This window comes from Anastrepha obliqua, chromosome 6, assembly GCF_027943255.1.
Source record: "Anastrepha obliqua isolate idAnaObli1 chromosome 6, idAnaObli1_1.0, whole genome shotgun sequence".
NCBI classification, from domain to species: domain Eukaryota; kingdom Metazoa; phylum Arthropoda; class Insecta; order Diptera; family Tephritidae; genus Anastrepha; species Anastrepha obliqua.
The window spans coordinates 16,726,683-16,798,049 of record NC_072897.1 but is presented as its reverse complement, the minus strand read 5'-3'; the positions used below and the strand labels follow the sequence as shown (position 1 = coordinate 16,798,049).

At 42.0% G+C, this 71,367-nt stretch overlaps 8 protein-coding genes across 8 annotated transcripts in view; all 8 read left to right on the top strand.

Annotated features, from left to right (window-relative positions):
• LOC129250184 (uncharacterized) overlaps positions 1 to 575 on the top strand; it is a 1,859-nt gene extending 1,284 nt beyond the window's left edge. The window contains exons 2-3 of the mRNA XM_054889819.1: positions 1 to 405; positions 489 to 575. The exon at positions 1 to 405 is cut by the window's left edge and continues 5 nt beyond it. Coding sequence (XP_054745794.1) covers positions 1 to 405; positions 489 to 505 — 422 coding nt within the window. The 3' untranslated portion in view covers positions 506 to 575. The remainder of the gene's footprint in view (positions 406 to 488) is intronic.
• Positions 576 to 9,399: 8,824 nt separating this feature from the next.
• On the top strand, positions 9,400 to 20,645 carry LOC129250183 (uncharacterized). Its single transcript, XM_054889818.1, has 3 exons — positions 9,400 to 9,524; positions 19,820 to 20,331; positions 20,415 to 20,645. Exons 1-3 carry the CDS (start codon positions 9,400 to 9,402, stop codon positions 20,429 to 20,431), a joined length of 654 nt encoding a protein of 217 aa, XP_054745793.1. The 3' UTR covers positions 20,432 to 20,645.
• Positions 20,646 to 25,764: 5,119 nt separating this feature from the next.
• LOC129250182 (uncharacterized) lies at positions 25,765 to 27,765 on the top strand. Its single transcript, XM_054889817.1, has 3 exons — positions 25,765 to 25,769; positions 26,940 to 27,451; positions 27,535 to 27,765. Exons 1-3 carry the CDS (start codon positions 25,765 to 25,767, stop codon positions 27,549 to 27,551), a joined length of 534 nt encoding a protein of 177 aa, XP_054745792.1. The 3' UTR covers positions 27,552 to 27,765.
• A 4,466-nt stretch (positions 27,766 to 32,231) lies between these two features.
• LOC129250181 (uncharacterized) lies at positions 32,232 to 34,122 on the top strand. The gene is made up of 3 exons (XM_054889816.1): positions 32,232 to 32,236; positions 33,509 to 33,918; positions 34,002 to 34,122. The coding sequence occupies exons 1-3, from the start codon at positions 32,232 to 32,234 to the stop codon at positions 34,016 to 34,018; spliced, it is 432 nt and encodes a 143-aa protein (XP_054745791.1). The 3' UTR covers positions 34,019 to 34,122.
• Positions 34,123 to 40,145: 6,023 nt separating this feature from the next.
• LOC129250180 (uncharacterized) lies at positions 40,146 to 41,367 on the top strand. Its single transcript, XM_054889815.1, has 3 exons — positions 40,146 to 40,175; positions 40,789 to 41,053; positions 41,137 to 41,367. The coding sequence occupies exons 1-3, from the start codon at positions 40,146 to 40,148 to the stop codon at positions 41,151 to 41,153; spliced, it is 312 nt and encodes a 103-aa protein (XP_054745790.1). The 3' UTR covers positions 41,154 to 41,367.
• Positions 41,368 to 46,500: 5,133 nt separating this feature from the next.
• LOC129250179 (uncharacterized) lies at positions 46,501 to 48,352 on the top strand. The gene is made up of 3 exons (XM_054889814.1): positions 46,501 to 46,505; positions 47,778 to 48,187; positions 48,271 to 48,352. Exons 1-3 carry the CDS (start codon positions 46,501 to 46,503, stop codon positions 48,285 to 48,287), a joined length of 432 nt encoding a protein of 143 aa, XP_054745789.1. The 3' UTR covers positions 48,288 to 48,352.
• Positions 48,353 to 60,739: 12,387 nt separating this feature from the next.
• Positions 60,740 to 62,591, top strand: LOC129250178 (uncharacterized). The gene is made up of 3 exons (XM_054889812.1): positions 60,740 to 60,744; positions 62,017 to 62,426; positions 62,510 to 62,591. Exons 1-3 carry the CDS (start codon positions 60,740 to 60,742, stop codon positions 62,524 to 62,526), a joined length of 432 nt encoding a protein of 143 aa, XP_054745787.1. The 3' UTR covers positions 62,527 to 62,591.
• Positions 62,592 to 67,869: 5,278 nt separating this feature from the next.
• On the top strand, positions 67,870 to 69,870 carry LOC129250177 (uncharacterized). Its single transcript, XM_054889811.1, has 3 exons — positions 67,870 to 67,874; positions 69,147 to 69,556; positions 69,640 to 69,870. Exons 1-3 carry the CDS (start codon positions 67,870 to 67,872, stop codon positions 69,654 to 69,656), a joined length of 432 nt encoding a protein of 143 aa, XP_054745786.1. The 3' UTR covers positions 69,657 to 69,870.
• Positions 69,871 to 71,367: the final 1,497 nt, after the last annotated feature.

Here is a 71,367-nt window from a genome sequence, read left to right as displayed (position 1 = left end):
ATCCGACTTTCATAGTTACATCGACCGGCTTCTGGAACCACCAGCAGTGCTTCAGCAACGGCACCCTTAAGCGACTTACTCCTCAAGAATTAAAAGTATTACGAAAATCGACTATCGGGCTTAATGGCTACGTCAGTAAGCGAAATTGCCGCATTTGGGCTGGGGAGCAACCCAAAGCCATTCAAGAACAACCATTACAGCCATTACATCCATTGAGAACAACCTTCTTCAGAGATGAGTCTGGCGCTAATGTAACAGTGAATGGCGAACGCTATCGCGCAATGATAAACGACTTTTTGATGCCGGAAAGTGAAGCCCGTGATCTCCACAATATTTGGTTCCAACAAGGCGGCGTTACTTGCCACGCAGCCCGTGAAACAATGAATTTATTGCGAGGTTGTTTCGGTGAGCAATTTACCTCTCGTCTCGGACCAGTAGATTGGCCACCTAGATCATGTGATATCACAACTTTGGACTTTTATTTGTAGGGGTATGCAAAGTCTAAATGCGTTGTAGATAAACCAGCTTTGATCGAGGCATTGGAAACCAACATTACTTCTTCTTCTTCACGATATACCGGCCGAAGTCCTCCAGCGAGTTATTCAAAATTGGTGTTTACGGATAGCCGAATTACGGTGCAATTGCGGCCAATATATGAAAGGAATTATCTATAAAAAGTAAATGTTATGAATGGCTCTACACAAAAATATTAAATATTGCCGAATGAATTTGAACTTTCGTTGTTTTATTTGAATTGAAAATCCTATACCTCTAAAGTGATCACCCTTTACAAGCTCGAGTCATTTCATCAATATTAGATGTTTGGCACTGCGAATATGGCCATAGCGAAGGATGCAACTCATTTTTTGACCGTTTGAAGGCTATAATCAAGGCAAAAAGTGGTCATATCGAACTGAAGTGAATATATCTTCTACTCAAATATGAACGAGACGGTATCAATAAAACGGTCCGCGGATGACATATGGCAAAAATAAATTTTTCGTTTTTTGGTAGGACTGTTATAAGCTTACATGGCAAATTTCGGCGTGATATGTCACATAGTTTGTTTTCTGTTCTACTGTAAACAAGTCAAGCTCGAGTGTGTTCTTCGAATTCTGTTTTATGACTTCAATTGTCTCAAAATGTTTTCCACGGAGCGGCAACTTGAGCTTGGGAAACAGGAAAAAGTCACATGGAGCCATATCAAGCGAATACGGTGCTTGCGGAACGACATTAACATTATTTTTGTTCAAATAATCGCGAACAAGACGTGATGTGTGAGCTGGTGCATTATCGTGATGCAAGAGCCATGACTTGTTGTCCCACAATTCCTTCCTTTTAAGACGAATGTTCTCGCGCAAACGCTTTAAAACGTCTAAATAATATTCAGCGTTAACCGATTTTGCGATTTGTGCGATTTTCAAGCACAATTTCCTTTACTTTTCCGATGTTTTCGTCGTTTACTGATGTTGCTGGACGACGTTCATGAGGCAAGTTTTCTACCAATGTACGGCGCTCTTTGAACGATTTGTACCACTGGAAAACACGTGCACGCTATAGAGCAAAATCTCCATAGGTCGTCTGCAACATTTTTAAGGCGTCTGAAGCCGAAATTTTGTTGGAATAACAAAATTTCAAACAAATTCTTTGTTCAACTTGAATTTCCATCGTTAAATTCGAAGAACACACTCGAGCTTGACTTGTTTACAGTAGCACAGAAAACAAACTATGTGACATATCACGCTGAAATTTGCCATGTAAGCTTATAACAGTCCTACCAAACAACAAAAAATTTATTTTTGCCATATGTCATCCGCGGACCGTTTTATTGATACCGTCTCGTTCATATTTGAGTAGAAGGTATGTTAAAATTGTAATAATTTTTGAACAATTTTGTCTTTGAAATCAATAAAAACTAATTTCACACAAAAAAATTTTGGTATTTTGAATAGGTAACACTTCATATCGTTCACCCTGTATAATCTATACTATAAAGGTGAATGTCTGTACGTTGTCCGCGCATCACTACGAAACGACAAACCAAATGACGTAACAAGTTTTATACATTCATATTTTCACCCAATGAAGGTTATAGGCATGTTTTATGCCACAGCCCCCAGGCCGCACCACCACTCTCATTCGTCACTAATAATCGAATATTCGCTTAAATTTAATTTAAAAAATCTTAGTTTTTCCTATTTCCCACTATTTACAGCACACTCTAGAGTTCATAATCCGCATAAGCTGTTCAACTATGACCCAAATGTAAAGTTCAAAAACGGTTTGAGGTAGAAAATTAATTAAAATAATTTTGCTTGATATTTTTCTGATTGGTTGTTTTGATTTTATTCAACGACGCATAGCAACGGATGCCGGGTATTATAATATTATGGTTATAAAAAAAAAATATTTTCTATGAAATTATTGTTTGTAATTCTTTTATATACATATCCTAAATCCTTCAAAACTACTCCTGCGCGAGCGGGGCCGCGGATTAAAGCTAGTATGTCATATAACAGATTCTCATAAATTTAATGCTGTTTGCATTTCAACGATATTCAGCCTTATAATTAAACTTTTTTTGCAAAATTAAACCACTTATTAACACCACGCTCTCTGTATATTCCAGGTGATACGATCGTTGTCGATGAATCTCCAATCAATCTTCAAGGATGTTCCCTTCTAAATTTAACAAAAATAGGATCAAAATATATAAAATATGTTCCGTAAATAGTTACACTTAGTCTTACAGTATATATGCTGAAACAACTTCCGCCCTTGACAAGCCAGGCTTAACTGTTGTATAATTATACCTACCGTGGCCCACGATAAGCGTAATGTGTTTACGATTTCTACCTTTCACGAGAGCGGAATGGTATCTGAATTTAACTGACATAAAGATTAACCTTAAAGCCTGGAGAAGATTAATGGGATTTAGGTTGGAGCACTGTCCCAGGCTGTGGAAGAAAGGAGCACTCAGTGCTCAACAGGCTCCTTCTCTGAAAGATACCTACAGCTTTTGCAATGGGGATTAAATGGTAACCCTAGCTCTTCCGCGTGTGTGCCGATCATCCAGTAACCGGTAAATAATAACAGCTATGAGTTTGGAAATTGAATGGCAAGGAGTCCAAAGAACTTTCTGAGTTCTTCGTACATTGTACTGAAACCAAAGGGTTTTCGAAATAGTACATGAAAAAATGGAGCTCCATCTTTTCTGCGCTTTCCTGAGAAATAATTTGTGCTGTTCCCCTTTAACAACTGTCAGGGGGATGCCGATGACGGGGTAGGAGGTTTCTGAGGCCAATTCAGTCCCCTTCCTGGCAAGCTCCTCAGCAATTTTATTTCCCTCTGCGTTCCTATGTCGTGGAACCCAGATCAGAGAAATGTAACCTGCACACCCACGAGATTTGATCTCCTCCTTACAGGAGTTTACTAATTTCGTTCTGCACCATAGCGTCGTCAGAGCCTTGATCGCTGCTTAAGTATCGGAGAAAATGTTAATATCTCCCTCGTTCCCTAAGCATTTTGCATGTCTGCAGGATCGCAAAGACTTCTGGTTGAAAAACACTGGCATTTCGGCAGTTTAAAGGAGATAGATAAATTGGCTGATTTAGAAAAAACCCCTGCTTCGACTCCCGATTCCATCTTGGAACCGTCAGTGTAGATTTTCTCCTCGATCCAATCCTGCTTATTTGGAAAGATTGCCCTAGCACGACCCTCAAACTCTGGTTTGCGGATAGAGAGATCTGTTCGAAGTTCGGAGAAATATGGTGCTAACTGCGCGAATATGCTAACATGTCTCTTGAGAGATTGTCTCCAGAGGCCAACCTTCTTTAACCTGATTGCACTTTGAGCTGCGTTGGAAATAACGTAAAAGTCGATAGGAAGGAAGTAAATAAGGACATTCAGGGAAGCACTGGGGCAAGTTTTACATGCTCTGGTGATGCCAATGCATGCAGTCTTTTGCACCCTTCCCAGTTTAGTGATATATAGCCCTTCCGAAGAGCCTCCCACCAAACCAGGCACGTTAAAATTGGCAAAAGCACTGCGTTGTACATCCACAACATGACCTGTGGCTTGAGTCCCCATTTTTCACCGAACATAGATTTGCAGGAGTATAAGGCTATACTGGCTTTCTTTACCCATTTGGGAGCAGATCCAAAAGGTTATTTATGGCTAAGGCTCAGGATTTTTCCAAAAGCTGTTTTATTGACGATGCTGTTTTTGTTACCCTTTTTTGTACTGAGTTGAGGAGGGCCTCGCAGGTGAGCTTTCTTATCCAGCATAATTCCTAGATATTTAACTTCTCTTTTTAGAGTTACCTCCGTTCCATTTATTTCCAGAGTGGGTATATTTACAACCCTTTTCCTGGTAAAGGGGACAATAGTGGTGTTGGAAGGGTTTATTGATCGTCCCTCTTTCTTACACCATTCCCATGTGGTATTTAAGGCGTCTTGCAGCCAGTCCTTTGCGGTCCTTCCGTGGTTGCCTTTAATTATTGCAGAAATGTCATCTGCATATCCAATTGTTTTGTCCTCTTTATTATTAAGGGTTTGTACTAGGTTTTCAGCCAGGAGAGACCAAAGCAGTGGGGATAATACCATCGTTTAGTCCCTTATAGAACTTTTGCCATAAGTTCGTTTTTGACTTCCTCAGTTCCTTGTTATATAGTGTAAGGGCTTTCCTATTATTACCCCAACTGTGATATTTCTTTCCGCTTCGACTAGTACTGTTGCCGTGACGCCATCAAGAAATTCTGTAAAGGCAAAATATTTAATATTGGTGTCTATAATAAGCTCAGCCCTTGGGTTGACTGCGTCCACGTCATAAATTACCTTTGTGCTTGAACTGTGAGGCCATTAATGTGGTCTCTGTTTAACAAGGGCTCCTGAATAAGCTCTATGTTGATGTTTCAACTGACAAGCCTCGTACTAAGTTCGGCCGATGCGGTCTTAGCGTGATGAAGATAGGTTAGGTTAGGTTAGTATGGTTGCCTAGGGAGTGGGCACACTTGGACGAAGAGAAATTCGTCCTTTGTGATACCATTGTCAAGGAAGAGAGGAGAGGGGAAGGACCGATGAGGTGTAGGGAGAGGGCGGGGAGAGGTGGTGATGGGAAGGTTAGGAGCGTGCGGATTATGAACGATGACTATGTTTGCGTCAACCGCTTAATGCTGCTGATGAAACTCATCAGATTTTTAATGTCAGCGCCAGCTATCTCAGCAGGCGTGGCAAAGAAGTAAGACCCAAGATGCCTGAATCTTAGCCCCGCCAGGGCAGGGCAGCTAAGGAGAAGGTGCTGAGATGATTCCACCTCATCCTCCATACATCCAGCACAGAAAGGACTCGAGATGATTCCAAGTCTGATATTTGTCAGCCTCAGAAGCTCACCCGAGCGCCTTCGGTCCACACGTGGCCAGAAGGATTTCGCAACTTTGCACGTTTGTGCATTTTCCCAGCGCTCGCTGAGTTTGCCCGATGCCCATCTTTCCAGGAGCAGACCGCAGGTAGTCAGGGGGATTCCAATTTTCTCCCTCCGCGGGGAAATCACCTCACATGTCCCTTGTCTAGCCAGCTCATCCGCCACACAGTTTCCCGCAATGTCGCTGTGACCGGGAACCCAGTTGAGGCTGATGTCAAAGAATTCGGACGCAGTCGTAAGGGAGGTCAAGCATTCCTTGACCAATTCCGAATGCACCGTCATAGACCCGAGGGCCCTTATTGCCGCTTGGCTATCGGAGTAAATATTTACCTTCTTGACTGTTAGTACACATTTGAGCAGCCAATCAGCTGCCTCCTTGATTGCGGCTACCTCTGCCTGGAACACACTGCAGTGGTCCGGTAGCCTGAATTTAAGTCTGATGGGGAGCCCTTCGCAAAAGACTCCTCCGCCAACCTTTCCTTCCAACTTCGATCCATCCGTGAACAAGTTCACCAGGCCCTGACCCCAAGTTTGGCCCCCCGTCCACTCTTCCCTTGACGGGATGTGAGTGGTGAATGTTCCGGTTGGACTAAATGAGGGTATACACTGGTCTGTTGACAGAGGGATGAACTCAAAGTTTCTGAGGATGCTTGAGTGCCCATAAGGGAGATTGAGCTTATAGCTCCAGCCCCTCAGTCTGATTGCGGTACGTGTTGCGGCAGTTCTGCCTGCGATATCTACGGGTACCACATTTAACATTGCGTTGAGCGCCAGAGTAGGAGTCGTTCGAAGCGCCCCACTGATTCCAATGAGTGCCGACCTCTGGACTCTCTCCAGCTTCTTCACCAATGTCGTCTTCTCTAGTGAGTTCCACCAGACTATGACTCCATATAACAAGATAGGCTTCACAATAGTATTGTATAGCCAGAAAACAACTCTAGGCGAGAGGCCCCATCTTTTACCAATAGCGCCCTTGCATCCATACAAGGCGATTATTGCTTTCCTCACCCTTTCCTCAATATTGGGCTTCCATGTGAGCTTGCTGTCAAGGATAATACCTAGGTACTTAACCTTGTCAGAAAGCATCAGCGGAGCGCCCCCTAGTGAGGGAAGTTGAGCTCTAGGTATTTTATGTTTTCTCGTAAATAGGACGAGCTCCGTCTTAAGAGGATTCACCGACAGGCCACAATCCGTTGCCCATCTAACAACTGCATTCAGATATCCCTGCATCAAGTTGTACAGAGTATCCAAAAATTTTCCTCTAACAATTAGTGCCACGTCATCCGCGTAGGCAATTACCCTGCAGCCTCCCTTCACCAGCTCCTCCAACAGATCATTTAGAACAACCACCCAGAGGAATGGTGAGAGAACCCCACCTTGCGGAGTGCCTCTACTCACCTGCCGGTGGATGGAGATACCGCCCCACTCTGCCGTGACAGTTCTGTCGCTAAGCATTTTGTGGATAAGTCTTATAAGGTCGGTTTCGACCCCTAGTTTACCTAGAGACCTGGTAATTGCCTCCGGAAGGACGTTGTTAAAAGCCCCCTCGATGTCGAGGAAGGCGCCTACCGCAAACTCCTTCTGAAGAAGAGACTTCAATCTCTTCCACGATTGTATGTAGGGCAGATTCCACCGATCTACCCTTGCAATAAGCATGTTGAGTATGCGACAGTCGGCCCCGAGGAATTTCGCTTCTTATGTGCAGATCAATCAGTCTCTCAAGGGTTTTCAGTAAGAAAGATGAGAGACTAATTGGTCTGAAGTCCTTAGGGGAGACGTGCGAGCTCTTTCCTGCCTTGGGTATAAAGACAACCCTCACGGCCCTCCATGATCTTGGTATGTAGCCCCTGGCTACGCAGCTCGCATAGATGGGGCTCAACCAACGGCATGATACCTCCACAGATTTCTGTAGTTGGGCAGGAATGATGCCGTCAGGACCAGGAGACTTGAAGGGCTTAAAGGAGTCAATGGCCCAAGACAGGCGACGCTTATCCAGCAACCAGCCCCGGTCCGGAATGCAAGTTGAAGTGCTATCCAGGCCGGTGCTGCTAGGTGCTGGGCTCGTCGGAAAATGGGCGTCGAAAAGTAACTTCAGTGACTCCTTGCCGCTCATCGCCCAACGCCCCGATTCGTCTCTTAGGTACCCCTAGGGAGCGGAACTCTTCGTGAGTACTCTACGCTTTCGCAGAAGCTTCTCCAGGAGTCCTTCTTAGCCTTCCTAATTTCGGACTTGTATATTCCTAGCCCTGCTTTATACAGCTCCCATCCCGAGGGAGACCTAATTCTTTTAGCCCTGTTAAAAAGGCGTCTGCATGAGGCCCTAAGCTCAGATAGCTCCGTTGTCCACCAGGGCGGTTTTTCCTTCCTGGGAAAAACTGTTATTGGACAAGAAGTTTCCAGGGCCGTGTTGCAAGCTGAGGTGAAAGTTTCCACCAGTTCGTCGAGTTCCTCCCGGTGCCTTGGGGAGTAAGCTCAGCAAATTTCTATAATATGCATCCCAGTCCGTCCTCCTCAGGTTCCTGTAGGGGGATCTTATTGGACGAGTTTGAGTGAGAGAGAACTGAATGTACCTATGGTCCGAGAAGGAATGAGTGTTTAGCACCCTCCAATCAGAGATTTGGTTTATCAGTGAGGAAGAAGCCAGAGTAAGGTCAAGCACCTCTTCTCTGGCTGCGGTAATAAAGGTGGGGTCCTTACCCCTGTTACATATAAACAAGTCCTCGTTTAAAATATAATCAAAAAGTGACTCACCTCGTGCATTGATGTTAGAACTTCCCCAGCAGGTGTGATGGGAGTTCGCGTCAGTTCCTATAATAACGCCGATTTTCCTGCGTTTTGCTTCAGCCAGGGTTTCCCTTAGCAGCGCCGGAAGTGGTTCCACCTCGTCATCGTGTGCCATATATACGGACATCAGCCATAGCTTTCCAGCCGGGCCCTCCAGACTCACCGTCACAATGTCTTCATTGCTGAAATTAGGCAAAATAAATGCGTTAAGTTCCCTCCTGATGAGTATACAGGATCTTGGTTTACCTGTCCTGCTATACGCCACCAGTTTGTAGCTTTTCGTCCTGAGCCCAGAAATGCCGTTGCTGCTCAGCCACGGCTCCTGAATCAGGACTATATCAGCTCCACCTTGCTCAAGGTGGATAAGTAGGTTGGCGGACGCCGCCTTAGAGTGCTGAAGATTTATCTGAAGAATATTCATCCTACAGGATCCTCTCCATCACCTCCAGGACGGCGTCCTCGCTCTCCGAGGCCAGAAGCCTCTCCTCCTCCGCCCTGTCGAAGAACGACCCGATGCTTATGACGGACCCCGGTAAAGAGCGGACGTCATAAGCATTGTCACCCTCCGACGTGACGGAATCTACCTCCATGTCCACAGGAGCTTTCTCTACTGTGGGCCTTGCTTCTCCCAGCACTTCCGGATGTGCGGGGGCATCTCCTCTGGCATCGGTATGGTAGACCTTAAGGACTACCTTCTCGAAGCCATAGTTGATGATCCCCTTTGCTTCAGCAAGAGGACTGAGAGACTCTGCATTCAGCAGAATCAGCGTTTGCCGATAGGATCCCTCAGTCTTCTCCACCTTAACCACCCTCCAGTTGTGCGTGGGAAGTTTGGGGTTACAGTAGCGGAGGATTTCCTCCATCTCCTTCGAAGCAGAGGGTTCGGAGGGGAGCCAGACACGTGCTCGCGGACGCACAGGTAGATCCCTTCTGTCCACTACCTTCAGCTTGGCTCCCTCCCATACCTCTCCCACCAAGGCTACTGCCGCCCTATACATCAAAGCTGACCGTTCGTCAGCGCAGACGATTCTCTTGTAGGAACCGTAGTGCCATCCGGCACTTTCACAGCTTGGAGGTGGTCCAGGGTTTTCCCTCACCACCTTCATGAATACGGCAGAGATGGCGGACGCTACCCTCTTCCACTCCTCCCTAGAGATAGCGCCGTCTTCCCTACCGCTGTCCATCACCCCGAGAATGATGGAGCCCGCCTGCTTAGCGACTTCGCTAAACGATTTTGGTGGGCCACCACCAATCTTGGGTCTCTTCTCTTTGGAGACGTCCTCCTCCTGGGAGCGTTGCCTTTTTACTCCCGAGCCCGGGTGTGGAGCGCTCGCTTCCACTCCCTTTCCGCTGCCCTCCTCTGCTCCTCTGACCACCTTCCTGGCCCACTCGAGCGTCTGAGAATGCCTCTCAGATAACTGAGGGTCATTCTGGCCATCGTAGCGCTCCAGGATCCTGGTAGCCATACGAAGGTCAGAGAAGGACCGCTTACTCTGGCCAGGCTGCCGTTTAGGCTTAACGGGGGGGTCCTCGAAGAGATACCCCCGAAGTCCCCGGAAAGCTAGGTGAAAGCCCTTTGCTGGTGCTGGCTACCCCATCCAGCGCCACTGCTCCAGGAGTCGCAGACGGTTCCGTCTGTGATCCGCTACCTATTAAAGGTGGGTTCCCACCTTTAACCCCCGAATTTGTGGAGAAAGTCGGTTCCGACTTTCCCCCGGTGTCCCCCTTGGTCACTGCCCTACTCGTCGGTTCCGACACTTACCCCCACTAGAGACTACCCCCCGGGGCGCAGGTTTTTTGGGAGGTGATTTCCCTCCTCCAGTCCTGAGAGAGGTGGTTTTGGGGTTCGGTTCCGAACTCCCGCTACCCCCTGAAGTTTTCTGCAGGGTTATTGTGTTGTTGTTGTTTGTTGTTGTTGTGTTTCTGTTTTTGTTATTGTTATTGTTCATTGTTGTTGTTGTTGGGTCCCCACTCGAAGCCGCTATCCAAACCCGTAGTGTGTAGTCGTCCTTAAATGGTCCCATGGTTGTCTGTGCCATAGCAGGGAGGCCATGCGAGGGTTGACGCATGTCCTTATGGGGCATGCGTTCAGAGCCAGACCGGGCACAAAGACGGGAGTCGTCTCAATCGCACCTACACCGCCAACCACATGGCTACGGATTTGGAACGTACTCCGAGGCCTGCCAGGCTTTTAACGGGACGGGGGCAGTCACGTCATTAGCCCATCAGCCATTTCTGCTGAGTTTCACCTCAGCATACTCAGGTAACAGAATGCCGCGACTACCAGCACAGGGGTCAGAAAATGTCGAAAAAAGTAGTGAAAAGAATTTGTCCAAATCCGAAAAAGCGAGGGGGGGTCGTCATCGTTCAGGAGGCCGCTGAGGCCGCAGATCATTTAGCGCTACCCAGGGTGCACCACGCGGAGGCGATCTGCCCTACACCCCTAGCGTGATGAAGATTTTCCTGGACGCACTTCATTCACTGACTGCTGGGTTAGGGTTGGATTGGATACATTCGTCCTCTTCATTCAACTCCACAGCTTCCATTTTATCCATTAATCGATCTGAATTGAGGGGCGCAGTCATGAGCTTGAATGTCACTTAACAGAATTGGTAGCTTACCCAAGCTGGCTGCTGATTTCAGGTCTGGTGCTAGAACCAGTGTTACATTTGAGCCTCTTCCGACTCTAAAAAGAGTACGCCATGTGTCATTGAAGCCTTTTTTCTGCCCCTGTAAGAAGTCCAGTATCTGTTTGGTTTCTAAGGACTGGGGTCAGGAAAGTACCCCACTGCTATCTGTGAGGGAGGTATTTTGGATTCCTCTGCGACCCACAGTGAAGCACCCTCCCAAGGTGTCGCGTCAGTAAGAGCCGCTTTTAGCCAGTCCGTTGAAGCGCTATCCTCGTAGTGCAGAACCATGTATGCTGATTTGTAGATCGCGCCCAAAAATGCGAGTGTTATATTCTGGTCTTTCCCCGCCACTTCTGTTTCAAGGATGAGATTCTAGATGGAGTCTATTTGCTCAGTTGTTAGAGGGGTATTGATATAGTTCCTTGAGAGCACTGTGATTTTATCTTTTATTAGCGACTAGATACCCCATAGCCACTTATCCATCGACATATGCAGTTCCGCTTCGGATTGGGGATTTGTTCTACCCCCGATCATACTAAAGATACTCCGAATGATACTGTACTATTGTAACGTGTAGCGAACACCATACTTTGTGTATTGAGCTAGGTACGTCCTTATTCAGCCGCACTGCTTCAGATTCACTCGCAATCGCGTAGAGACAATGCGTTGAAGGACTTCTTCAAAGTTCAAATTTTTACCCATGACGATGATGTAATACTGATACACCAAACACGTTTTCCAGTGTAGCCCCTCAGCGCAAGCTTCATCAGACGCTCAAAGGTTGCTGGCACATTACATAATCCGAAAGGCATCACAGAAAACTGCCCCAACCCACCTTCTATGCCGCAGGCTGTCTACCTGCCAGTAACTACTTTTTAAATCAAGCGTGGAAAACCATTTCGCGCCAGATAAAATGTCGAGAGTGTCATCTATTCGTGATTATGATTCGCTGACCTTTTTCGTGACTTCATTCAGCTTTCTATAATCACCATAAATCGGGTGCTTCCATCTTTCTTTCTAACCAGCACACCCCCTGAGCTCCACTGGCTTATTGATGGCTCACTAACTCAACTTTGCTGCATTTCTTGGATTATCTTATTTGCTTCTTCGTGCTTTGCTAGTGGTCTCGACGTGGAACTTGACGAATTGGCTTTTCATCTCCTATATCTATTCAGTGTTTCACCATCACAGTCCTTCCAGACTTTCCACAATCACCGTTGAATAGCGAGCCGTATTTCTCCAGGAATCTCTTAGTTTTTGTCCTATCTAGCCCTCTAACTTCCTGCAACTAAATTCTTATGAAATCGGAGATTTTTCTTCCTGCTTCCTAGAATTCTTCTCTTTCCCGTTGTGGTCCATTGTGGTTTACTATGACTGACCGACATTTCTCTTTCTTCTAAAGTCCAACATTTCCCAATTATAGCTCCTATATCTGAAATAAATGGTAACTTGAAATTATTTAGATTAAATTAAATTACTCCAATAATGACTTCACAAACTACCTTTCCAGAAAGCGTAGTTCTCTCTCCTGTACCTGTTTGAAACTTGTAGTCATCCACTGGTTCCGTTTACATCCACATTACCGTTTACTAAATCTGTGGCCAGAGTCAGTCTTAGCGCTTCGCTTCCTTCTACCTGGGTTCGTCTTCAGTTGGCTGCGTGGTGTACTGAAATCGCGTGCCATATGCCCGGTCTTACCGCAGTTGCCACACTTTATTCTCGAACTGCTGGGTCATGGCATTTGAGTAGAGGACTCGCGTATTATTCTCTTTATTGTTTCTTCTTCTCGCGTACCCCTCATAAAACCTTAGCCCTTCATCTTTTCTACGAAATCTTCTGTTTTCTTTGCATACGCCAAATGCGCTGAACGTTCAATATCAGTTGCGTATTACCGCAAAGTCTCATATATCGATTGGCAGCAATTCGTCAGTTCCATCTGGAACATTTCTTGCCTGTGATCACTCCCGTAACGTCTCTCTATAGCTGCTATCCGACTTTCATAGTTACATCGACCGGCTTCTGGAACCACCAGCAGTGCTTCAGCAACGGCACCCTTAAGCGACTTACTCCTCAAGAATTAAAAGTATTACGAAAATCGACTATCGGGCTTAATGGCTACGTCAGTAAGCGAAATTGCCGCATTTGGGCTGGGGAGCAACCCAAAGCCATTCAAGAACAACCATTACAGCCATTACATCCATTGAGAACAACCTTCTTCAGAGATGAGTCTGGCGCTAATGTAACAGTGAATGGCGAACGCTATCGCGCAATGATAAAGGACTTTTTGATGCCGGAAAGTGAAGCCCGTGATCTCCACAATATTTGGTTCCAACAAGGCGGCGTTACTTGCCACGCAGCCCGTGAAACAATGAATTTATTGCAAGGTTGTTTCGGTGAGCAATTTACCTCTCGTCTCGGACCAGTAGATTGGCCACCTAGATCATGTGATATCACAACTTTGGACTTTTATTTGTAGGGGTATGCAAAGTCTAAATGCGTTGTAGATAAACCAGCTTTGATCGAGGCATTGGAAACCAACATTACTTCTTCTTCTTCACGATATACCGGCCGAAGTCCTCCAGCGAGTCATTCAAAATTGGTGTTTACGGATAGCCGAATTACGGTGCAATTGCGGCCAACATATGAAAGGAATTATCTATAAAAAGTAAATGTTATGAATGGCTCTACACAAAAATATTAAATATTGCCGAATGAATTTGAACTTTCGTTGTTTTATTTGAATTGAAAATCCTATACCTCTAAAGTGATCACCCTTTACAAGCTCGAGTCATTTCATCAATATTAGATGTTTGGCACTGCGAATATGGCCATAGCGAAGGATGCAACTCATTTTTTGACCGTTTGAAGGCTATAATCAAGGCAAAAAGTGGTCATATCGAACTGAAGTGAATATATCTTCTACTCAAATATGAACGAGACGGTATCAATAAAACGGTCCGCGGATGACATATGGCAAAAATAAATTTTTCGTTTTTTGGTAGGACTGTTATAAGCTTACATGGCAAATTTCGGCGTGATATGTCACATAGTTTGTTTTCTGTTCTACTGTAAACAAGTCAAGCCCGAGTGTGTTCTTCGAATTCTCTTTTATGACTTCAATTGTCTCAAAATGTTTTCCACGGAGCGGCAACTTGAGCTTGGGAAACAGGAAAAAGTCACATGGAGCCATATCAAGCGAATACGGTGCTTGCGGAACGACATTAACATTATTTTTGTTCAAATAATCGCGAACAAGACGTGATGTGTGAGCTGGTGCATTATCGTGATGCAAGAGCCATGACTTGTTGTCCCACAATTCCTTCCTTTTAAGACGAATGTTCTCGCGCAAACGCTATAAAACGTCTAAATAATATTCAGCGTTAACCGATTTTGCGATTTGTGCGATTTTCAAGCACAATTTCCTTTACTTTTCCGATGTTTTCGTCGTTTACTGATGTTGCTGGACGACGTTCATGAGGCAAGTTTTCTACCAATGTACGGCGCTCTTTGAACGATTTGTACCACTGGAAAACACGTGCACGCTATAGAGCAAAATCTCCATAGGTCGTCTGCAACATTTTTAAGGCGTCTGAAGCCGAAATTTTGTTGGAATAACAAAATTTCAAACAAATTCTTTGTTCAACTTGAATTTCCATCGTTAAATTCGAAGAACACACTCGAGCTTGACTTGTTTACAGTAGCACAGAAAACAAACTATGTGACATATCACGCTGAAATTTGCCATGTAAGCTTATAACAGTCCTACCAAACAACAAAAAATTTATTTTTGCCATATGTCATCCGCGGACCGTTTTATTGATACCGTCTCGTTCATATTTGAGTAGAAGGTATGTTAAAATTGTAATAATTTTTGAACAATTTTGTCTTTGAAATCAATAAAAACTAATTTCACACAAAAAAATTTTGGTATTTTGAATAGGTAACACTTCATATCGTTCACCCTGTATAATCTATACTATAAAGGTGAATGTCTGTACTTTGTCCGCGCATCACTACGAAACGACAAACCAAATGACGTAACAAGTTTTATACATTCATATTTTCACCCAATGAAGGTTATAGGCATGTTTTATGCCACAGCCCCCAGGCCGCACCACCACTCTCATTCGTCACTAATAATCGAATATTCGCTTAAATTTAATTTAAAAAATCTTAGTTTTTCCTATTTCCCACTATTTACAGCACACTCTAGAGTTCATAATCCGCATAAGCTGTTCAACTATGACCCAAATGTAAAGTTCAAAAACGGTTTGAGGTAGAAAATTAATTAAAATAATTTTGCTTGATATTTTTCTGATTGGTTGTTTTGATTTTATTCAACGACGCATAGCAACGGATGCCGGGTATTATAATATTATGTTTATAAAAAAAATATATTTTCTATGAAATTATTGTTTGTAATTCTTTTATATACATATCCTAAATCCTTCAAAACTACTCCTGCGCGAGCGGGGCCGCGGATTAAAGCTAGTATGTCATATAACAGATTCTCATAAATTTAATGCTGTTTGCATTTCAACGATATTCAGCCTTATAATTAAACTTTTTTTGCAAAATTAAACCACTTATTAACACCACGCTCTCTGTATATTCCTCCAATCAATCTTCAAGGATGTTCCCTTCTAAATTTAACAAAAATAGGATCAAAATATATAAAATATGTTCCGTAAATAGTTACACTTAGTCTTACAGTATATATGCTGAAACAACTTCCGCCCTTGACAAGCCAGGCTTAACTGTTGTATAATTATACCTACCGTGGCCCGCGATAAGCGTAATGTGTTTACGATTTCTACCTTTCACGAGAGCGGAATGGTATCTGAATTTAACTGACATAAAGATTAACCTTAAAGCCTGGAGAAGATTAATAGGATTTAGGTTGCAGCACTGTCCCAGGCTGTGGAAGAAAGGAGCACTCAGTGCTCAACAGGCTCCTTCTCTGAAAGATACCTACAGCTTTTGCAATGGGGATTAAATGGTAACCCTAGCTCTTCCGCGTGTGTGCCGATCATCCAGTAACCGGTAAATAATAACACCTATGAGTTTGGAAATTGAATGGCAAGGAGTCCAAAGAACTTTCTGAATTCTTCGTACATTGTACTGAAACCAAAGGGTTTTCGAAATAGTACATGAAAAAATGGAGCTCCATCTTTTCTGCGCTTTCCTGAGAAAAAATTTGTGCTGTTCCCCTTTAACAACTGTCAGGGGGATGCCGATGACGGGGTAGGAGGTTTCTGAGGCCAATTCAGTCCCCTTCCTGGCAAGCTCCTCAGCAATTTTATTTCCCTCTGCGTTCCTATGTCGTGGAACCCAGATCAGAGAAATGTAACCTGCACACCCACGAGATTTGATCTCCTCCTTACAGGAGTTTACTAATTTCGTTCTGCACCATAGCGTCGTCAGAGCCTTGATCGCTGCTTAAGTATCGGAGAAAATGTTAATATCTCCCTCGTTCCCTAAGCATTTTGCATGTCTGCAGGAGCGCAAAGACTTCTGGTTGAAAAACACTGGCATTTCGGCAGTTTAAAGGAGATAGATAAATTGGCTGATTTAGAAAAAACCCCTGCTTCGACTCCCGATTCCATCTTAGAACCGTCAGTGTAGATTTTCTCCTCGATCTAATCCTGCTTATTTGGAAAGATTGCCCTAGCACGACCCTCAAACTCTGGTTTGCGGATAGAGAGATCTGTTCGAAGTTCGGAGAAATATGGTGCTAACTGCGCGAATATGCTAACATGTCTCTTGAGAGATTGTCTCCAGAGGCCAACCTTCTTTAACCTGATTGCACTTTGAGCTGCGGTGGAAATAACGTAAAAGTCGATAGGAAGGAAGTAAATAAGGACATTCAGGGAAGCACTGGGGCAAGTTTTACATGCTCTGGTGATGCCAATGCATGCAGTCTTTTGCACCCTTCCCAGTTTAGTGATATATAGCCCTTCCGAAGAGCCTCCCACCAAACCAGGCACGTTAAAATTGGCAAAAGCACTGCGTTGTACATCCACAACATGACCTGTGGCTTGAGTCCCCATTTTTCACCGAACATAGATTTGCAGGAGTATAAGGCTATACTGGCTTTCTTTACCCATTTGGGTGCAGATCCAAAAGGTTATTTATGGCTAAGGCTCAGGATTTTTCCAAAAGCTGTTTTGTTGACGATGCTGTTTTTGTTACCCTTTTTTGTACTGAGTTGAGGAGGGCCTCCCAGGTGAGCTTTCTTATCCAGCATAATTCCTAGATATTTAACCTCTCTTTTTAGAGTTACCTCCGTTCCATTTATTTCCAGAGTGGGTATATTTACAACCCTTTTCCTGGTAAAGGGGACAATAGTGGTGTTGGAAGGGTTTATTGATCGTCCCTCTTTCATACACCATTCCCAGGTGGTATTTAAGGCGTCTTGCAGCCAGTCCTTTGCGGTCCTTCCGTGGTTGGCTTTAATTATTGCAGAAATGTCATCTGCATATCCAATTGTTTTGTCCTCTTTATTATTAAGGGTTTGTACTAGGTTTTCAGCCAGGAGAGACCAAAGCAGTGGTGATAATACCATCGTTTAGTCCCTTATAGAACTTTTGCCATAAGTTCGTTTTTGACTTCCTCAGTTCCTTGTTATATAGTGTAAGGGCTTTCCTATTATTACCCCAACTGTGATATTTCTTTCCGCTTCGACTAGTACTGCTGCCGTGACGCCATTAAGAAATTCTGTAAAGGCAAAATATTTAATATTGGTGTCTATAATAAGCTCAGCCCTTGGGTTGACTGCGTCCACGTCATAAATTACCTTTGTGCTTGAACTGTGAGGCCATTAATGTGGTCTCTGTTTAACAAGGGCTCCTGAATAAGCTCTATGTTGATGTTTCAACTGACAAGCCTCGTACTAAGTTCGGCCGATGCGGTCTTAGCGTGATGAAGATTTTCCTGGATGCACTTCATTCACTGACTGCTGGGTTAGGGTTGGATTGGATACATTCGTCCTCTTCATTCAACTCCACAGCTTCCATTTTATCCATTAATCGATCTGAATTGAGGGGCGCAGTCATGAGCTTGAATGTCACTTAACAGAATTGGTAGCTTACCCAAGCTGGCTGCTGATTTCAGGTCTGGTGCTAGAACCAGTGTTACATTTGAGCCTCTTCCGACTCTAAAAAGAGTACGCCATGTGTCAACATTGAAGCCTTTTTTCTGCCCCTGTAAGAAGTCCAGTATCTTTTTGGTTTCTAAGGACTGGGGTCAGGAAAGTACCCCACTGCTATCTGTGAGGGAGGTATTTTGGATTCCTCTGCGACCCACAGTGAAGCACCCTCCCAAGGTGTCGCGTCAGTAAGAGCCGCTTTTAGCCAGTCCGTTGAAGCGCTATCCTCGTAGTGTAGAACCATGTATGCTGATTTGTAGATCGCGCCCAAAAATGCGAGTGTTATATTCTGGTCTTTCCCCGCCACTTCTGTTTCAAGGATGAGATTCTAGATGGAGTCTATTTGCTCAGTTGTTAGAGGGGTATTGATATAGTTCCTTGAGAGCACTGTGATTTTATCTTTTATTAGCGACTAGATACCCCATAGCCACTTATCCATCGACATATGCAGTTCCGCTTCGGATTGGGGATTTGTTCTACCCCCGATCATACTAAAGATACTCCGAATGATACTGTACTATTGTAACGTGTAGCGAACACCATACTTTGTATATTGAGCTAGGTACGTCCTTATTCAGCCGCACTGCTTCAGATTCACTCGCAATCGCGTAGAGACAATGCGTTGAAGGACTTCTTCAAAGTTCAAATTTTTACCCATGACGATGATGTAATACTGATACACCAAACACGTTTTCCAGTGTAGCCCCTCAGCGCAAGCTTCATCAGACGCTCAAAGGTTGCTGGCACATTACATAATCCGAAAGGCATCACAGAAAACTGCCCCAACCCACCTTCTATGCCGCAGGCTGTCTACCTGCCAGTAACTACTTTTTAAATCAAGCGTGGAAAACCATTTCGCGCCAGATAAAATGTCGAGAGTGTCATCTATTCGTGATTATGATTCGCTGACCTTTTTCGTGACTTCATTCAGCTTTCTATAATCACCATAAATCGGGTGCTTCCATCTTTCTTTCTAACCAGCACACCCCCTGAGCTCCACTGGCTTATTGATGGCTCACTAACTCAACTTTGCTGCATTTCTTGGATTATCTTATTTGCTTCTTCGTGCTTTGCTAGTGGTCTCGACGTGGAACTTGACGAATTGGCTTTTCATCTCCTATATCTATTCAGTGTTTCACCATCACAGTCCTTCCAGACTTTCCACAATCACCGTTGAATAGCGAGCCGTATTTCTCCAGGAATCTCTTAGTTTTTGTCCTATCTAGCCCTCTAACTTCCTGCAACTAAATTCTTATGAAATCGGAGATTTTTCTTCCTGCTTCCTAGAATTCTTCTCTTTCCCGTTGTGGTCCATTGTGGTTTACTATGACTGACCGACATTTCTCTTTCTTCTAAAGTCCAACATTTCCCAATTATAGCTCCTATATCTGAAATAAATGGTAACTTGAAATTATTTAGATTAAATTAAATTACTCCAATAATGACTTCACAAACTACCTTTCCAGAAAGCGTAGTTCTCTCTCCTGTACCTGTTTGAAACTTGTAGTCATCCACTGGTTCCGTTTACATCCACATTACCGTTTACTAAATCTGTGGCCAGAGTCAGTCTTAGCGCTTCGCTTCCTTCTATCTGGGTTCGTCTTCAGTTGGCTGCGTGGTGTACTGAAATCGCGTGCCATATGCCCGGTCTTACCGCAGTTGCCACACTTTATTCTCGAACTGCTGGGTCATGGCATTTGAGTAGAGGACTCGCGTATTATTCTCTTTATTGTTTCTTCTTCTCGCGTACCCCTCATAAAACCTTAGCCCTTCATCTTTTCTACGAAATCTTCTGTTTTCTTTGCATACGCCAAATGCGCTGAACGTTCAATATCAGTTGCGTATTACCGCAAAGTCTCATATATCGATTGGCAGCAATTCGTCAGTTCCATCTGGAACATTTCTTGCCTGTGGTCACTCCCGTAACGTCTCTCTATAGCTGCTATCCGACTTTCATAGTTACATCGACCGGCTTCTGGAACCACCAGCAGTGCTTCAGCAACGGCACCCTTAAGCGACTTACTCCTCAAGAATTAAAAGTATTACGAAAATCGACTATCGGGCTTAATGGCTACGTCAGTAAGCGAAATTGCCGCATTTGGGCTGGGGAGCAACCCAAAGCCATTCAAGAACAACCATTACAGCCATTACATCCATTGAGAACAACCTTCTTCAGAGATGAGTCTGGCGCTAATGTAACAGTGAATGGCGAACGCTATCGCGCAATGATAAACGACTTTTTGATGCCGGAAAGTGAAGCCCGTGATCTCCACAATATTTGGTTCCAACAAGGCGGCGTTACTTGCCACGCAGCCCGTGAAACAATGAATTTATTGCGAGGTTGTTTCGGTGAGCAATTTACCTCTCGTCTCGAACCAGTAGATTGGCCACCTAGATCATGTGATATCACAACTTTGGACTTTTATTTGTAGGGGTATGCAAAGTCTAAATGCGTTGTAGATAAACCAGCTTTGATCGAGGCATTGGAAACCAACATTACTTCTTCTTCTTCACGATATACCGGCCGAAGTCCTCCAGCGAGTCATTCAAAATTGGTGTTTACGGATAGCCGAATTACGGTGCAATTGCGGCCAACATATGAAAGGAATTATCTATTATATAAAAAGTAAATGTTATGAATGGCTCTACACAAAAATATTAAATATTGCCGAATGAATTTGAACTTTCGTTGTTTTATTTGAATTGAAAATCCTATACCTCTAAAGTGATCACCCTTTACAAGCTCGAGTCATTTCATCAATATTAGATGTTTGGCACTGCGAATATGGCCATAGCGAAGGATGCAACTCATTTTTTGACCGTTTGAAGGCTATAATCAAGGCAAAAAGTGGTCATATCGAACTGAAGTGAATATATCTTCTACTCAAATATGAACGAGACGGTATCAATAAAACGGTCCGCGGATGACATATGGCAAAAATAAATTTTTCGTTTTTTGGTAGGACTGTTATAAGCTTACATGGCAAATTTCGGCGTGATATGTCACATAGTTTGTTTTCTGTTCTACTGTAAACAAGTCAAGCCCGAGTGTGTTCTTCGAATTCTCTTTTATGACTTCAATTGTCTCAAAATGTTTTCCACGGAGCGGCAACTTGAGCTTGGGAAACAGGAAAAAGTCACATGGAGCCATATCAAGCGAATACGGTGCTTGCGGAACGACATTAACATTATTTTTGTTCAAATAATCGCGAACAAGACGTGATGTGTGAGCTGGTGCATTATCGTGATGCAAGAGCCATGACTTGTTGTCCCACAATTCCTTCCTTTTAAGACGAATGTTCTCGCGCAAACGCTTTAAAACGTCTAAATAATATTCAGCGTTAACCGATTTTGCGATTTGTGCGATTTTCAAGCACAATTTCCTTTACTTTTCCGATGTTTTCGTCGTTTACTGATGTTGCTGGACGACGTTCATGAGGCAAGTTTTCTACCAATGTACGGCGCTCTTTGAACGATTTGTACCACTGGAAAACACGTGCACGCTATAGAGCAAAATCTCCATAGGTCGTCTGCAACATTTTTAAGGCGTCTGAAGCCGAAATTTTGTTGGAATAACAAAATTTCAAACAAATTCTTTGTTCAACTTGAATTTCCATCGTTAAATTCGAAGAACACACTCGAGCTTGACTTGTTTACAGTAGCACAGAAAACAAACTATGTGACATATCACGCTGAAATTTGCCATGTAAGCTTATAACAGTCCTACCAAACAACAAAAAATTTATTTTTGCCATATGTCATCCGCGGACCGTTTTATTGATACCGTCTCGTTCATATTTGAGTAGAAGGTATGTTAAAATTGTAATAATTTTTGAACAATTTTGTCTTTGAAATCAATAAAAACTAATTTCACACAAAAAAATTTTGGTATTTTGAATAGGAAACACTTCATATCGTTCGCCCTGTATAATCTATACTATAAAGGTGAATGTCTGTACGTTGTCCGCGCATCACTACGAAACGACAAACCAAATGACGTAACAAGTTTTATACATTCATATTTTCACCCAATGAAGGTTATAGGCATGTTTTATGCCACAGCCCCCAGGCCGCACCACCACTCTCATTCGTCACTAATAATCGAATATTCGCTTAAATTTAATTTAAAAAATCTTAGTTTTTCCTATTTCCCACTATTTACAGCACACTCTAGAGTTCATAATCCGCATAAGCTGTTCAACTATGACCCAAATGTAAAGTTCAAAAACGGTTTGAGGTAGAAAATTAATTAAAATAATTTTGCTTGATATTTTTCTGATTGGTTGTTTTGATTTTATTCAACGACGCATAGCAACGGATGCCGGGTATTATAATATTACGGTTATAAAAAAAAAATATTTTCTATGAAATTATTGTTTGTAATTCTTTTATATACATATCCTAAATCCTTCAAAACTACTCCTGCGCGAGCGGGGCCGCGGATTAAAGCTAGTATGTCATATAACAGATTCTCATAAATTTAATGCTGTTTGCATTTCAACGATATTCAGCCTTATAATTAAACTTTTTTTGCAAAATTAAACCACTTATTAACACCACGCTCTCTGTATATTCCAGGTGATACGATCGTTGTCGATGAATCTCCAATCAATCTTCAAGGATGTTCCCTTCTAAATTTAACAAAAATAGGATCAAAATATATAAAATATGTTCCGTAAATAGTTACACTTAGTCTTACAGTATATATGCTGAAACAACTTCCGCCCTTGACAAGCCAGGCTTAACTGTTGTATAATTATACCTACCGTGGCCCGCGATAAGCGTAATGTGTTTACGATTTCTACCTTTCACGAGAGCGGAATGGTATCTGAATTTAACTGACATAAAGATTAACCTTAAAGCCTGGAGAAGATTAATGGGATTTAGGTTGGAGCACTGTCCCAGGCTGTGGAAGAAAGGAGCACTCAGTGCTCAACAGGCTCCTTCTCTGAAAGATACCTACAGCTTTTGCAATGGGGATTAAATGGTAACCCTAGCTCTTCCGCGTGTGTGCCGATCATCCAGTAACCGGTAAATAATAACAGCTATGAGTTTGGAAATTGAATGGCAAGGAGTCCAAAGAACTTTCTGAGTTCTTCGTACATTGTACTGAAACCAAAGGGTTTTCGAAATAGTACATGAAAAAATGGAGCTCCATCTTTTCTGCGCTTTCCTGAGAAAAAATTTGTGCTGTTCCCCTTTAACAACTGTCAGGGGGATGCCGATGACGGGGTAGGAGGTTTCTGAGGCCAATTCAGTCTCCTTCCTGGCAAGCTCCTCAGCAATTTTATTTCCCTCTGCGTTCCTATGTCGTGGAACCCAGATCAGAGAAATGTAACCTGCACACCCACGAGATTTGATCTCCTCCTTACAGGAGTTTACTAATTTCGTTCTGCACCATAGCGTCGTCAGAGCCTTGATCGCTGCTTAAGTATCGGAGAAAATGTTAATATCTCCCTCGTTCCCTAAGCATTTTGCATGTCTGCAGGATCGCAAAGACTTCTGGTTGAAAAACACTGGCATTTCGGCAGTTTAAAGGAGATAGATAAATTGGCTGATTTAGAAAAAACCCCTGCTTCGACTCCCGATTCCATCTTAGAACCGTCAGTGTAGATTTTCTCCTCGATCTAATCCTGCTTATTTGGAAAGATTGCCCTAGCACGACCCTCAAACTCTGGTTTGCGGATAGAGAGATCTGTTCGAAGTTCGGAGAAATATGGTGCTAACTGCGCGAATATGCTAACATGTCTCTTGAGGCCAACCTTCTTTAACCTGATTGCACTTTGAGCTGCGGTGGAAATAACGTAAAAGTCGATAGGAAGGAAGTAAATAAGGACATTCAGGGAAGCACTGGGGCAAGTTTTACATGCTCTGGTGATGCCAATGCATGCAGTCTTTTGCACCCTTCCCAGTTTAGTGATATATAGCCCTTCCGAAGAGCCTCCCACCAAACCAGGCACGTTAAAATTGGCAAAAGCACTGCGTTGTACATCCACAACATGACCTGTGGCTTGAGTCCCCATTTTTCACCGAACATAGATTTGCAGGAGTATAAGGCTATACTGGCTTTCTTTACCCATTTGGGTGCAGATCCAAAAGGTTATTTATGGCTAAGGCTCAGGATTTTTCCAAAAGCTGTTTTGTTGACGATGCTGTTTTTGTTACCCTTTTTTGTACTGAGTTGAGGAGGGCCTCCCAGGTGAGCTTTCTTATCCAGCATAATTCCTAGATATTTAACCTCTCTTTTTAGAGTTACCTCCGTTCCATTTATTTCCAGAGTGGGTATATTTACAACCCTTTTCCTGGTAAAGGGGACAATAGTGGTGTTGGAAGGGTTTATTGATCGTCCCTCTTTCATACACCATTCCCAGGTGGTATTTAAGGCGTCTTGCAGCCAGTCCTTTGCGGTCCTTCCGTGGTTGGCTTTAATTATTGCAGAAATGTCATCTGCATATCCAATTGTTTTGTCCTCTTTATTATTAAGGGTTTGTACTAGGTTTTCAGCCAGGAGAGACCAAAGCAGTGGTGATAATACCATCGTTTAGTCCCTTATAGAACTTTTGCCATAAGTTCGTTTTTGACTTCCTCAGTTCCTTGTTATATAGTGTAAGGGCTTTCCTATTATTACCCCAACTGTGATATTTCTTTCCGCTTCGACTAGTACTGCTGCCGTGACGCCATTAAGAAATTCTGTAAAGGCAAAATATTTAATATTGGTGTCTATAATAAGCTCAGCCCTTGGGTTGACTGCGTCCACGTCATAAATTACCTTTGTGCTTGAACTGTGAGGCCATTAATGTGGTCTCTGTTTAACAAGGGCTCCTGAATAAGCTCTATGTTGATGTTTCAACTGACAAGCCTCGTACTAAGTTCGGCCGATGCGGTCTTAGCGTGATGAAGATTTTCCTGGATGCACTTCATTCACTGACTGCTGGGTTAGGGTTGGATTGGATACATTCGTCCTCTTCATTCAACTCCACAGCTTCCATTTTATCCATTAATCGATCTGAATTGAGGGGCGCAGTCATGAGCTTGAATGTCACTTAACAGAATTGGTAGCTTACCCAAGCTGGCTGCTGATTTCAGGTCTGGTGCTAGAACCAGTGTTACATTTGAGCCTCTTCCGACTCTAAAAAGAGTACGCCATGTGTCAACATTGAAGCCTTTTTTCTGCCCCTGTAAGAAGTCCAGTATCTTTTTGGTTTCTAAGGACTGGGGTCAGGAAAGTACCCCACTGCTATCTGTGAGGGAGGTATTTTGGATTCCTCTGCGACCCACAGTGAAGCACCCTCCCAAGGTGTCGCGTCAGTAAGAGCCGCTTTTAGCCAGTCCGTTGAAGCGCTATCCTCGTAGTGTAGAACCATGTATGCTGATTTGTAGATCGCGCCCAAAAATGCGAGTGTTATATTCTGGTCTTTCCCCGCCACTTCTGTTTCAAGGATGAGATTCTAGATGGAGTCTATTTGCTCAGTTGTTAGAGGGGTATTGATATAGTTCCTTGAGAGCACTGTGATTTTATCTTTTATTAGCGACTAGATACCCCATAGCCACTTATCCATCGACATATGCAGTTCCGCTTCGGATTGGGGATTTGTTCTACCCCCGATCATACTAAAGATACTCCGAATGATACTGTACTATTGTAACGTGTAGCGAACACCATACTTTGTATATTGAGCTAGGTACGTCCTTATTCAGCCGCACTGCTTCAGATTCACTCGCAATCGCGTAGAGACAATGCGTTGAAGGACTTCTTCAAAGTTCAAATTTTTACCCATGACGATGATGTAATACTGATACACCAAACACGTTTTCCAGTGTAGCCCCTCAGCGCAAGCTTCATCAGACGCTCAAAGGTTGCTGGCACATTACATAATCCGAAAGGCATCACAGAAAACTGCCCCAACCCACCTTCTATGCCGCAGGCTGTCTACCTGCCAGTAACTACTTTTTAAATCAAGCGTGGAAAACCATTTCGCGCCAGATAAAATGTCGAGAGTGTCATCTATTCGTGATTATGATTCGCTGACCTTTTTCGTGACTTCATTCAGCTTTCTATAATCACCATAAATCGGGTGCTTCCATCTTTCTTTCTAACCAGCACACCCCCTGAGCTCCACTGGCTTATTGATGGCTCACTAACTCAACTTTGCTGCATTTCTTGGATTATCTTATTTGCTTCTTCGTGCTTTGCTAGTGGTCTCGACGTGGAACTTGACGAATTGGCTTTTCATCTCCTATATCTATTCAGTGTTTCACCATCACAGTCCTTCCAGACTTTCCACAATCACCGTTGAATAGCGAGCCGTATTTCTCCAGGAATCTCTTAGTTTTTGTCCTATCTAGCCCTCTAACTTCCTGCAACTAAATTCTTATGAAATCGGAGATTTTTCTTCCTGCTTCCTAGAATTCTTCTCTTTCCCGTTGTGGTCCATTGTGGTTTACTATGACTGACCGACATTTCTCTTTCCTCTAAAGTCCAACATTTCCCAATTATAGCTCCTATATCTGAAATAAATGGTAACTTGAAATTATTTAGATTAAATTAAATTACTCCAATAATGACTTCACAAACTACCTTTCCAGAAAGCGTAGTTCTCTCTCCTGTACCTGTTTGAAACTTGTAGTCATCCACTGGTTCCGTTTACATCCACATTACCGTTTACTAAATCTGTGGCCAGAGTCAGTCTTAGCGCTTCGCTTCCTTCTATCTGGGTTCGTCTTCAGTTGGCTGCGTGGTGTACTGAAATCGCGTGCCATATGCCCGGTCTTACCGCAGTTGCCACACTTTATTCTCGAACTGCTGGGTCATGGCATTTGAGTAGAGGACTCGCGTATTATTCTCTTTATTGTTTCTTCTTCTCGCGTACCCCTCATAAAACCTTAGCCCTTCATCTTTTCTACGAAATCTTCTGTTTTCTTTGCATACGCCAAATGCGCTGAACGTTCAATATCAGTTGCGTATTACCGCAAAGTCTCATATATCGATTGGCAGCAATTCGTCAGTTCCATCTGGAACATTTCTTGCCTGTGGTCACTCCCGTAACGTCTCTCTATAGCTGCTATCCGACTTTCATAGTTACATCGACCGGCTTCTGGAACCACCAGCAGTGCTTCAGCAACGGCACCCTTAAGCGACTTACTCCTCAAGAATTAAAAGTATTACGAAAATCGACTATCGGGCTTAATGGCTACGTCAGTAAGCGAAATTGCCGCATTTGGGCTGGGGAGCAACCCAAAGCCATTCAAGAACAACCATTACAGCCATTACATCCATTGAGAACAACCTTCTTCAGAGATGAGTCTGGCGCTAATGTAACAGTGAATGGCGAACGCTATCGCGCAATGATAAACGACTTTTTGATGCCGGAAAGTGAAGCCCGTGATCTCCACAATATTTGGTTCCAACAAGGCGGCGTTACTTGCCACGCAGCCCGTGAAACAATGAATTTATTGCGAGGTTGTTTCGGTGAGCAATTTACCTCTCGTCTCGAACCAGTAGATTGGCCACCTAGATCATGTGATATCACAACTTTGGACTTTTATTTGTAGGGGTATGCAAAGTCTAAATGCGTTGTAGATAAACCAGCTTTGATCGAGGCATTGGAAACCAACATTACTTCTTCTTCTTCACGATATACCGGCCGAAGTCCTCCAGCGAGTCATTCAAAATTGGTGTTTACGGATAGCCGAATTACGGTGCAATTGCGGCCAACATATGAAAGGAATTATCTATTATATAAAAAGTAAATGTTATGAATGGCTCTACACAAAAATATTAAATATTGCCGAATGAATTTGAACTTTCGTTGTTTTATTTGAATTGAAAATCCTATACCTCTAAAGTGATCACCCTTTACAAGCTCGAGTCATTTCATCAATATTAGATGTTTGGCACTGCGAATATGGCCATAGCGAAGGATGCAACTCATTTTTTGACCGTTTGAAGGCTATAATCAAGGCAAAAAGTGGTCATATCGAACTGAAGTGAATATATCTTCTACTCAAATATGAACGAGACGGTATCAATAAAACGGTCCGCGGATGACATATGGCAAAAATAAATTTTTCGTTTTTTGGTAGGACTGTTATAAGCTTACATGGCAAATTTCGGCGTGATATGTCACATAGTTTGTTTACTGTTCTACGGCCGCCGTAGCCGAATGGGTTGGTGCGTGATCACCATTCGGAATTCACTGAGAGGTCGTTGGTTCGAATCTCGGTGAAAGCAAAATTATTAAAAACATTTTTCTAATAGCGGTCGCCCCTCGGCAGGCAATGGCAAACCTCCGAGTGTATTTCTGCCATGAAAAAGCTCCTCATAAAAATATCTGCCGTTCGGAGTCGGCTTGAAACTGTAGGTCCCTCCATTTGTGGAACAACATCAAGACGCACACCACAAATAGGAGGAGGAGCTCGGCCAAACACCTAACAGAAGTGTACGCGCCAATTATTTATTTTATTTTATTTTTATTTTCACCCAATGAAGGTTATAGGCATGTTTTATGCCACAGCCCCCAGGCCGCACCACCACTCTCATTCGTCACTAATAATCGAATATTCGCTTAAATTTAATTTAAAAAATCTTAGTTTTTCCTATTTCCCACTATTTACAGCACACTCTAGAGTTCATAATCCGCATAAGCTGTTCAACTATGACCCAAATGTAAAGTTCAAAAACGGTTTGAGGTAGAAAATTAATTAAAATAATTTTGCTTGATATTTTTCTGATTGGTTGTTTTGATTTTATTCAACGACGCATAGCAACGGATGCCGGGTATTATAATATTACGGTTATAAAAAAAAAATATTTTCTATGAAATTATTGTTTGTAATTCTTTTATATACATATCCTAAATCCTTCAAAACTACTCCTGCGCGAGCGGGGCCGCGGATTAAAGCTAGTATGTCATATAACAGATTCTCATAAATTTAATGCTGTTTGCATTTCAACGATATTCAGCCTTATAATTAAACTTTTTTTGCAAAATTAAACCACTTATTAACACCACGCTCTCTGTATATTCCAGGTGATACGATCGTTGTCGATGAATCTCCAATCAATCTTCAAGGATGTTCCCTTCTAAATTTAACAAAAATAGGATCAAAATATATAAAATATGTTCCGTAAATAGTTACACTTAGTCTTACAGTATATATGCTGAAACAACTTCCGCCCTTGACAAGCCAGGCTTAACTGTTGTATAATTATACCTACCGTGGCCCGCGATAAGCGTAATGTGTTTACGATTTCTACCTTTCACGAGAGCGGAATGGTATCTGAATTTAACTGACATAAAGATTAACCTTAAAGCCTGGAGAAGATTAATGGGATTTAGGTTGGAGCACTGTCCCAGGCTGTGGAAGAAAGGAGCACTCAGTGCTCAACAGGCTCCTTCTCTGAAAGATACCTACAGCTTTTGCAATGGGGATTAAATGGTAACCCTAGCTCTTCCGCGTGTGTGCCGATCATCCAGTAACCGGTAAATAATAACAGCTATGAGTTTGGAAATTGAATGGCAAGGAGTCCAAAGAACTTTCTGAGTTCTTCGTACATTGTACTGAAACCAAAGGGTTTTCGAAATAGTACATGAAAAAATGGAGCTCCATCTTTTCTGCGCTTTCCTGAGAAATAATTTGTGCTGTTCCCCTTTAACAACTGTCAGGGGGATGCCGATGACGGGGTAGGAGGTTTCTGAGGCCAATTCAGTCCCCTTCCTGGCAAGCTCCTCAGCAATTTTATTTCCCTCTGCGTTCCTATGTCGTGGAACCCAGATCAGAGAAATGTAACCTGCACACCCACGAGATTTGATCTCCTCCTTACAGGAGTTTACTAATTTCGTTCTGCACCATAGCGTCGTCAGAGCCTTGATCGCTGCTTAAGTATCGGAGAAAATGTTAATATCTCCCTCGTTCCCTAAGCATTTTGCATGTCTGCAGGATCGCAAAGACTTCTGGTTGAAAAACACTGGCATTTCGGCAGTTTAAAGGAGATAGATAAATTGGCTGATTTAGAAAAAACCCCTGCTTCGACTCCCGATTCCATCTTGGAACCGTCAGTGTAGATTTTCTCCTCGATCCAATCCTGCTTATTTGGAAAGATTGCCCTAGCACGACTCTCAAACTCTGGTTTGCGGATAGAGAGATCTGTTCGAAGTTCGGAGAAATATGGTGCTAACTGCGCGAATATGCTAACATGTCTCTTGAGAGATTGTCTCCAGAGGCCAACCTTCTTTAACCTGATTGCACTTTGAGCTGCGGTGGAAATAACGTAAAAGTCGATAGGAAGGAAGTAAATAAGGACATTCAGGGCAGCACTGGGGCAAGTTTTACATGCTCTGGTGATGCCAATGCATGCAGTCTTTTGCACCCTTCCCAGTTTAGTGATATATAGCCCTTCCGAAGAGCCTCCCACCAAACCAGGCACGTTAAAATTGGCAAAAGCACTGCGTTGTACATTCACAACATGACCTGTGGCTTGAGTCCCCATTTTTCACCGAACATAGATTTGCAGGAGTATAAGGCTATACTGGCTTTCTTTACCCATTTGGGTGCAGATCCAAAAGGTTATTTATGGCTAAGGCTCAGGATTTTTCCAAAAGCTGTTTTGTTGACGATGCTGTTTTTGTTACCCTTTTTTGTACTGAGTTGAGGAGGGCCTCCCAGGTGAGCTTTCTTATCCAGCATAATTCCTAGATATTTAACCTCTCTTTTTAGAGTTACCTCCGTTCCATTTATTTCCAGAGTGGGTATATTTACAACCCTTTTCCTGGTAAAGGGGACAATAGTGGTGTTGGAAGGGTTTATTGATCGTCCCTCTTTCTTACACCATTCCCAGGTGGTATTTAAGGCGTCTTGCAGCCAGTCCTTTGCGGTCCTTCCGTGGTTGCCTTTAATTATTGCAGAAATGTCATCTGCATATCCAATTGTTTTGTCCTCTTTATTATTAAGGGTTTGTACTAGGTTTTCAGCCAGGAGAGACCAAAGCAGTGGTGATAATACCATCGTTTAGTCCCTTATAGAACTTTTGCCATAAGTTCGTTTTTGACTTCCTCAGTTCCTTGTTATATAGTGTAAGGGCTTTCCTATTATTACCCCAACTGTGATATTTCTTTCCGCTTCGACTAGTACTGTTGCCGTGACGCCATTAAGAAATTCTGTAAAGGCAAAATATTTAATATTGGTGTCTATAATAAGCTCAGCCCTTGGGTTGACTGCGTCCACGTCATAAATTACCTTTGTGCTTGAACTGTGAGGCCATTAATGTGGTCTCTGTTTAACAAGGGCTCCTGAATAAGCTCTATGTTGATGTTTCAACTGACAAGCCTCGTACTAAGTTCGGCCGATGCGGTCTTAGCGTGATGAAGATTTTCCTGGATGCACTTCATTCACTGACTGCTGGGTTAGGGTTGGATTGGATACATTCGTCCTCTTCATTCAACTCCACAGCTTCCATTTTATCCATTAATCGATCTGAATTGAGGGGCGCAGTCATGAGCTTGAATGTCACTTAACAGAATTGGTAGCTTACCCAAGCTGGCTGCTGATTTCAGGTCTGGTGCTAGAACCAGTGTTACATTTGAGCCTCTTCCGACTCTAAAAAGAGTACGCCATGTGTCAACATTGAAGCCTTTTTTCTGCCCCTGTAAGAAGTCCAGTATCTTTTTGGTTTCTAAGGACTGGGGTCAGGAAAGTACCCCACTGCTATCTGTGAGGGAGGTATTTTGGATTCCTCTGCGACCCACAGTGAAGCACCCTCCCAAGGTGTCGCGTCAGTAAGAGCCGCTTTTAGCCAGTCCTTTGAAGCGCTATCCTCGTAGTGCAGAACCATGTATGCTGATTTGTAGATCGCGCCCAAAAATGCGAGTGTTATATTCTGGTCTTTCCCCGCCACTTCTGTTTCAAGGATGAGATTCTAGATGGAGTCTATTTGCTCAGTTGTTAGAGGAGTATTGATATAGTTCCTTGAGAGCACTGTGATTTTATCTTTTATTAGCGACTAGATACCCCATAGCCACTTATCCATCGACATATGCAGTTCCGCTTCGGATTGGGGATTTGTTCTACCCCCGATCATACTAAAGATACTCCGAATGATACTGTACTATTGTAACGTGTAGCGAACACCATACTTTGTATATTGAGCTAGGTACGTCCTTATTCAGCCGCACTGCTTCAGATTCACTCGCAATCGCGTAGAGACAATGCGTTGAAGGACTTCTTCAAAGTTCAAATTTTTACCCATGACGATGATGTAATACTGATACACCAAACACGTTTTCCAGTGTAGCCCCTCAGCGCAAGCTTCATCAGACGCTCAAAGGTTGCTGGCACATTACATAATCCGAAAGGCATCACAGAAAACTGCCCCAACCCACCTTCTATACCGCAGGCTGTCTACCTGCCAGTAACTACTTTTTAAATCAAGCGTGGAAAACCATTTCGCGCCAGATAAAATGTCGAGAGTGTCATCTATTCGTGATTATGATTCGCTGACCTTTTTCGTGACTTCATTCAGCTTTCTATAATCCCCATAAATCGGGTGCTTCCATCTTTCTTTCTAACCAGCACACCCCCTGAGCTCCACTGGCTTATTGATGGCTCACTAACTCAACTTTGCTGCATTTCTTGGATTATCTTATTTGCTTCTTCGTGCTTTGCTAGTGGTCTCGACGTGGAACTTGACGAATTGGCTTTTCATCTCCTATATCTATTCAGTGTTTCACCATCACAGTCCTTCCAGACATTCCACAATCACCGTTGAATAGCGAGCCGTATTTCTCCAGGAATCTCTTAGTTTTTGTCCTATCTAGCCCTCTAACTTCCTGCAACTAAATTCTTATGAAATCGGAGATTTTTCTTCCTGCTTCCTAGAATTCTTCTCTTTCCCGTTGTGGTCCATTGTGGTTTACTATGACTGACCGACATTTCTCTTTCTTCTAAAGTCCAACATTTCCCAATTATAGCTCCTATATCTGAAATAAATGGTAACTTGAAATTATTTAGATTAAATTAAATTACTCCAATAATGACTTCACAAACTACCTTTCCAGAAAGCGTAGTTCTCTCTCCTGTACCTGTTTGAAACTTGTAGTCATCCACTGGTTCCGTTTACATCCACTTTACCGTTTACTAAATCTGTGGCCAGAGTCAGTCTTAGCGCTTCGCTTCCTTCTACCTGGGTTCGTCTTCAGTTGGCTGCGTGGTGTACTGAAATCGCGTGCCATATGCCCGGTCTTACCGCAGTTGCCACACTTTATTCTCGAACTGCTGGGTCATGGCATTTGAGTAGAGGACTCGCGTATTATTCTCTTTATTGTTTCTTCTTCTCGCGTACCCCTCATAAAACCTTAGCCCTTCATCTTTTCTACGAAATCTTCTGTTTTCTTTGCATACGCCAAATGCGCTGAACGTTCAATATCAGTTGCGTATTACCGCAAAGTCTCATATATCGATTGGCAGCAATTCGTCAGTTCCATCTGGAACATTTCTTGCCTGTGGTCACTCCCGTAACGTCTCTCTATAGTTGCTATCCGACTTTCATAGTTACATCGACCGGCTTCTGGAACCACCAGCAGTGCTTCAGCAACGGCACCCTTAAGCGACTTACTCCTCAAGAATTAAAAGTATTACGAAAATCGACTATCGGGCTTAATGGCTACGTCAGTAAGCGAAATTGCCGCATTTGGGCTGGGGAGCAACCCAAAGCCATTCAAGAACAACCATTACAGCCATTACATCCATTGAGAACAACCTTCTTCAGAGATGAGTCTGGCGCTAATGTAACAGTGAATGGCGAACGCTATCGCGCAATGATAAACGACTTTTTGATGCCGGAAAGTGAAGCCCGTGATCTCCACAATATTTGGTTCCAACAAGGCGGCGTTACTTGCCACGCAGCCCGTGAAACAATGAATTTATTGCGAGGTTGTTTCGGTGAGCAATTTACCTCTCGTCTCGGACCAGTAGATTGGCCACCTAGATCATGTGATATCACAACTTTGGACTTTTATTTGTAGGGGTATGCAAAGTCTAAATGCGTTGTAGATAAACCAGCTTTGATCGAGGCATTGGAAACCAACATTACTTCTTCTTCTTCACGATATACCGGCCGAAGTCCTCCAGCGAGTCATTCAAAATTGGTGTTTACGGATAGCCGAATTACGATGCAATTGCGGCCAACATATGAAAGGAATTATCTATTATATAAAAAGTAAATGTTATGAATGGCTCTACACAAAAATATTAAATATTGCCGAATGAATTTGAACTTTCGTTGTTTTATTTGAATTGAAAATCCTATACCTCTAAAGTGATCACCCTTTACAAGCTCCAGTCATTTCATCAATATTAGATGTTTGGCACTGCGAATATGGCCATAGCGAAGGATGCAACTCATTTTTTGACCGTTTGAAGGCTATAATCAAGGCAAAAAGTGGTCATATCGAACTGAAGTGAATATATCTTCTACTCAAATATGAACGAGACGGTATCAATAAAACGGTCCGCGGATGACATATGGCAAAAATAAATTTTTCGTTTTTTGGTAGGACTGTTATAAGCTTACATGGCAAATTTCGGCGTGATATGTCACATAGTTTGTTTTCTGTTCTACTGTAAACAAGTCAAGCTCGAGTGTGTTCTTCGAATTCTCTTTTATGACTTCAATTGTCTCAAAATGTTTTCCACGGAGCGGCAACTTGAGCTTGGGAAACAGGAAAAAGTCACATGGAGCCATATCAAGCGAATACGGTGCTTGCGGAACGACATTAACATTATTTTTGTTCAAATAATCGCGAACAAGACGTGATGTGTGAGCTGGTGCATTATCGTGATGCAAGAGCCATGACTTGTTGTCCCACAATTCCTTCCTTTTAAGACGAATGTTCTCGCGCAAACGCTTTAAAACGTCTAAATAATATTCAGCGTTAACCGATTTTGCGATTTGTGCGATTTTCAAGCACAATTTCCTTTACTTTTCCGATGTTTTCGTCGTTTACTGATGTTGCTGGACGACGTTCATGAGGCAAGTTTTCTACCAATGTACGGCGCTCTTTGAACGATTTGTACCACTGGAAAACACGTGCACGCTATAGAGCAAAATCTCCATAGGTCGTCTGCAACATTTTTAAGGCGTCTGAAGCCGAAATTTTGTGGGAATAACAAAATTTCAAACAAATTCTTTGTTCAACTTGAATTTCCATCGTTAAATTCGAAGAACACACTCGAGCTTGACTTGTTTACAGTAGCACAGAAAACAAACTATGTGACATATCACGCTGAAATTTGCCATGTAAGCTTATAACAGTCCTACCAAACAACAAAAAATTTATTTTTGCCATATGTCATCCGCGGACCGTTTTATTGATACCGTCTCGTTCATATTTGAGTAGAAGGTATGTTAAAATTGTAATAATTTTTGAACAATTTTGTCTTTGAAATCAATAAAAACTAATTTCACACAAAAAAATTTTGGTATTTTGAATAGGTAACACTTCATATCGTTCACCCTGTATAATCTATACTATAAAGGTGAATGTCTGTACGTTGTCCGCGCATCACTACGAAACGACAAACCAAATGACGTAACAAGTTTTATACATTCATATTTTCACCCAATGAAGGTTATAGGCATGTTTTATGCCACAGCCCCCAGGCCGCACCACCACTCTCATTCGTCACTAATAATCGAATATTCGCTTAAATTTAATTTAAAAAATCTTAGTTTTTCCTATTTCCCACTATTTACAGCACACTCTAGAGTTCATAATCCGCATAAGCTGTTCAACTATGACCCAAATGTAAAGTTCAAAAACGGTTTGAGGTAGAAAATTAATTAAAATAATTTTGCTTGATATTTTTCTGATTGGTTGTTTTGATTTTATTCAACGACGCATAGCAACGGATGCCGGGTATTATAATATTATAGTTATAAAAAAAATATATTTTCTATGAAATTATTGTTTGTAATTCTTTTATATACATATCCTAAATCCTTCAAAACTACTCCTGCGCGAGCGGGGCCGCGGATTAAAGCTAGTATGTCATATAACAGATTCTCATAAATTTAATGCTGTTTGCATTTCAACGATATTCAGCCTTATAATTAAACTTTTTTTGCAAAATTAAACCACTTATTAACACCACGCTCTCTGTATATTCCAGGTGATACGATCGTTGTCGATGAATCTCCAATCAATCTTCAAGGATGTTCCCTTCTAAATTTAACAAAAATAGGATCAAAATATATAAAATATGTTCCGTAAATAGTTACACTTAGTCTTACAGTATATATGCTGAAACAACTTCCGCCCTTGACAAGCCAGGCTTAACTGTTGTATAATTATACCTACCGTGGCCCGCGATAAGCGTAATGTGTTTACGATTTCTACCTTTCACGAGAGCGGAATGGTATCTGAATTTAACTGACATAAAGATTAACCTTAAAGCCTGGAGAAGATTAATGGGATTTAGGTTGGAGCACTGTCCCAGGCTGTGGAAGAAAGGAGCACTCAGTGCTCAACAGGCTCCTTCTCTGAAAGATACCTACAGCTTTTGCAATGGGGATTAAATGGTAACCCTAGCTCTTCCGCGTGTGTGCCGATCATCCAGTAACCGGTAAATAATAACAGCTATGAGTTTGGAAATTGAATGGCAAGGAGTCCAAAGAACTTTCTGAGTTCTTCGTACATTGTACTGAAACCAAAGGGTTTTCGAAATAGTACATGAAAAAATGGAGCTCCATCTTTTCTGCGCTTTCCTGAGAAATAATTTGTGCTGTTCCCCTTTAACAACTGTCAGGGGGATGCCGATGACGGGGTAGGAGGTTTCTGAGGCCAATTCAGTCCCCTTCCTGGCAAGCTCCTCAGCAATTTTATTTCCCTCTGCGTTCCTATGTCGTGGAACCCAGATCAGAGAAATGTAACCTGCACACCCACGAGATTTGATCTCCTCCTTACAGGAGTTTACTAATTTCGTTCTGCACCATAGCGTCGTCAGAGCCTTGATCGCTGCTTAAGTATCGGAGAAAATGTTAATATCTCCCTCGTTCCCTAAGCATTTTGCATGTCTGCAGGATCGCAAAGACTTCTGGTTGAAAAACACTGGCATTTCGGCAGTTTAAAGGAGATAGATAAATTGGCTGATTTAGAAAAAACCCCTGCTTCGACTCCCGATTCCATCTTAGAACCGTCAGTGTAGATTTTCTCCTCGATCCAATCCTGCTTATTTGGAAAGATTGCCCTAGCACGACCCTCAAACTCTGGTTTGCGGATAGAGAGATCTGTTCGAAGTTCGGAGAAATATGGTGCTAACTGCGCGAATATGCTAACATGTCTCTTGAGAGATTGTCTCCAGAGGCCAACCTTCTTTAACCTGATTGCACTTTGAGCTGCGGTGGAAATAACGTAAAAGTCGATAGGAAGGAAGTAAATAAGGACATTCAGGGCAGCACTGGGGCAAGTTTTACATGCTCTGGTGATGCCAATGCATGCAGTCTTTTGCACCCTTCCCAGTTTAGTGATATATAGCCCTTCCGAAGAGCCTCCCACCAAACCAGGCACGTTAAAATTGGCAAAAGCACTGCGTTGTACATTCACAACATGACCTGTGGCTTGAGTCCCCATTTTTCACCGAACATAGATTTGCAGGAGTATAAGGCTATACTGGCTTTCTTTACCCATTTGGGTGCAGATCCAAAAGGTTATTTATGGCTAAGGCTCAGGATTTTTCCAAAAGCTGTTTTGTTGACGATGCTGTTTTTGTTACCCTTTTTTGTACTGAGTTGAGGAGGGCCTCCCAGGTGAGCTTTCTTATCCAGCATAATTCCTAGATATTTAACCTCTCTTTTTAGAGTTACCTCCGTTCCATTTATTTCCAGAGTGGGTATATTTACAACCCTTTTCCTGGTAAAGGGGACAATAGTGGTGTTGGAAGGGTTTATTGATCGTCCCTCTTTCATACACCATTCCCAGGTGGTATTTAAGGCGTCTTGCAGCCAGTCCTTTGCGGTCCTTCCGTGGTTGCCTTTAATTATTGCAGAAATGTCATCTGCATATCCAATTGTTTTGTCCTCTTTATTATTAAGGGTTTGTACTAGGTTTTCAGCCAGGAGAGACCAAAGCAGTGGTGATAATACCATCGTTTAGTCCCTTATAGAACTTTTGCCATAAGTTCGTTTTTGACTTCCTCAGTTCCTTGTTATATAGTGTAAGGGCTTTCCTATTATTACCCCAACTGTGATATTTCTTTCCGCTTCGACTAGTACTGTTGCCGTGACGCCATTAAGAAATTCTGTAAAGGCAAAATATTTAATATTGGTGTCTATAATAAGCTCAGCCCTTGGGTTGACTGCGTCCACGTCATAAATTACCTTTGTGCTTGAACTGTGAGGCCATTAATGTGGTCTCTGTTTAACAAGGGCTCCTGAATAAGCTCTATGTTGATGTTTCAACTGACAAGCCTCGTACTAAGTTCGGCCGATGCGGTCTTAGCGTGATGAAGATTTTCCTGGATGCACTTCATTCACTGACTGCTGGGTTAGGGTTGGATTGGATACATTCGTCCTCTTCATTCAACTCCACAGCTTCCATTTTATCCATTAATCGATCTGAATTGAGGGGCGCAGTCATGAGCTTGAATGTCACTTAACAGAATTGGTAGCTTACCCAAGCTGGCTGCTGATTTCAGGTCTGGTGCTAGAACCAGTGTTACATTTGAGCCTCTTCCGACTCTAAAAAGAGTACGCCATGTGTCAACATTGAAGCCTTTTTTCTGCCCCTGTAAGAAGTCCAGTATCTTTTTGGTTTCTAAGGACTGGGGTCAGGAAAGTACCCCACTGCTATCTGTGAGGGAGGTATTTTGGATTCCTCTGCGACCCACAGTGAAGCACCCTCCCAAGGTGTCGCGTCAGTAAGAGCCGCTTTTAGCCAGTCCGTTGAAGCGCTATCCTCGTAGTGCAGAACCATGTATGCTGATTTGTAGATCGCGCCCAAAAATGCGAGTGTTATATTCTGGTCTTTCCCCGCCACTTCTGTTTCAAGGATGAGATTCTAGATGGAGTCTATTTGCTCAGTTGTTAGAGGGGTATTGATATAGTTCCTTGAGAGCACTGTGATTTTATCTTTTATTAGCGACTAGATACCCCATAGCCACTTATCCATCGACATATGCAGTTCCGCTTCGGATTGGGGATTTGTTCTACCCCCGATCATACTAAATATACTCCGAATGATACTGTACTATTGTAACGTGTAGCGAACACCATACTTTGTATATTGAGCTAGGTACGTCCTTATTCAGCCGCACTACTTCAGATTCACTCGCAATCGCGTAGAGACAATGCGTTGAAGGACTTCTTCAAAGTTCAAATTTTTACCCATGACGATGATGTAATACTGATACACCAAGCACGTTTTCCAGTGTAGCCCCTCAGCGCAAGCTTCATCAGACGCTCAAAGGTTGCTGGCACATTACATAATCCGAAAGGCATCACAGAAAACTGCCCCAACCCACCTTCTATACCGCAGGCTGTCTACCTGCCAGTAACTACTTTTTAAATCAAGCGTGGAAAACCATTTCGCGCCAGATAAAATGTCGAGAGTGTCATCTATTCGTGATTATGATTCGCTGACCTTTTTCGTGACTTCATTCAGCTTTCTATAATCCCCATAAATCGGGTGCTTCCATCTTTCTTTCTAACCAGCACACCCCCTGAGCTCCACTGGCTTATTGATGGCTCACTAACTCAACTTTGCTGCATTTCTTGGATTATCTTATTTGCTTCTTCGTGCTTTGCTAGTGGTCTCGACGTGGAACTTGACGAATTGGCTTTTCATCTCCTATATCTATTCAGTGTTTCACCATCACAGTCCTTCCAGACTTTCCACAATCACCGTTGAATAGCGAGCCGTATTTCTCCAGGAATCTCTTAGTTTTTGTCCTATCTAGCCCTCTAACTTCCTGCAACTAAATTCTTATGAAATCGGAGATTTTTCTTCCTGCTTCCTAGAATTCTTCTCTTTCCCGTTGTGGTCCATTGTGGTTTACTATGACTGACCGACATTTCTCTTTCTTCTAAAGTCCAACATTTCCCAATTATAGCTCCTATATCTGAAATAAATGGTAACTTGAAATTATTTAGATTAAATTAAATTACTCCAATAATGACTTCACAAACTACCTTTCCAGAAAGCGTAGTTCTCTCTCCTGTACCTGTTTGAAACTTGTAGTCATCCACTGGTTCCGTTTACATCCACATTACCGTTTACTAAATCTGTGGCCAGAGTCAGTCTTAGCGCTTCACTTCCTTCTACCTGGGTTCGTCTTCAGTTGGCTGCGTGGTGTACTGAAATCGCGTGCCATATGCCCGGTCTTACCGCAGTTGCCACACTTTATTCTCGAACTGCTGGGTCATGGCATTTGAGTAGAGGACTCGCGTATTATTCTCTTTATTGTTTCTTCTTCTCGCGTACCCCTCATAAAACCTTAGCCCTTCATCTTTTCTACGAAACCTTCTGTTTTCTTTGCATACGCCAAATGCGCTGAACGTTCAATATCAGTTGCGTATTACCGCAAAGTCTCATATATCGTTTGGCAGCAATTCGTCAGTTCCATCTGGAACATTTCTTGCCTGTGGTCACTCCCGTAACGTCTCCCTATAGTTGCTATCCGACTTTCATAGTTACATCGACCGGCTTCTGGAACCACCAGCAGTGCTTCAGTAACGGCACCCTTAAGCCACTTACTCCTCAAGAATTAAAAGTATTACGAAAATCGACTATCGGGCTTAATGGCTACGTCAGTAAGCGAAATTGCCGCATTTGGGCTGGGGAGCAACCCAAAGCCATTCAAGAACAACCATTACAGCCATTACATCCATTGAGAACAACCTTCTTCAGAGATGAGTCTGGCGCTAATGTAACAGTGAATGGCGAACGCTATCGCGCAATGATAAACGACTTTTTGATGCCGGAAAGTGAAGCCCGTGATCTCCACAATATTTGGTTCCAACAAGGCGGCGTTACTTGCCACGCAGCCCGTGAAACAATGAATTTATTGCGAGGTTGTTTCGGTGAGCAATTTACCTCTCGTCTCGAACCAGTAGATTGGCCACCTAGATCATGTGATATCACAACTTTGGACTTTTATTTGTAGGGGTATGCAAAGTCTAAATGCGTTGTAGATAAACCAGCTTTGATCGAGGCATTGGAAACCAACATTACTTCTTCTTCTTCACGATATACCGGCCGAAGTCCTCCAGCGAGTCATTCAAAATTGGTGTTTACGGATAGCCGAATTACGGTGCAATTGCGGCCAACATATGAAAGGAATTATCTATTATATAAAAAGTAAATGTTATGAATGGCTCTACACAAAAATATTAAATATTGCCGAATGAATTTGAACTTTCGTTGTTTTATTTGAATTGAAAATCCTATACCTCTAAAGTGATCACCCTTTACAAGCTCGAGTCATTTCATCAATATTAGATGTTTGGCACTGCGAATATGGCCATAGCGAAGGATGCAACTCATTTTTTGACCGTTTGAAGGCTATAATCAAGGCAAAAAGTGGTCATATCGAACTGAAGTGAATATATCTTCTACTCAAATATGAACGAGACGGTATCAATAAAACGGTCCGCGGATGACATATGGCAAAAATAAATTTTTCGTTTTTTGGTAGGACTGTTATAAGCTTACATGGCAAATTTCGGCGTGATATGTCACATAGTTTGTTTTCTGTTCTACTGTAAACAAGTCAAGCTCGAGTGTGTTCTTCGAATTCTCTTTTATGACTTCAATTGTCTCAAAATGTTTTCCACGGAGCGGCAACTTGAGCTTGGGAAACAGGAAAAAGTCACATGGAGCCATATCAAGCGAATACGGTGCTTGCGGAACGACATTAACATTATTTTTGTTCAAATAATCGCGAACAAGACGTGATGTGTGAGCTGGTGCATTATCGTGATGCAAGAGCCATGACTTGTTGTCCCACAATTCCTTCCTTTTAAGACGAATGTTCTCGCGCAAACGCTTTAAAACGTCTAAATAATATTCAGCGTTAACCGATTTTGCGATTTGTGCGATTTTCAAGCACAATTTCCTTTACTTTTCCGATGTTTTCGTCGTTTACTGATGTTGCTGGACGACGTTCATGAGGCAAGTTTTCTACCAATGTACGACGCTCTTTGAACGATTTGTACCACTGGAAAACACGTGCACGCTATAGAGCAAAATCTCCATAGGTCGTCTGCAACATTTTTAAGGCGTCTGAAGCCGAAATTTTGTTGGAATAACAAAATTTCAAACAAATTCTTTGTTCAACTTGAATTTCCATCGTTAAATTCGAAGAACACACTCGAGCTTGACTTGTTTACAGTAGCACAGAAAACAAACTATGTGACATATCACGCTGAAATTTGCCATGTAAGCTTATAACAGTCCTACCAAACAACAAAAAATTTATTTTTGCCATATGTCATCCGCGGACCGTTTTATTGATACCGTCTCGTTCATATTTGAGTAGAAGGTATGTTAAAATTGTAATAATTTTTGAACAATTTTGTCTTTGAAATCAATAAAAACTAATTTCACACAAAAAAATTTTGGTATTTTGAATAGAAAACACTTCATATCGTTCGCCCTGTATAATCTATACTATAAAGGTGAATGTCTGTACGTTGTCCGCGCATCACTACGAAACGACAAACCAAATGACGTAACAAGTTTTATACATTCATATTTTCACCCAATGAAGGTTATAGGCATGTTTTATGCCACAGCCCCCAGGCCGCACCACCACTCTCATTCGTCACTAATAATCGAATATTCGCTTAAATTTAATTTAAAAAATCTTAGTTTTTCCTATTTCCCACTATTTACAGCACACTCTAGAGTTCATAATCCGCATAAGCTGTTCAACTATGACCCAAATGTAAAGTTCAAAAACGGTTTGAGGTAGAAAATTAATTAAAATAATTTTGCTTGATATTTTTCTGATTGGTTGTTTTGATTTTATTCAACGACGCATAGCAACGGATGCCGGGTATTATAATATTATGGTTATAAAAAAAAAATATTTTCTATGAAATTATTGTTTGTAATTCTTTTATATACATATCCTAAATCCTTCAAAACTACTCCTGCGCGAGCGGGGCCGCGGATTAAAGCTAGTATGTCATATAACAGATTCTCATAAATTTAATGCTGTTTGCATTTCAACGATATTCAGCCTTATAATTAAACTTTTTTTGCAAAATTAAACCACTTATTAACACCACGCTCTCTGTATATTCCAGGGGATACGATCGTTGTCGATGAATCTCCAATCAATCTTCAAGGATGTTCCCTTCTAAATTTAACAAAAATAGGATCAAAATATATAAAATATGTTCCATAAATAGTTACACTTAGTCTTACAGTATATATGCTGAAACAACTTCCGCCCTTGACAAGCCAGGCTTAACTGTTGTATAATTATACCTACCGTGGCCCGCGATAAGCGTAATGTGTTTACGATTTCTACCTTTCACGAGAGCGGAATGGTATCTGAATTTAACTGACATAAAGATTAACCTTAAAGCCTGGAGAAGATTAATGGGATTTAGGTTGGAGCACTGTCCCAGGCTGTGGAAGAAAGGAGAACTCAGTGCTCAACAGGCTCCTTCTCTGAAAGATACCTACAGCTTTTGCAATGGGGATTAAATGGTAACCCTAGCTCTTCCGCGTGTGTGCCGATCATCCAGTAACCGGTAAATAATAACAGCTATGAGTTTGGAAATTGAATAGCAAGGAGTCCAAAGAACTTTCTGAGTTCTTCGTACATTGTACTGAAACCAAAGGGTTTTCGAAATAGTACATGAAAAAATGGAGCTCCATCTTTTCTGCGCTTTCCTGAGAAATAATTTGTGCTGTTCCCCTTTAACAACTGTCAGGGGGATGCCGATGACGGGGTAGGAGGTTTCTGAGGCCAATTCAGTCCCCTTCCTGGCAAGCTCCTCAGCAATTTTATTTCCCTCTGCGTTCCTATGTCGTGGAACCCAGATCAGAGAAATGTAACCTGCACACCCACGAGATTTGATCTCCTCCTTACAGGAGTTTACTAATTTCGTTCTGCACCATAGCGTCGTCAGAGCCTTGATCGCTGCTTAAGTATCGGAGAAAATGTTAATATCTCCCTCGTTCCCTAAGCATTTTGCATGTCTGCAGGATCGCAAAGACTTCTGGTTGAAAAACACTGGCATTTCGGCAGTTTAAAGGAGATAGATAAATTGGCTGATTTAGAAAAAACCCCTGCTTCGACTCCCGATTCCATCTTGGAACCGTCAGTGTAGATTTTCTCCTCGATCCAATCCTGCTTATTTGGAAAGATTGCCCTAGCACGACCCTCAAACTCTGGTTTGCGGATAGTGAGATCTGTTCGAAGTTCGGAGAAATATGGTGCTAACTGCGCGAATATGCTAACATGTCTCTTGAGAGATTGTCTCCAGAGGCCAACCTTCTTTAACCTGATTGCACTTTGAGCTGCGGTGGAAATAACGTAAAAGTCGATAGGAAGGAAGTAAATAAGGACATTCAGGGCAGCACTGGGGCAAGTTTTACATGCTCTGGTGATGCCAATGCATGCAGTCTTTTGCACCCTTCCCAGTTTAGTGATATATAGCCCTTCCGAAGAGCCTCCCACCAAACCAGGCACGTTAAAATTGGCAAAAGCACTGCGTTGTACATTCACAACATGACCTGTGGCTTGAGTCCCCATTTTTCACCGAACATAGATTTGCAGGAGTATAAGGCTATACTGGCTTTCTTTACCCATTTGGGTGCAGATCCAAAAGGTTATTTATGGCTAAGGCTCAGGATTTTTCCAAAAGCTGTTTTGTTGCCGATGCTGTTTTTGTTACCCTTTTTTGTACTGAGTTGAGGAGGGCCTCCCAGGTGAGCTTTCTTATCCAGCATAATTCCTAGATATTTAACCTCTCTTTTTAGAGTTACCTCCGTTCCATTTATTTCCAGAGTGGGTATATTTACAACCCTTTTCCTGGTAAAGGGGACAATAGTGGTGTTGGAAGGGTTTATTGATCGTCCCTCTTTCATACACCATTCCCAGGTGGTATTTAAGGCGTCTTGCAGCCAGTCCTTTGCGGTCCTTCCGTGGTTGCCTTTAATTATTGCAGAAATGTCATCTGCATATCCAATTGTTTTGTCCTCTTTATTATTAAGGGTTTGTACTAGGTTTTCAGCCAGGAGAGACCAAAGCAGTGGTGATAATACCATCGTTTAGTCCCTTATAGAACTTTTGCCATAAGTTCGTTTTTCACTTCCTCAGTTCCTTGTTATATAGTGTAAGGGCTTTCCTATTATTACCCCAACTGTGATATTTCTTTCCGCTTCGACTAGTACTGCTGCCGTGACGCCATTAAGAAATTCTGTAAAGGCAAAATATTTAATATTGGTGTCTATAATAAGCTCAGCCCTTGGGTTGACTGCGTCCACGTCATAAATTACCTTTGTGCTTGAACTGTGAGGCCATTAATGTGGTCTCTGTTTAACAAGGGCTCCTGAATAAGCTCTATGTTGATGTTTCAACTGACAAGCCTCGTACTAAGTTCGGCCGATGCGGTCTTAGCGTGATGAAGATTTTCCTGGATGCACTTCATTCACTGACTGCTGGGTTAGGGTTGGATTGGATACATTCGTCCTCTTCATTCAACTCCACAGCTTCCATTTTATCCATTAATCGATCTGAATTGAGGGCGCAGTCATGAGCTTGAATGTCACTTAACAGAATTGGTAGCTTACCCAAGCTGGCTGCTGATTTCAGGTCTGGTGCTAGAACCAGTGTTACATTTGAGCCTCTTCCGACTCTAAAAAGAGTACGCCATGTGTCAACATTGAAGCCTTTTTTCTGCCCCTGTAAGAAGTCCAGTATCTTTTTGGTTTCTAAGGACTGGGGTCAGGAAAGTACCCCACTGCTATCTGTGAGGGAGGTATTTTGGATTCCTCTGCGACCCACAGTGAAGCACCCTCCCAAGGTGTCGCGTCAGTAAGAGCCGCTTTTAGCCAGTCCGTTGAAGCGATATCCTCGTAGTGCAGAACCATGTATGCTGATTTGTAGATCGCGCCCAAAAATGCGAGTGTTATATTCTGGTCTTTCCCCGCCACTTCTGTTTCAAGGATGAGATTCTAGATGGAGTCTATTTGCTCAGTTGTTAGAGGGGTATTGATATAGTTCCTTGAGAGCACTGTGATTTTATCTTTTATTAGCGACTAGATACCCCATAGCCACTTATCCATCGACATATGCAGTTCCGCTTCGGATTGGGGATTTGTTCTACCCCCGATCATACTAAAGATACTCCGAATGATACTGTACTATTGTAACGTGTAGCGAACACCATACTTTGTATATTGAGCTAGGTACGTCCTTATTCAGCCGCACTGCTTCAGATTCACTCGCAATCGCGTAGAGACAATGCGTTGAAGGACTTCTTCAAAGTTCAAATTTTTACCCATGACGATGATGTAATACTGATACACCAAACACGTTTTCCAGTGTAGCCCCTCAGCGCAAGCTTCATCAGACGCTCAAAGGTTGCTGGCACATTACATAATCCGAAAGGCATCACAGAAAACTGCCCCAACCCACCTTCTATGCCGCAGGCTGTCTACCTGCCAGTAACTACTTTTTAAATCAAGCGTGGAAAATAATTTCGCGCCAGATAAAATGCCGAGAGTGTCATCTATTCGTGATTATGATTCGCTGACCTTTTTCGTGACTTCATTCAGCTTTCTATAATCCCCATAAATCGGGTGCTTCCATCTTTCTTTCTAACCAGCACACCCCCTGAGCTCCACTGGCTTATTGATGGCTCACTAACTCAACTTTGCTGCATTTCTTGGATTATCTTATTTGCTTCTTCGTGCTTTGCTAGTGGTCTCGACGTGGAACTTGACGAATTGGCTTTTCATCTCCTATATCTATTCAGTGTTTCACCATCACAGTCCTTCCAGACTTTCCACAATCACCGTTGAATAGCGAGCCGTATTTCTCCAGGAATCTCTTAGTTTTTGTCCTATCTAGCCCTCTAACTTCCTGCAACTAAATTCTTATGAAATCGGAGATTTTTCTTCCTGCTTCCTAGAATTCTTCTCTTTCCCGTTGTGGTCCATTGTGGTTTACTATGACTGACCGACATTTCTCTTTCTTCTAAAGTCCAACATTTCCCAATTATAGCTCCTATATCTGAAATAAATGGTAACTTGAAATTATTTAGATTAAATTAAATTACTCCAATAATGACTTCACAAACTACCTTTCCAGAAAGCGTAGTTCTCTCTCCTGTACCTGTTTGAAACTTGTAGTCATCCACTGGTTCCGTTTACATCCACATTACCGTTTACTAAATCTGTGGCCAGAGTCAGTCTTAGCGCTTCACTTCCTTCTACCTGGGTTCGTCTTCAGTTGGCTGCGTGGTGTACTGAAATCGCGTGCCATATGCCCGGTCTTACCGCAGTTGCCACACTTTATTCTCGAACTGCTGGGTCATGGCATTTGAGTAGAGGACTCGCGTATTATTCTCTTTATTGTTTCTTCTTCTCGCGTACCCCTCATAAAACCTTAGCCCTTCATCTTTTCTACGAAACCTTCTGTTTTCTTTGCATACGCCAAATGCGCTGAACGTTCAATATCAGTTGCGTATTACCGCAAAGTCTCATATATCGTTTGGCAGCAATTCGTCAGTTCCATCTGGAACATTTCTTGCCTGTGGTCACTCCCGTAACGTCTCTCTATAGTTGCTATCCGACTTTCATAGTTACATCGACCGGCTTCTGGAACCACCAGCAGTGCTTCAGCAACGGCACCCTTAAGCGACTTACTCCTCAAGAATTAAAAGTATTACGAAAATCGACTATCGGGCTTAATGGCTACGTCAGTAAGCGAAATTGCCGCATTTGGGCTGGGGAGCAACCCAAAGCCATTCAAGAACAACCATTACAGCCATTACATCCATTGAGAACAACCTTCTTCAGAGATGAGTCTGGCGCTAATGTAACAGTGAATGGCGAACGCTATCGCGCAATGATAAACGACTTTTTGATGCCGGAAAGTGAAGCCCGTGATCTCCACAATATTTGGTTCCAACAAGGCGGCGTTACTTGCCACGCAGCCCGTGAAACAATGAATTTATTGCGAGGTTGTTTCGGTGAGCAATTTACCTCTCGTCTCGGACCAGTAGATTGGCCACCTAGATCATGTGATATCACAACTTTGGACTTTTATTTGTAGGGGTATGCAAAGTCTAAATGCGTTGTAGATAAACCAGCTTTGATCGAGGCATTGGAAACCAACATTACTTCTTCTTCTTCACGATATACCGGCCATAGTCCTCCAGCGAGTCATTCAAAATTGGTGTTTACGGATAGCCGAATTACGGTGCAATTGCGGCCAACATATGAAAGGAATTATCTATAAAAAGTAAATGTTATGAATGGCTCTACACAAAAATATTAAATATTGCCGAATGAATTTGAACTTTCGTTGTTTTATTTGAATTGAAAATCCTATACCTCTAAAGTGATCACCCTTTACAAGCTCGAGTCATTTCATCAATATTAGATGTTTGGCACTGCGAATATGGCCATAGCGAAGGATGCAACTCATTTTTTGACCGTTTGAAGGCTATAATCAAGGCAAAAAGTGGTCATATCGAACTGAAGTGAATATATCTTCTACTCAAATATGAACGAGACGGTATCAATAAAACGGTCCGCGGATGACATATGGCAAAAATAAATTTTTCGTTTTTTGGTAGGACTGTTATAAGCTTACATGGCAAATTTCGGCGTGATATGTCACATAGTTTGTTTTCTGTTCTACTGTAAACAAGTCAAGCTCGAGTGTGTTCTTCGAATTCTCTTTTATGACTTCAATTGTCTCAAAATGTTTTCCACGGAGCGGCAACTTGAGCTTGGGAAACAGGAAAAAGTCACATGGAGCCATATCAAGCGAATACGGTGCTTGCGGAACGACATTAACATTATTTTTGTTCAAATAATCGCGAACAAGACGTGATGTGTGAGCTGGTGCATTATCGTGATGCAAGAGCCATGACTTGTTGTCCCACAATCCCTTCCTTTTAAGACGAATGTTCTCGCGCAAACGCTTTAAAACGTCTAAATAATATTCAGCGTTAACCGATTTTGCGATTTGTGCGATTTTCAAGCACAATTTCCTTTACTTTTCCGATGTTTTCGTCGTTTACTGATGTTGCTGGACGACGTTCATGAGGCAAGTTTTCTACCAATGTACGGCGCTCTTTGAACGATTTGTACCACTGAAAAACACGTGCACGCTATAGAGCAAAATCTCCATAGGTCGTCTGCAACATTTTTAAGGCGTCTGAAGCCGAAATTTTGTTGGAATAACAAAATTTCAAACAAATTCTTTGTTCAACTTGAATTTCCATCGTTAAATTCGAAGAACACACTCGAGCTTGACTTGTTTACAGTAGCACAGAAAACAAACTATGTGACATATCACGCTGAAATTTGCCATGTAAGCTTATAACAGTCCTACCAAACAACAAAAAATTTATTTTTGCCATATGTCATCCGCGGACCGTTTTATTGATACCGTCTCGTTCATATTTGAGTAGAAGGTATGTTAAAATTGTAATAATTTTTGAACAATTTTGTCTTTGAAATCAATAAAAACTAATTTCACACAAAAAAATTTTGGTATTTTGAATAGGTAACACTTCATATCGTTCACCCTGTATAATCTATACTATAAAGGTGAATGTCTGTACGTTGTCCGCGCATCACTACGAAACGACAAACCAAATGACGTAACAAGTTTTATACATTCATATTTTCACCCAATGAAGGTTATAGGCATGTTTTATGCCACAGCCCCCAGGCCGCACCACCACTCTCATTCGTCACTAATAATCGAATATTCGCTTAAATTTAATTTAAAAAATCTTAGTTTTTCCTATTTCCCACTATTTACAGCACACTCTAGAGTTCATAATCCGCATAAGCTGTTCAACTATGACCCAAATGTAAAGTTCAAAAACGGTTTGAGGTAGAAAATTAATTAAAATAATTTTGCTTGATATTTTTCTGATTGGTTGTTTTGATTTTATTCAACGACGCATAGCAACGGATGCCGGGTATTATAATATTATGGTTATAAAAAAAATATATTTTCTATGAAATTATTGTTTGTAATTCTTTTATATACATATCCTAAATCCTTCAAAACTACTCCTGCGCGAGCGGGGCCGCGGGTTAAAGCTAGTATGTCATATAACAGATTCTCATAAATTTAATGCTGTTTGCATTTCAACGATATTCAGCCTTATAATTAAACTTTTTTTGCAAAATTAAACCACTTATTAACAACACGCTCTCTGTATATTCCAGGTGATACGATCGTTGTCGATGAATCTCCAATCAATCTTCAAGGATGTTCCCTTCTAAATTTAACAAAAATAGGATCAAAATATATAAAATATGTTCCGTAAATAGTTACACTTAGTCTTACAGTATATATGCTGAAACAACTTCCGCCCTTGACAAGCCAGGCTTAACTGTTGTATAATTATACCTACCGTGGCCCACGATAAGCGTAATGTGTTTACGATTTCTACCTTTCACGAGAGCGGAATGGTATCTGAATTTAACTGACATAAAGATTAACCTTAAAGCCTGGAGAAGATTAATGGGATTTAGGTTGGAGCACTGTCCCAGGCTGTGGAAGAAAGGAGCACTCAGTGCTCAACAGGCTCCTTCTCTGAAAGATACCTACAGCTTTTGCAATGGGGATTAAATGGTAACCCTAGCTCTTCCGCGTGTGTGCCGATCATCCAGTAACCGGTAAATAATAACAGCTATGAGTTTGGAAATTGAATGGCAAGGAGTCCAAAGAACTTTCTGAGTTCTTCGTACATTGTACTGAAACCAAAGGGTTTTCGAAATAGTACATGAAAAAATGGAGCTCCATCTTTTCTGCGCTTTCCTGAGAAATAATTTGTGCTGTTCCCCTTTAACAACTGTCAGGGGGATGCCGATGACGGGGTAGGAGGTTTCTGAGGCCAATTCAGTCCCCTTCCTGGCAAGCTCCTCAGCAATTTTATTTCCCTCTGCGTTCCTATGTCGTGGAACCCAGATCAGAGAAATGTAACCTGCACACCCACGAGATTTGATCTCCTCCTTACAGGAGTTTACTAATTTCGTTCTGCACCATAGCGTCGTCAGAGCCTTGATCGCTGCTTAAGTATCGGAGAAAATGTTAATATCTCCCTCGTTCCCTAAGCATTTTACATGTCTGCAGGATCGCAAAGACTTCTGGTTGAAAAACACTGGCATTTCGGCAGTTTAAAGGAGATAGATAAATTGGCTGATTTAGAAAAAACCCCTGCTTCGACTCCCGATTCCATCTTGGAACCGTCAGTGTAGATTTTCTCCTCGATCCAATCCTGCTTATTTGGAAAGATTGCCCTAGCACGACCCTCAAACTCTGGTTTGCGGATAGAGAGATCTGTTCGAAGTTCGGAGAAATATGGTGCTAACTGCGCGAATATGCTAACATGTCTCTTGAGAGATTGTCTCCAGAGGCCAACCTTCTTTAACCTGATTGCACTTTGAGCTGCGGTGGAAATAACGTAAAAGTCGATAGGAAGGAAGTAAATAAGGACATTCAGGGCAGCACTGGGGCAAGTTTTACATGCTCTGGTGATGCCAATGCATGCAGTCTTTTGCACCCTTCCCAGTTTAGTGATATATAGCCCTTCCGAAGAGCCTCCCACCAAACCAGGCACGTTAAAATTGGCAAAAGCACTGCGTTGTACATCCACAACATGACCTGTGGCTTGAGTCCCCATTTTTCACCGAACATAGATTTGCAGGAGTATAAGGCTATACTGGCTTTCTTTACCCATTTGGGTGCAGATCCAAAAGGTTATATATGGCTAAGGCTCAGGATTTTTCCAAAAGCTGTTTTGTTGACGATGCTGTTTTTGTTACCCTTTTTTGTACTGAGTTGAGGAGGGCCTCCCAGGTGAGCTTTCTTATCCAGCATAATTCCTAGATATTTAACCTCTCTTTTTAGAGTTACCTCCGTTCCATTTATTTCCAGAGTGGGTATATTTACAACCCTTTTCCTGGTAAAGGGGACAATAGTGGTGTTGGAAGGGTTTATTGATCGTCCCTCTTTCTTACACCATTCTCAGGTGGTATTTAAGGCGTCTTGCAGCCAGTCCTTTGCGGTCCTTCCGTGGTTGCCTTTAATTATTGCAGAAATGTCATCTGCATATCCAATTGTTTTGTCCTCTTTATTATTAAGGGTTTGTACTAGGTTTTCAGCCAGGAGAGACCAAAGCAGTGGTGATAATACCATCGTTTAGTCCCTTATAGAACTTTTGCCATAAGTTCGTTTTTGACTTCCTCAGCTCCTTGTTATATAGTGTAAGGGCTTTCCTATTATTACCCCAACTGTGATATTTCTTTCCGCTTCGACTAGTACTGTTGCCGTGACGCCATTAAGAAATTCTGTAAAGGCAAAATATTTAATATTGGTGTCTATAATAAGCTCAGCCCTTGGGTTGACTGCGTCCACGTCATAAATTACCTTTGTGCTTGAACTGTGAGGCCATTAATGTGGTCTCTGTTTAACAAGGGCTCCTGAATAAGCTCTATGTTGATGTTTCAACTGACAAGCCTCGTACTAAGTTCGGCCGATGCGGTCTTAGCGTGATGAAGATTTTCCTGGATGCACTTCATTCACTGACTGCTGGGTTAGGGTTGGATTGGATACATTCGTCCTCTTCATTCAACTCCACAGCTTCCATTTTATCCATTAATCGATCTGAATTGAGGGGCGCAGTCATGAGCTTGAATGTCACTTAACAGAATTGGTAGCTTACCCAAGCTGGCTGCTGATTTCAGGTCTGGTGCTAGAACCAGTGTTACATTTGAGCCTCTTCCGACTCTAAAAAGAGTACGCCATGTGTCAACATTGAAGCCTTTTTTCTGCCCCTGTAAGAAGTCCAGTATCTTTTTGGTTTCTAAGGACTGGGGTCAGGAAAGTACCCCACTGCTATCTGTGAGGGAGGTATTTTGGATTCCTCTGCGACCCACAGTGAAGCACCCTCCCAAGGTGTCGCGTCAGTAAGAGCCGCTTTTAGCCAGTCCTTTGAAGCGCTATCCTCGTAGTGCAGAACCATGTATGCTGATTTGTAGATCGCGCCCAAAAATGCGAGTGTTATATTCTGGTCTTTCCCCGCCACTTCTGTTTCAAGGATGAGATTCTAGATGGAGTCTATTTGCTCAGTTGTTAGAGGAGTATTGATATAGTTCCTTGAGAGCACTGTGATTTTATCTTTTATTAGCGACTAGATACCCCATAGCCACTTATCCATCGACATATGCAGTTCCGCTTCGGATTGGGGATTTGTTCTACCCCCGATCATACTAAAGATACTCCGAATGATACTGTACTATTGTAACGTGTAGCGAACACCATACTTTGTATATTGAGCTAGGTACGTCCTTATTCAGCCGCACTGCTTCAGATTCACTCGCAATCGCGTAGAGACAATGCGTTGAAGGACTTCTTCAAAGTTCAAATTTTTACCCATGACGATGATGTAATACTGATACACCAAACACGTTTTCCAGTGTAGCCCCTCAGCGCAAGCTTCATCAGACGCTCAAAGGTTGCTGGCACATTACATAATCCGAAAGGCATCACAGAAAACTGCCCCAACCCACCTTCTATACCGCAGGCTGTCTACCTGCCAGTAACTACTTTTTAAATCAAGCGTGGAAAACCATTTCGCGCCAGATAAAATGTCGAGAGTGTCATCTATTCGTGATTATGATTCGCTGACCTTTTTCGTGACTTCATTCAGCTTTCTATAATCCCCATAAATCGGGTGCTTCCATCTTTCTTTCTAACCAGCACACCCCCTGAGCTCCACTGGCTTATTGATGGCTCACTAACTCAACTTTGCTGCATTTCTTGGATTATCTTATTTGCTTCTTCGTGCTTTGCTAGTGGTCTCGACGTGGAACTTGACGAATTGGCTTTTCATCTCCTATATCTATTCAGTGTTTCACCATCACAGTCCTTCCAGACATTCCACAATCACCGTTGAATAGCGAGCCGTATTTCTCCAGGAATCTCTTAGTTTTTGTCCTATCTAGCCCTCTAACTTCCTGCAACTAAATTCTTATGAAATCGGAGATTTTTCTTCCTGCTTCCTAGAATTCTTCTCTTTCCCGTTGTGGTCCATTGTGGTTTACTATGACTGACCGACATTTCTCTTTCTTCTAAAGTCCAACATTTCCCAATTATAGCTCCTATATCTGAAATAAATGGTAACTTGAAATTATTTAGATTAAATTAAATTACTCCAATAATGACTTCACAAACTATCTTTCCAGAAAGCGTAGTTCTCTCTCCTGTACCTGTTTGAAACTTGTAGTCATCCACTGGTTCCGTTTACATCCACATTACCGTTTACTAAATCTGTGGCCAGAGTCAGTCTTAGCGCTTCGCTTCCTTCTATCTGGGTTCGTCTTCAGTTGGCTGCGTGGTGTACTGAAATCGCGTGCCATATGCCCGGTCTTACCGCAGTTGCCACACTTTATTCTCGAACTGCTGGGTCATGGCATTTGAGTAGAGGACTCGCGTATTATTCTCTTTATTGTTTCTTCTTCTCGCGTACCCCTCATAAAACCTTAGCCCTTCATCTTTTCTACGAAACCTTCTGTTTTCTTTGCATACGCCAAATGCGCTGAACGTTCAATATCAGTTGCGTATTACCGCAAAGTCTCATATATCGTTTGGCAGCAATTCGTCAGTTCCATCTGGAACATTTCTTGCCTGTGGTCACTCCCGTAACGTCTCTCTATAGTTGCTATCCGACTTTCATAGTTACATCGACCGGCTTCTGGAACCACCAGCAGTGCTTCAGCAACGGCACCCTTAAGCGACTTACTCCTCAAGAATTAAAAGTATTACGAAAATCGACTATCGGGCTTAATGGCTACGTCAGTAAGCGAAATTGCCGCATTTGGGCTGGGGAGCAACCCAAAGCCATTCAAGAACAACCATTACAGCCATTACATCCATTGAGAACAACCTTCTTCAGAGATGAGTCTGGCGCTAATGTAACAGTGAATGGCGAACGCTATCGCGCAATGATAAACGTCTTTTTGATGCCGGAAAGTGAAGCCCGTGATCTCCACAATATTTGGTTCCAACAAGGCGGCGTTACTTGCCACGCAGCCCGTGAAACAATGAATTTATTGCGAGGTTGTTTCGGTGAGCAATTTACCTCTCGTCTCGGACCAGTAGATTGGCCACCTAGATCATGTGATATCACAACTTTGGACTTTTATTTGTAGGGGTATGCAAAGTCTAAATGCGTTGTAGATAAACCAGCTTTGATCGAGGCATTGGAAACCAACATTACTTCTTCTTCTTCACGATATACCGGCCATAGTCCTCCAGCGAGTCATTCAAAATTGGTGTTTACGGATAGCCGAATTACGGTGCAATTGCGGCCAACATATGAAAGGAATTATCTATAAAAAGTAAATGTTATGAATGGCTCTACACAAAAATATTAAATATTGCCGAATGAATTTGAACTTTCGTTGTTTTATTTGAATTGAAAATCCTATACCTCTAAAGTGATCACCCTTTACAAGCTCGAGTCATTTCATCAATATTAGATGTTTGGCACTGCGAATATGGCCATAGCGAAGGATGCAACTCATTTTTTGACCGTTTGAAGGCTATAATCAAGGCAAAAAGTGGTCATATCGAACTGAAGTGAATATATCTTCTACTCAAATATGAACGAGACGGTATCAATAAAACGGTCCGCGGATGACATATGGCAAAAATAAATTTTTCGTTTTTTGGTAGGACTGTTATAAGCTTACATGGCAAATTTCGGCGTGATATGTCACATAGTTTGTTTTCTGTTCTACTGTAAACAAGTCAAGCTCGAGTGTGTTCTTCGAATTCTCTTTTATGACTTCAATTGTCTCAAAATGTTTTCCACGGAGCGGCAACTTGAGCTTGGGAAACAGGAAAAAGTCACATGGAGCCATATCAAGCGAATACGGTGCTTGCGGAACGACATTAACATTATTTTTGTTCAAATAATCGCGAACAAGACGTGATGTGTGAGCTGGTGCATTATCGTGATGCAAGAGCCATGACTTGTTGTCCCACAATCCCTTCCTTTTAAGACGAATGTTCTCGCGCAAACGCTTTAAAACGTCTAAATAATATTCAGCGTTAACCGATTTTGCGATTTGTGCGATTTTCAAGCACAATTTCCTTTACTTTTCCGATGTTTTCGTCGTTTACTGATGTTGCTGGACGACGTTCATGAGGCAAGTTTTCTACCAATGTACGGCGCTCTTTGAACGATTTGTACCACTGGAAAACACGTGCACGCTATAGAGCAAAATCTCCATAGGTCGTCTGCAACATTTTTAAGGCGTCTGAAGCCGAAATTTTGTTGGAATAACAAAATTTCAAACAAATTCTTTGTTCAACTTGAATTTCCATCGTTAAATTCGAAGAACACACTCGAGCTTGACTTGTTTACAGTAGCACAGAAAACAAACTATGTGACATATCACGCTGAAATTTGCCATGTAAGCTTATAACAGTCCTACCAAACAACAAAAAATTTATTTTTGCCATATGTCATCCGCGGACCGTTTTATTGATACCGTCTCGTTCATATTTGAGTAGAAGGTATGTTAAAATTGTAATAATTTTTGAACAATTTTGTCTTTGAAATCAATAAAAACTAATTTCACACAAAAAAATTTTGGTATTTTGAATAGGTAACACTTCATATCGTTCACCCTGTATAATCTATACTATAAAGGTGAATGTCTGTACGTTGTCCGCGCATCACTACGAAACGACAAACCAAATGACGTAACAAGTTTTATACATTCATATTTTCACCCAATGAAGGTTATAGGCATGTTTTATGCCACAGCCCCCAGGCCGCACCACCACTCTCATTCGTCACTAATAATCGAATATTCGCTTAAATTTAATTTAAAAAATCTTAGTTTTTCCTATTTCCCACTATTTACAGCACACTCTAGAGTTCATAATCCGCATAAGCTGTTCAACTATGACCCAAATGTAAAGTTCAAAAACGGTTTGAGGTAGAAAATTAATTAAAATAATTTTGCTTGATATTTTTCTGATTGGTTGTTTTGATTTTATTCAACGACGCATAGCAACGGATGCCGGGTATTATAATATTATGGTTATAAAAAAAATATATTTTCTATGAAATTATTGTTTGTAATTCTTTTATATACATATCCTAAATCCTTCAAAACTACTCCTGCGCGAGCGGGGCCGCGGGTTAAAGCTAGTATGTCATATAACAGATTCTCATAAATTTAATGCTGTTTGCATTTCAACGATATTCAGCCTTATAATTAAACTTTTTTTGCAAAATTAAACCACTTATTAACAACACGCTCTCTGTATATTCCAGGTGATACGATCGTTGTCGATGAATCTCCAATCAATCTTCAAGGATGTTCCCTTCTAAATTTAACAAAAATAGGATCAAAATATATAAAATATGTTCCGTAAATAGTTACACTTAGTCTTACAGTATATATGCTGAAACAACTTCCGCCCTTGACAAGCCAGGCTTAACTGTTGTATAATTATACCTACCGTGGCCCACGATAAGCGTAATGTGTTTACGATTTCTACCTTTCACGAGAGCGGAATGGTATCTGAATTTAACTGACATAAAGATTAACCTTAAAGCCTGGAGAAGATTAATGGGATTTAGGTTGGAGCACTGTCCCAGGCTGTGGAAGAAAGGAGCACTCAGTGCTCAACAGGCTCCTTCTCTGAAAGATACCTACAGCTTTTGCAATGGGGATTAAATGGTAACCCTAGCTCTTCCGCGTGTGTGCCGATCATCCAGTAACCGGTAAATAATAACAGCTATGAGTTTGGAAATTGAATGGCAAGGAGTCCAAAGAACTTTCTGAGTTCTTCGTACATTGTACTGAAACCAAAGGGTTTTCGAAATAGTACATGAAAAAATGGAGCTCCATCTTTTCTGCGCTTTCCTGAGAAATAATTTGTGCTGTTCCCCTTTAACAACTGTCAGGGGGATGCCGATGACGGGGTAGGAGGTTTCTGAGGCCAATTCAGTCCCCTTCCTGGCAAGCTCCTCAGCAATTTTATTTCCCTCTGCGTTCCTATGTCGTGGAACCCAGATCAGAGAAATGTAACCTGCACACCCACGAGATTTGATCTCCTCCTTACAGGAGTTTACTAATTTCGTTCTGCACCATAGCGTCGTCAGAGCCTTGATCGCTGCTTAAGTATCGGAGAAAATGTTAATATCTCCCTCGTTCCCTAAGCATTTTACATGTCTGCAGGATCGCAAAGACTTCTGGTTGAAAAACACTGGCATTTCGGCAGTTTAAAGGAGATAGATAAATTGGCTGATTTAGAAAAAACCCCTGCTTCGACTCCCGATTCCATCTTGGAACCGTCAGTGTAGATTTTCTCCTCGATCCAATCCTGCTTATTTGGAAAGATTGCCCTAGCACGACCCTCAAACTCTGGTTTGCGGATAGAGAGATCTGTTCGAAGTTCGGAGAAATATGGTGCTAACTGCGCGAATATGCTAACATGTCTCTTGAGAGATTGTCTCCAGAGGCCAACCTTCTTTAACCTGATTGCACTTTGAGCTGCGGTGGAAATAACGTAAAAGTCGATAGGAAGGAAGTAAATAAGGACATTCAGGGCAGCACTGGGGCAAGTTTTACATGCTCTGGTGATGCCAATGCATGCAGTCTTTTGCACCCTTCCCAGTTTAGTGATATATAGCCCTTCCGAAGAGCCTCCCACCAAACCAGGCACGTTAAAATTGACAAAAGCACTGCGTTGTACATCCACAACATGACCTGTGGCTTGAGTCCCCATTTTTCACCGAACATAGATTTGCAGGAGTATAAGGCTATACTGGCTTTCTTTACCCATTTGGGTGCAGATCCAAAAGGTTATATATGGCTAAGGCTCAGGATTTTTCCAAAAGCTGTTTTGTTGACGATGCTGTTTTTGTTACCCTTTTTTGTACTGAGTTGAGGAGGGCCTCCCAGGTGAGCTTTCTTATCCAGCATAATTCCTAGATATTTAACCTCTCTTTTTAGAGTTACCTCCGTTCCATTTATTTCCAGAGTGGGTATATTTACAACCCTTTTCCTGGTAAAGGGGACAATAGTGGTGTTGGAAGGGTTTATTGATCGTCCCTCTTTCTTACACCATTCTCAGGTGGTATTTAAGGCGTCTTGCAGCCAGTCCTTTGCGGTCCTTCCGTGGTTGCCTTTAATTATTGCAGAAATGTCATCTGCATATCCAATTGTTTTGTCCTCTTTATTATTAAGGGTTTGTACTAGGTTTTCAGCCAGGAGAGACCAAAGCAGTGGTGATAATACCATCGTTTAGTCCCTTATAGAACTTTTGCCATAAGTTCGTTTTTGACTTCCTCAGTTCCTTGTTATATAGTGTAAGGGCTTTCCTATTATTACCCCAACTGTGATATTTCTTTCCGCTTCGACTAGTACTGTTGCCGTGACGCCATTAAGAAATTCTGTAAAGGCAAAATATTTAATATTGGTGTCTATAATAAGCTCAGCCCTTGGGTTGACTGCGTCCACGTCATAAATTACCTTTGTGCTTGAACTGTGAGGCCATTAATGTGGTCTCTGTTTAACAAGGGCTCCTGAATAAGCTCTATGTTGATGTTTCAACTGACAAGCCTCGTACTAAGTTCGGCCGATGCGGTCTTAGCGTGATGAAGATTTTCCTGGATGCACTTCATTCACTGACTGCTGGGTTAGGGTTGGATTGGATACATTCGTCCTCTTCATTCAACTCCACAGCTTCCATTTTATCCATTAATCGATCTGAATTGAGGGGCGCAGTCATGAGCTTGAATGTCACTTAACAGAATTGGTAGCTTACCCAAGCTGGCTGCTGATTTCAGGTCTGGTGCTAGAACCAGTGTTACATTTGAGCCTCTTCCGACTCTAAAAAGAGTACGCCATGTGTCAACATTGAAGCCTTTTTTCTGCCCCTGTAAGAAGTCCAGTATCTTTTTGGTTTCTAAGGACTGGGGTCAGGAAAGTACCCCACTGCTATCTGTGAGGGAGGTATTTTGGATTCCTCTGCGACCCACAGTGAAGCACCCTCCCAAGGTGTCGCGTCAGTAAGAGCCGCTTTTAGCCAGTCCTTTGAAGCGCTATCCTCGTAGTGCAGAACCATGTATGCTGATTTGTAGATCGCGCCCAAAAATGCGAGTGTTATATTCTGGTCTTTCCCCGCCACTTCTGTTTCAAGGATGAGATTCTAGATGGAGTCTATTTGCTCAGTTGTTAGAGGAGTATTGATATAGTTCCTTGAGAGCACTGTGATTTTATCTTTTATTAGCGACTAGATACCCCATAGCCACTTATCCATCGACATATGCAGTTCCGCTTCGGATTGGGGATTTGTTCTACCCCCGATCATACTAAAGATACTCCGAATGATACTGTACTATTGTAACGTGTAGCGAACACCATACTTTGTATATTGAGCTAGGTACGTCCTTATTCAGCCGCACTGCTTCAGATTCACTCGCAATCGCGTAGTTTTTACGTTTGCGTTTTTACCCATGACGATGATGTAATACTGATACACCAAACACGTTTTCCAGTGTAGCCCCTCAGCGCAAGCTTCATCAGACGCTCAAAGGTTGCTGGCACATTACATAATCCGAAAGGCATCACAGAAAACTGCCCCAACCCACCTTCTATACCGCAGGCTGTCTACCTGCCAGTAACTACTTTTTAAATCAAGCGTGGAAAACCATTTCGCGCCAGATAAAATGTCGAGAGTGTCATCTATTCGTGATTATGATTCGCTGACCTTTTTCGTGACTTCATTCAGCTTTCTATAATCCCCATAAATCGGGTGCTTCCATCTTTCTTTCTAACCAGCACACCCCCTGAGCTCCACTGGCTTATTGATGGCTCACTAACTCAACTTTGCTGCATTTCTTGGATTATCTTATTTGCTTCTTCGTGCTTTGCTAGTGGTCTCGACGTGGAACTTGACGAATTGGCTTTTCATCTCCTATATCTATTCAGTGTTTCACCATCACAGTCCTTCCAGACATTCCACAATCACCGTTGAATAGCGAGCCGTATTTCTCCAGGAATCTCTTAGTTTTTGTCCTATCTAGCCCTCTAACTTCCTGCAACTAAATTCTTATGAAATCGGAGATTTTTCTTCCTGCTTCCTAGAATTCTTCTCTTTCCCGTTGTGGTCCATTGTGGTTTACTATGACTGACCGACATTTCTCTTTCTTCTAAAGTCCAACATTTCCCAATTATAGCTCCTATATCTGAAATAAATGGTAACTTGAAATTATTTAGATTAAATTAAATTACTCCAATAATGACTTCACAAACTACCTTTCCAGAAAGCGTAGTTCTCTCTCTTGTACCTGTTTGAAACTTGTAGTCATCCACTGGTTCCGTTTACATCCACATTACCGTTTACTAAATCTGTGGCCAGAGTCAGTCTTAGCGCTTCACTTCCTTCTACCTGGGTTCGTCTTCAGTTGGCTGCGTGGTGTACTGAAATCGCGTGCCATATGCCCGGTCTTACCGCAGTTGCCACACTTTATTCTCGAACTGCTGGGTCATGGCATTTGAGTAGAGGACTCGCGTATTATTCTCTTTATTGTTTCTTCTTCTCGCGTACCCCTCATAAAACCTTAGCCCTTCATCTTTTCTACGAAATCTTCTGTTTTCTTTGCATACGCCAAATGCGCTGAACGTTCAATATCAGTTGCGTATTACCGCAAAGTCTCATATATCGTTTGGCAGCAATTCGTCAGTTCCATCTGGAACATTTCTTGCCTGTGGTCACTCCCGTAACGTCTCTCTATAGTTGCTATCCGACTTTCATAGTTACATCGACCGGCTTCTGGAACCACCAGCAGTGCTTCAGCAACGGCACCCTTAAGCGACTTACTCCTCAAGAATTAAAAGTATTACGAAAATCGACTATCGGGCTTAATGGCTACGTCAGTAAGCGAAATTGCCGCATTTGGGCTGGGGAGCAACCCAAAGCCATTCAAGAACAACCATTACAGCCATTACATCCATTGAGAACAACCTTCTTCAGAGATGAGTCTGGCGCTAATGTAACAGTGAATGGCGAACGCTATCGCGCAATGATAAACGACTTTTTGATGCCGGAAAGTGAAGCCCGTGATCTCCACAATATTTGGTTCCAACAAGGCGGCGTTACTTGCCACGCAGCCCGTGAAACAATGAATTTATTGCGAGGTTGTTTCGGTGAGCAATTTACCTCTCGTCTCGGACCAGTAGATTGGCCACCTAGATCATGTGATATCACAACTTTGGACTTTTATTTGTAGGGGTATGCAAAGTCTAAATGCGTTGTAGATAAACCAGCTTTGATCGAGGCATTGGAAACCAACATTACTTCTTCTTCTTCACGATATATGGGCCGAAGTCCTCCAGCGAGTCATTCAAAATTGGTGTTTACGGATAGCCGAATTACGGTGCAATTGCGGCCAACATATGAAAGGAATTATCTATAAAAAGTAAATGTTATGAATGGCTCTACACAAAAATATTAAATATTGCCGAATGAATTTGAACTTTCGTTGTTTTATTTGAATTGAAAATCCTATACCTCTAAAGTGATCACCCTTTACAAGCTCGAGTCATTTCATCAATATTAGATGTTTGGCACTGCGAATATGGCCATAGCGAAGGATGCAACTCATTTTTTGACCGTTTGAAGGCTATAATCAAGGCAAAAAGTGGTCATATCGAACTGAAGTGAATATATCTTCTACTCAAATATGAACGAGACGGTATCAATAAAACGGTCCGCGGATGACATATGGCAAAAATAAATTTTTCGTTTTTTGGTAGGACTGTTATAAGCTTACATGGCAAATTTCGGCGTGATATGTCACATAGTTTGTTTTCTGTTCTACTGTAAACAAGTCAAGCTCGAGTGTGTTCTTCGAATTCTCTTTTATGACTTCAATTGTCTCAAAATGTTTTCCACGGAGCGGCAACTTGAGCTTGGGAAACAGGAAAAAGTCACATGGAGCCATATCAAGCGAATACGGTGCTTGCGGAACGACATTAACATTATTTTTGTTCAAATAATCGCGAACAAGACGTGATGTGTGAGCTGGTGCATTATCGTGATGCAAGAGCCATGACTTGTTGTCCCACAATCCCTTCCTTTTAAGACGAAGGTTCTCGCGCAAACGCTTTAAAACGTCTAAATAATATTCAGCGTTAACCGATTTTGCGATTTGTGCGATTTTCAAGCACAATTTCCTTTACTTTTCCGATGTTTTCGTCGTTTACTGATGTTGCTGGACGACGTTCATGAGGCAAGTTTTCTACCAATGTACGGCGCTCTTTGAACGATTTGTACCACTGGAAAACACGTGCACGCTATAGAGCAAAATCTCCATAGGTCGTCTGCAACATTTTTAAGGCGTCTGAAGCCGAAATTTTGTTGGAATAACAAAATTTCAAACAAATTCTTTGTTCAACTTGAATTTCCATCGTTAAATTCGAAGAACACACTCGAGCTTGACTTGTTTACAGTAGCACAGAAAACAAACTATGTGACATATCACGCTGAAATTTGCCATGTAAGCTTATAACAGTCCTACCAAACAACAAAAAATTTATTTTTGCCATATGTCATCCGCGGACCGTTTTATTGATACCGTCTCGTTCATATTTGAGTAGAAGGTATGTTAAAATTGTAATAATTTTTGAACAATTTTGTCTTTGAAATCAATAAAAACTAATTTCACACAAAAAAATTTTGGTATTTTGAATAGGTAACACTTCATATCGTTCACCCTGTATAATCTATACTATAAAGGTGAATGTCTGTACGATGTCCGCGCATCACTACGAAACGACAAACCAAATGACGTAACAAGTTTTATACATTCATATTTTCACCCAATGAAGGTTATAGGCATGTTTTATGCCACAGCCCCCAGGCCGCACCACCACTCTCATTCGTCACTAATAATCGAATATTCGCTTAAATTTAATTTAAAAAATCTTAGTTTTTCCTATTTCCCACTATTTACAGCACACTCTAGAGTTCATAATCCGCATAAGCTGTTCAACTATGACCCAAATGTAAAGTTCAAAAACGGTTTGAGGTAGAAAATTAATTAAAATAATTTTGCTTGATATTTTTCTGATTGGTTGTTTTGATTTTATTCAACGACGCATAGCAACGGATGCCGGGTATTATAATATTATGGTTATAAAAAAAATATATTTTCTATGAAATTATTGTTTGTAATTCTTTTATATACATATCCTAAATCCTTCAAAACTACTCCTGCGCGAGCGGGGCCGCGGGTTAAAGCTAGTATGTCATATAACAGATTCTCATAAATTTAATGCTGTTTGCATTTCAACGATATTCAGCCTTATAATTAAACTTTTTTTGCAAAATTAAACCACTTATTAACAACACGCTCTCTGTATATTCCAGGTGATACGATCGTTGTCGATGAATCTCCAATCAATATTCAAGGATGTTCCCTTCTAAATTTAACAAAAATAGGATCAAAATATATAAAATATGTTCCGTAAATAGTTACACTTAGTCTTACAGTATATATGCTGAAACAACTTCCGCCCTTGACAAGCCAGGCTTAACTGTTGTATAATTATACCTACCGTGGCCCACGATAAGCGTAATGTGTTTACGATTTCTACCTTTCACGAGAGCGGAATGGTATCTGAATTTAACTGACATAAAGATTAACCTTAAAGCCTGGAGAAGATTAATGGGATTTAGGTTGGAGCACTGTCCCAGGCTGTGGAAGAAAGGAGCACTCAGTGCTCAACAGGCTCCTTCTCTGAAAGATACCTACAGCTTTTGCAATGGGGATTAAATGGTAACCCTAGCTCTTCCGCGTGTGTGCCGATCATCCAGTAACCGGTAAATAATAACAGCTATGAGTTTGGAAATTGAATGGCAAGGAGTCCAAAGAACTTTCTGAGTTCTTCGTACATTGTACTGAAACCAAAGGGTTTTCGAAATAGTACATGAAAAAATGGAGCTCCATCTTTTCTGCGCTTTCCTGAGAAATAATTTGTGCTGTTCCCCTTTAACAACTGTCAGGGGGATGCCGATGACGGGGTAGGAGGTTTCTGAGGCCAATTCAGTCCCCTTCCTGGCAAGCTCCTCAGCAATTTTATTTCCCTCTGCGTTCCTATGTCGTGGAACCCAGATCAGAGAAATGTAACCTGCACACCCACGAGATTTGATCTCCTCCTTACAGGAGTTTACTAATTTCGTTCTGCACCATAGCGTCGTCAGAGCCTTGATCGCTGCTTAAGTATCGGAGAAAATGTTAATATCTCCCTCGTTCCCTAAGCATTTTACATGTCTGCAGGATCGCAAAGACTTCTGGTTGAAAAACACTGGCATTTCGGCAGTTTAAAGGAGATAGATAAATTGGCTGATTTAGAAAAAACCCCTGCTTCGACTCCCGATTCCATCTTGGAACCGTCAGTGTAGATTTTCTCCTCGATCCAATCCTGCTTATTTGGAAAGATTGCCCTAGCACGACCCTCAAACTCTGGTTTGCGGATAGAGAGATCTGTTCGAAGTTCGGAGAAATATGGTGCTAACTGCGCGAATATGCTAACATGTCTCTTGAGAGATTGTCTCCAGAGGCCAACCTTCTTTAACCTGATTGCACTTTGAGCTGCGGTGGAAATAACGTAAAAGTCGATAGGAAGGAAGTAAATAAGGACATTCAGGGCAGCACTGGGGCAAGTTTTACATGCTCTGGTGATGCCAATGCATGCAGTCTTTTGCACCCTTCCCAGTTTAGTGATATATAGCCCTTCCGAAGAGCCTCCCACCAAACCAGGCACGTTAAAATTGGCAAAAGCACTGCGTTGTACATCCACAACATGACCTGTGGCTTGAGTCCCCATTTTTCACCGAACATAGATTTGCAGGAGTATAAGGCTATACTGGCTTTCTTTACCCATTTGGGTGCAGATCCAAAAGGTTATATATGGCTAAGGCTCAGGATTTTTCCAAAAGCTGTTTTGTTGACGATGCTGTTTTTGTTACCCTTTTTTGTACTGAGTTGAGGAGGGCCTCCCAGGTGAGCTTTCTTATCCAGCATAATTCCTAGATATTTAACCTCTCTTTTTAGAGTTACCTCCGTTCCATTTATTTCCAGAGTGGGTATATTTACAACCCTTTTCCTGGTAAAGGGGACAATAGTGGTGTTGGAAGGGTTTATTGATCGTCCCTCTTTCTTACACCATTCTCAGGTGGTATTTAAGGCGTCTTGCAGCCAGTCCTTTGCGGTCCTTCCGTGGTTGCCTTTAATTATTGCAGAAATGTCATCTGCATATCCAATTGTTTTGTCCTCTTTATTATTAAGGGTTTGTACTAGGTTTTCAGCCAGGAGAGACCAAAGCAGTGGTGATAATACCATCGTTTAGTCCCTTATAGAACTTTTGCCATAAGTTCGTTTTTGACTTCCTCAGTTCCTTGTTATATAGTGTAAGGGCTTTCCTATTATTACCCCAACTGTGATATTTCTTTCCGCTTCGACTAGTACTGTTGCCGTGACGCCATTAAGAAATTCTGTAAAGGCAAAATATTTAATATTGGTGTCTATAATAAGCTCAGCCCTTGGGTTGACTGCGTCCACGTCATAAATTACCTTTGTGCTTGAACTGTGAGGCCATTAATGTGGTCTCTGTTTAACAAGGGCTCCTGAATAAGCTCTATGTTGATGTTTCAACTGACAAGCCTCGTACTAAGTTCGGCCGATGCGGTCTTAGCGTGATGAAGATTTTCCTGGATGCACTTCATTCACTGACTGCTGGGTTAGGGTTGGATTGGATACATTCGTCCTCTTCATTCAACTCCACAGCTTCCATTTTATCCATTAATCGATCTGAATTGAGGGGCGCAGTCATGAGCTTGAATGTCACTTAACAGAATTGGTAGCTTACCCAAGCTGGCTGCTGATTTCAGGTCTGGTGCTAGAACCAGTGTTACATTTGAGCCTCTTCCGACTCTAAAAAGAGTACGCCATGTGTCAACATTGAAGCCTTTTTTCTGCCCCTGTAAGAAGTCCAGTATCTTTTTGGTTTCTAAGGACTGGGGTCAGGAAAGTACCCCACTGCTATCTGTGAGGGAGGTATTTTGGATTCCTCTGCGACCCACAGTGAAGCACCCTCCCAAGGTGTCGCGTCAGTAAGAGCCGCTTTTAGCCAGTCCTTTGAAGCGCTATCCTCGTAGTGCAGAACCATGTATGCTGATTTGTAGATCGCGCCCAAAAATGCGAGTGTTATATTCTGGTCTTTCCCCGCCACTTCTGTTTCAAGGATGAGATTCTAGATGGAGTCTATTTGCTCAGTTGTTAGAGAAGTATTGATATAGTTCCTTGAGAGCACTGTGATTTTATCTTTTATTAGCGACTAGATACCCCATAGCCACTTATCCATCGACATATGCAGTTCCGCTTCGGATTGGGGATTTGTTCTACCCCCGATCATACTAAAGATACTCCGAATGATACTGTACTATTGTAACGTGTAGCGAACACCATACTTTGTATATTGAGCTAGGTACGTCCTTATTCAGCCGCACTGCTTCAGATTCACTCGCAATCGCGTAGAGACAATGCGTTGAAGGACTTCTTCAAAGTTCAAATTTTTACCCATGACGATGATGTAATACTGATACACCAAACACGTTTTCCAGTGTAGCCCCTCAGCGCAAGCTTCATCAGACGCTCAAAGGTTGCTGGCACATTACATAATCCGAAAGGCATCACAGAAAACTGCCCCAACCCACCTTCTATACCGCAGGCTGTCTACCTCCCAGTAACTACTTTTTAAATCAAGCGTGGAAAACCATTTCGCGCCAGATAAAATGTCGAGAGTGTCATCTATTCGTGATTATGATTCGCTGACCTTTTTCGTGACTTCATTCAGCTTTCTATAATCCCCATAAATCGGGTGCTTCCATCTTTCTTTCTAACCAGCACACCCCCTGAGCTCCACTGGCTTATTGATGGCTCACTAACTCAACTTTGCTGCATTTCTTGGATTATCTTATTTGCTTCTTCGTGCTTTGCTAGTGGTCTCGACGTGGAACTTGACGAATTGGCTTTTCATCTCCTATATCTATTCAGTGTTTCACCATCACAGTCCTTCCAGACATTCCACAATCACCGTTGAATAGCGAGCCGTATTTCTCCAGGAATCTCTTAGTTTTTGTCCTATCTAGCCCTCTAACTTCCTGCAACTAAATTCTTATGAAATCGGAGATTTTTCTTCCTGCTTCCTAGAATTCTTCTCTTTCCCGTTGTGGTCCATTGTGGTTTACTATGACTGACCGACATTTCTCTTTCTTCTAAAGTCCAACATTTCCCAATTATAGCTCCTATATCTGAAATAAATGGTAACTTGAAATTATTTAGATTAAATTAAATTACTCCAATAATGACTTCACAAACTACCTTTCCAGAAAGCGTAGTTCTCTCTCTTGTACCTGTTTGAAACTTGTAGTCATCCACTGGTTCCGTTTACATCCACATTACCGTTTACTAAATCTGTGGCCAGAGTCAGTCTTAGCGCTTCACTTCCTTCTACCTGGGTTCGTCTTCAGTTGGCTGCGTGGTGTACTGAAATCGCGTGCCATATGCCCGGTCTTACCGCAGTTGCCACACTTTATTCTCGAACTGCTGGGTCATGGCATTTGAGTAGAGGACTCGCGTATTATTCTCTTTATTGTTTCTTCTTCTCGCGTACCCCTCATAAAACCTTAGCCCTTCATCTTTTCTACGAAATCTTCTGTTTTCTTTGCATACGCCAAATGCGCTGAACGTTCAATATCAGTTGCGTATTACCGCAAAGTCTCATATATCGTTTGGCAGCAATTCGTCAGTTCCATCTGGAACATTTCTTGCCTGTGGTCACTCCCGTAACGTCTCTCTATAGTTGCTATCCGACTTTCATAGTTACATCGACCGGCTTCTGGAACCACCAGCAGTGCTTCAGCAACGGCACCCTTAAGCGACTTACTCCTCAAGAATTAAAAGTATTACGAAAATCGACTATCGGGCTTAATGGCTACGTCAGTAAGCGAAATTGCCGCATTTGGGCTGGGGAGCAACCCAAAGCCATTCAAGAACAACCATTACAGCCATTACATCCATTGAGAACAACCTTCTTCAGAGATGAGTCTGGCGCTAATGTAACAGTGAATGGCGAACGCTATCGCGCAATGATAAACGACTTTTTGATGCCGGAAAGTGAAGCCCGTGATCTCCACAATATTTGGTTCCAACAAGGCGGCGTTACTTGCCACGCAGCCCGTGAAACAATGAATTTATTGCGAGGTTGTTTCGGTGAGCAATTTACCTCTCGTCTCGGACCAGTAGATTGGCCACCTAGATCATGTGATATCACAACTTTGGACTTTTATTTGTAGGGGTATGCAAAGTCTAAATGCGTTGTAGATAAACCAGCTTTGATCGAGGCATTGGAAACCAACATTACTTCTTCTTCTTCACGATATACCGGCCGAAGTCCTCCAGCGAGTCATTCAAAATTGGTGTTTACGGATAGCCGAATTACGGTGCAATTGCGGCCAACATATGAAAGGAATTATCTATTATATAAAAAGTAAATGTTATGAATGGCTCTACACAAAAATATTAAATATTGCCGAATGAATTTGAACTTTCGTTGTTTTATTTGAATTGAAAATCCTATACCTCTAAAGTGATCACCCTTTACAAGCTCGAGTCATTTCATCAATATTAGATGTTTGGCACTGCGAATATGGCCATAGCGAAGGATGCAACTCATTTTTTGACCGTTTGAAGGCTATAATCAAGACAAAAAGTGGTCATATCGAACTGAAGTGAATATATCTTCTACTCAAATATGAACGAGACGGTATCAATAAAACGGTCCGCGGATGACATATGGCAAAAATAAATTTTTCGTTTTTTGGTAGGACTGTTATAAGCTTACATGGCAAATTTCGGCGTGATATGTCACATAGTTTGTTTTCTGTTCTACTGTAAACAAGTCAAGCTCGAGTGTGTTCTTCGAATTCTCTTTTATGACTTCAATTGTCTCAAAATGTTTTCCACGGAGCGGCAACTTGAGCTTGGGAAACAGGAAAAAGTCACATGGAGCCATATCAAGCGAATACGGTGCTTGCGGAACGACATTAACATTATTTTTGTTCAAATAATCGCGAACAAGACGTGATGTGTGAGCTGGTGCATTATCGTGATGCAAGAGCCATGACTTGTTGTCCCACAATTCCTTCCTTTTAAGACGAATGTTCTCGCGCAAACGCTTTAAAACGTCTAAATAATATTCAGCGTTAACCGATTTTGCGATTTGTGCGATTTTCAAGCACAATTTCCTTTACTTTTCCGATGTTTTCGTCGTTTACTGATGTTGCTGGACGACGTTCATGAGGCAAGTTTTCTACCAATGTACGGCGCTCTTTGAACGATTTGTACCACTGGAAAACACGTGCACGCTATAGAGCAAAATCTCCATAGGTCGTCTGCAACATTTTTAAGGCGTCTGAAGCCGAAATTTTGTTGGAATAACAAAATTTCAAACAAATTCTTTGTTCAACTTGAATTTCCATCGTTAAATTCGAAGAACACACTCGAGCTTGACTTGTTTACAGTAGCACAGAAAACAAACTATGTGACATATCACGCTGAAATTTGCCATGTACGCTTATAACAGTCCTATCAAACAACAAAAAATTTATTTTTGCCCTATGTCATCCGCGGACCGTTTTATTGATACCGTCTCGTTCATATTTGAGTAGAAGGTATGTTAAAATTGTAATAATTTTTGAACAATTTTGTCTTTGAAATCAATAAAAACTAATTTCACACAAAAAAATTTTGGTATTTTGAATAGGTAACACTTCATATCGTTCACCCTGTATAATCTATACTATAAAGGTGAATGTCTGTACGTTGTCCGCGCATCACTACGAAACGACAAACCAAATGACGTAACAAGTTTTATACATTCATATTTTCACCCAATGAAGGTTATAGGCATGTTTTATGCCACAGCCCCCAGGCCGCACCACCACTCTCATTCGTCACTAATAATCGAATATTCGCTTAAATTTAATTTAAAAAATCTTAGTTTTTCCTATTTCCCACTATTT

Excerpts from the sequence above, each read along its gene's own strand:
- LOC129250180 (XM_054889815.1), top strand. The coding sequence starts at position 40,146 with ATGACTTCACAAACTACCTTTCCAGAAAGC. Across the intron at positions 40,176-40,788 it reads AAACTACCTTTCCAGAAAGC|CGAAATTGCCGCATTTGGGC; the intron begins GTAGTTCTCTCT and ends TACGTCAGTAAG.
- LOC129250183 (XM_054889818.1), top strand. The coding sequence starts at position 9,400 with ATGATGGAGCCCGCCTGCTTAGCGACTTCGCTAAACGATTTTGGTGGG. Across the intron at positions 9,525-19,819 it reads CTTTTTACTCCCGAGCCCGG|TTGCGTATTACCGCAAAGTC; the intron begins GTGTGGAGCGCT and ends GTTCAATATCAG.